Raw genomic sequence first — 50,572 nt, forward strand, 5'->3', positions numbered from 1 at the left:
GTACCTGCAAGTATATATCTGATAAAGGGTTTGTACCTAGAATATACGAAAAACTCTTCAACTCAGTAATAAAAGACTACTAATAAAATAATAACATTGGATTTTTACCCAATTTAAGAATGGGCAAAAGATCTGAAGAAGCATTTTTCCAAAGAAATATGCAAATGGCCAGGTAAGCAACTGAAAAGATGTTCATCATAATTAGTCATGAGGGAAATACAAATCCAAACCACAGTGAGGGGCTTCCCTGGTGGCGCAGTGGTTGAGAGTCCGCCTGCCAATGCAGGGCACGCAGGTTCGTACCCCAGTCCGGGAAGGTCTCACATGCCGCGGAGCGGCTGGGCCTGTGAGCCATGGCCGCTGAGCCTGCGCGTCCGGAGCCTGTGCTCCACAACGGGAGAGGCCGCAACAATGAGAGGCCCGCGTACCTCAAAAAAAAAAAAAAAAAAAACACAGTGAGATACCACTTCACATCCTCTAGGATGGCTGTAATCAAAAATTCAGAAAATGACAAGTGTTGGGAGGATGTGGGGACGTTGGAACCCTCACACGATGCTAGTGGGAATGTAAAGTGGTGCGGCCATTTTGGAAAACAGTCTGATAATTCCTCAAACAATTAAAAACATAGAGTTATTATATGATCCAGCAATTCCAACCCTAGGTGTATACCCAAATGCAAACCATATGTCCACACAAAAACTTGTACAGGAATGTTACCAGCATTATTCATAAGTATTCAACAGGTGGAAACAACCCAAACGTCTATCGGCTGATGAATGAATGAGCGCTCTGTCTATCCATACAGCGGAACATTATTCGGCCACAAAAAGGAATAAAGTACTGACACGTGCTACAACACGGATGAGCCTTGGAAACGTTATGCTAAGTAAAAGAAGACAGTCACAAAAGACCATGTATATGAAACGTCCAGAGCAGTCAAATGTATCGAGACAGAACGTAGCTTAGTGGCTGCTTAGGGCTGGGGGAGAGGAAGGTTGAGAGCCAAGAGTATCAGATTTGTTTCTGAGGTGATGAAAACTGTTCCAAAGTGCACTGCAGTGGTGGTTGCACATATATATCATTTACATAGACTTTAAATCGTACACTTAAATGGGTGAATCGCATGTTATGTGAATTACAATAAAGCTGATGGTTGTTTGTACATAGCACTTCAACTAATGGACCTGTGAAACAGACATTGTTAGGAGATATCTAGCCCAACACAACTTAGTTCCATCACATCCTAGTTTAATTGATAGTTTTTCCTAACTCCCTATGGATGGGGACGCTAAGACAAGAATTTCCTAGCGCACTAAAAGGGCAAATTATAACCCTGAAATGCTAGAGCAAGAAGGAAAGGGTGACTTCATTTTGTATTTTTAAAACCTGCCAACATTAACTAAAGAAGCCACAGCGCTGGAGAGGGGTCCACATCATATTTACCAGGGAAAGGTTGAGTCGTATGTGACCTCACCTCTGCCGCGAGTTGACAGGAAAACAACTGTAGCTGGAAGCAGGATTTCCCGGTTTAAGCTCTGTCATGGGAACCAAACAATTCCAATCATTGGACTTCAGCTAGCAGTAAATATAAAAATGTTAGTGATGGCTCTAGGCAACAATAAATTCTCTCATTCTAATGCCCGTGTGGGGCTTACAGGGCAGGACATTTTGTAATAAAAATTAATGATGGATGCCTAATGGAACACTTTAATAAAAATACTGATAAGGATCAAGTGTCAGTTTTAATAAACAGAATAAAGGCCTGCTTTTTTTTTTTCACCCTGGTCAAAATAGCCACTGGGTGGTGGTGAAAGGGGATGGACAGGGAGGTCTGGGAAAGAGCCTCCAAAGGCCTTCACCTTGAGGGCTCACAGAAAGGAGCAGCCGGAATGTGCTGTGAATGTTCACATAAAACCCGGGCTCTTCCCGTGGACCATGGCTTAAATGGGTCAGCCTGAACCTCTCAACAGTTTCCCTAGATCAGTGCTCCTCAACTGGAAGGGCCCATTTGTTGTTGCCATTATGTATTTCCCAGCCAGCGCTGGATCGACGCTTTTGTAAAACACAATATAAATTAATTACTAGACAAACTTGGAAAAACAAGAATGTACCGAAACACAAGCCAAATTGTTTATTGTATTAATTCATCAGGCATAACGTTACTTTGTCCAATTGCTATCAAATTATTTAAGGCGTCAATTTCTGTATTTACCTCTTCGGGCATCATTTTGCAGCGGGGTCCCTGTGAGCAGACCGCCCTGTGGGAAGCAGAGCCCTAGACCTCGCATAGGCCGTGGTACAGGGGTTGCACAAACCTCTCCAGATACATCTTCAGGGTCACACAGGGCAAGTACACATGCACGAGCTGTGCCAGGTTGAGTGCATGGCCGGGCGAGGAGGGCTGCTCCCTTGCTGTCGTAACAGCCCGTGACAAGATCCCGTTCCTTGGGGAGACATACCTTAGCAATGGCTTCAGACTCCTCAGGGCTGGCTGTGGCTCATGTCCTGACTTCTCGTTGTGGGATTTCTGGTTGTTTATCTGAAGTTAGAGTGACCGTTAGGGTTACGGTTTGTGTTCAAAATCAGAGGATATATATACCCTCTTAGCGGATTGTGTGGTCATTTTCATTTTGCCAAATAACACTAGAGACATTGTTTCTTAAGTCAATGTATCAGATGATCAAAGTAACAGACACACATGTTAAAGTTCCTCAGTATTTAAATTACCGATGGTAACTTCAAAAAGAGGTGCAGAACATATGGTGGTACGTCTGTTCATTAAATAATAAATATCGTTTCCAAGTTCAAACTTCAACAAATTTATCACATGAGTAGAGTTTTCAGAAAGCTTGATTAGTAAAGTTTTGGAATATTGTAAGTCAATTCCAGAGACACTACTTCCCCCAAAGGCATCCTTAGAATTGATACATGGGCGATTCAGAAATAGAAGCACTCGTGGACAGTTGAAGGGCTTGCTGAAGGCATCTTAGTCATTGTCTGCTAGTCATTCCTGCTTGTAAAGGAGCACCCCTCCTATCATCATGTGACTTTTCGGGTTCCCCAGCTGTCTTCCAGGAGGTGAGCCCATTCATGTCCAAGGAGCCTCATACAGTGCTGTGCACAGAGTGCTTCCAAAATACGTTTGCTAACTGACATGATTTCTCTTTCCCAAGTACATGTATAGACATGCACTTAATGGTACATGTTTCCAAAAAATTAACTCTGGGACCAACCTTGGAGGATGCCAATTAAAGAGCCTTATGAGTCACATGGCCCATTATTCCAGGGTGTGGAAAGGAACCCTTTCTGGAAAGCCCACGGCTGCCGTGTCGTTACGCAGACCAGGGCAGCCAAAAGGGGGCAGGTACGCTGGTCCCACAGGTGGCTCAGACCTGGCTTCACATCGTCCAGGTGGTCCGGGCAGCCCACTCCTGCCACCTGCCCCAGCAACCTGCTCACCAAACCTCACAGTGACGTGCAGGGGCACCATGGGGTGGGGAGGGGAGTCTTGCAGAGCGTGGGAATAATGAGATCTAAATCAGGTTGAAGAACCCTGTTAAGCTAAAAATCAAAACTCACAGAGCACCTGAGTGGGAATCTCATTGTAAAGCTCCCGTGGCAACAAAGGGGCCTCTAGACAAGTTGCTGAGCCTGTCTGAGTGGGAAGCGTGCGGTCGGGGGCAGATGGGCCTCACCACCCCACAATGCTCCTTCCCGGGGTAGGGCCACTGGTTCCCGAGGCACCTTCTTCAAAGTTTGCCACTTGACACTCGAGGAGCATCATCTCCTCGTGTGAAGTGAGAAGCGTCCACATAGAAGCCCCGGGTGACCCCCTGTACTCCCAGCTGGACGACACACCAGTCGAGACCTGGAGGCAGCAGCAACACCCGCCTCAGACTGAATTCGGCAGACGAAGCACATGAGTGAACAAAACGACAATGAAAATAAAACACCAGAAACGCACTCCTCCCATCACAGAAAAACGTGTGTGGGTTCCTTCTTGACCGTGACTTCAAGATCTCTCCTGACGTGGCCGTACATGACCGCCGTTCCCGCGTGAATCCTCAACTCTAATCAGACCAGAACGTGAACAGGCCTTGGATTCTGAGAGCAATTCTGATTCCAAACTCATCATTTCCTGAGCTGTGTGTGTCTTTGGCAAATTGACCTCTCTGAGTCTCAGGTCTTCAACTGTGAATCAAGGATGAGATTGGCTTCCAAAAGGTGTAGCTGTGGGAATTCCCGGGCGGTCCGGTGGTTAAGACTCGGCGCTTTCACTGCTGAGGGCCCGGGTTCGGTCCCTGTTCCGGGAACTAATATCCCACAAGCTGCATGGCCAAAACAAACTAACAAGAAGTTTAGCTGTGACTCTGGCGTAGGGAACACGCAGCCCAGCTCGGCCGGCGCTCGGTATCGAGCTGGGTCTCCTAGAAACATCGTGCTCTTTGCCATCTCAAGCTTCAGGGGTTTCCTACAGCCCCAGCCAGGCGCCCTCCTTGGCATCAGCTAAGTCTAAGAACTCTTGATCAGTGTGTCGCTGTGTTGTTCTTGGTTTCTGGCCGTCAGATACAGACCCACCTTAAAACGTCCAGACGTATTAGAACCTCATAAGGTCTGGAGGACCACAGAAATACAGAAAATTAGAAATATCCAATATTTGTGTAATACTTGAGATGATAGCAAAAAAGAACCCCATTAGCCTAATGCTGGATTGGTTTCCTTTTACAGGCATTTCTTTCACTGTATTTTGATTGATGAGTAGCGATGAGTGAAAGTAGCATCTTCAGGTTACATAAAAGACAGGATGGATCTTGGCTCAGTTCCCAGTTTATGTTACCAGTGATGTGACCTGGGCTAAGTGAATGAGGCTGTTTCCATGGCAACCAGGTGGGACAAGAACAGCTGCTTCAGAGAGGGATTCTGAAGCCGAATGCAGCGCATGTACCAAATGATGTTTGCGCAGCTCGGATCCTTCATCACAGCCCTCATCATCCTTTCCTTTTCCTAACGAAGCGTTTACACCCTCCTATTTGCACAGATGCCCAGGGCGCGCACGACCTCTCCTGAATTCTTAGAGCCTGATGGTCAGAAGGGACATCAGAGGCGACAGAGCATTCCAAGGGCCCCAGGTTGAAATCGACCCCAAACGTACACTGCTTTCCAACAGCCCCTGGTTTTAAACTTCGCAAGCGTGAGTGAACAGTCATCATCATCTTACCTGGGATCCTTTTCCCTCTGGTCCGCCATCCAGACATCCACTCCCTAAACTCCGTGTGCTCGTGGAAAGCAAAGACGTGTGACAGAGGATCGTTAACATCCAGGCGAGAGCCCAGGCTAAAGGGACAGATGGGCAGTGCAGACGGGGGCTCTAGGCGAGACCTTAGCAGGCGCAGTGGTGTCTGCCCCACCTTCACGCCCAGGGAACCTGCTCCAAATCAGGGGGTGCCTCCTTATCTCTGTATTGCCTTCAGAGAAAGAAGTCCTACTTCTCTGTGGGCCTTTATTCACAGAATTAGCCACTGACAGCAAAAGGTAAGACCACATAGGATTCATTCCACGAGCCCCGACACTGGTGCAACTCCCGACTGCAACCTAGGTGCCTCCCAAAAGGCTGTCGAGCAAAGCGAGAAAGGGCAGTCGGATTCCCAAAGCAACCCCGAAAAGACCACGTAACCAGGAATTCAGCCGACGTCAGAGGAAAAGTAGGCTCGATGCTGGGGTCCAGCTGAGCACCCAGCGCCCCGCGCTCTGAGCTGCTCCGTGGCCACGTGTGAAAGCGAACACTCTGACATCACGGAAGCCGGCGGCGGGCCCGGGGGAGGCTCAGCTCGGCCCCTCGTGGAGCCTTAGACAAATGGCTGCGTCCCACCGCTTAACCGGAGGACAGCAATGGTGAGGTGAGCACATCCCCCGAAGACTGTTTCCAAGTTGAAGTAACACTTGGGAAGCCCCTTGCACATGTTATGTGTTTAAAAGTACATAATATATTAGAAGAATATGCCAATCTTATCAGAGTGTTAATTCTACAAAGGAAGGAGCCAATTGGCATTGAATTGGTGGTGAAAGGGACTTTAGCTTTACCTGTAATATCCTTTTTCTTTTCAAATAAGAGAATGTGTGTGTGTGTGTGTGTGTGTGTATATATATATATATATACACACATACATACACATCTTAAGTGGTCTGTAAGTGTGAACATATGTAAGTGTGTATATATAGAGAGAATATATATATATATATATATATATATATATATATATATATATATACACACTAGAGTGGAGTGTAGGAAATAAGGCCCATTCTCTCTCTCGCCAACTTCCCCAAGCCCGGCTCCCCACAGACACCCCGCCTTACGGTTGGCGTGAACCCTTTCCAGCATGTCTCCTGCACACATGGCCTGCCTGGACCTCTGTCCCAGCGCGTGGGCAGCCTGCTCAGGTTCTGATGGCCACATCATTCCATATCTGAAAGACCCCAGGGTTCTTTAACTAGCTCCCCACTAGGGGACATTGAGGTTGGCTTTTTCCCCTTCAAGCAACACTGGAATGAATATTTTCTACATATCTTTGTGTACTTGTGCAAATAAGGTAAGTCTGTGGAATAGCAAAGTCAAGGTGTGGATGCATTTCAGTTTTTTCAAAGATAGACGTATGGTAAATCGTAAGAGCTCTGACAATGACGGCTGTGTGACCTAGAGCAAGCTAATCAACATCTCTGTTCCTCATTTTACGATCATTTTCTCCGACGGGTAAGTTAGCATATGCAAGGTGTCCTCAGAGGGTCAGACTTCAGCGTGCTCTGGACCTGGCCGGGTCCTGCCTGGAAGGAGCAGCTGTGCCACCAGAGTGGCCAGATGGCCAGAAATCACATCACCAGGCAGAGTCCACACCCCACCCGACGGCAGTCACACCCGCTGCCGGGCCTCTGCGTCCATCATCCCTCGCGAGAGAACTCTCGCTGCTCTCACTGGTGGGACAGGGTGGCAGTATTCCAGCAGAGTTCCGGTTCTTCCCCATATTTATCAGTATTTTCTCTTTTTAATAAACATGTCCTACATTTTTATAATTAGGCAGGTAAAACATTTTCAAAAAAATTCAAGATCTGCCCCACTTTTCTTCCCATCACGGATTATGAACACCACGTGGGGCAGAGAGAAATACAGGAGGATCTCAGTGATTTCCCCCGTAGAGCAAAGTGGTCCCAAATTCCTGTGTCAGGTCCCCGTCTGTCTCTGCCATGTCTTAGCATGAGTGGAGGCTGATTTCTACACTTTTCTGCTGTTCTAATATGCTAATTCACTGATTGGCGTCATGTGACTCCCAGCCCAAGTACACGGGGAGATTTTAATTAACAGGGCTTCGTGGATTACCCCACCCCAGCACTTCGCAGAGGCCAATTTACAGTACCTTTATAAGGTTTTCTGCAGGAGCAAAAAAGTCATCTGTTGCAAATAAAATCTAACCAAAGAAAGAAAGAAGTAAGGATAAAATAACCATAAATTACAAACCATTTTATTTCATTCCCTAGTGAAACATTAGGAGCTGCAGTAAAAAGGAAACGTGAAAACTGCCTGGGGGGAGAGAAACAATGTGCAGTTAAGTCACAATGTGCTTTTTAATGTTTAGATTTCATTGCCTGCTTCCCCCTTAATCTTTCCTTCCCACACTTTTTTCTTAATCCCCTTTACCATCTGGATGCAAAAGTGCTAACTTCTTACGCTTGGAAAGAAAATAAACCAACTTATTTTCAAGAACAAAGGACATTGGGCTTTGTGAATCTTTCACAGAGCAAGGGCAAAAAAAAAAAGGGGGGGGCACAAGGTCACCGCTGTGTCTTAGCCCTGCAGGTAGTTTGGCCTGGTGATTTGTTAACCAAAGCAGAACTTCTTTTTTCTTTTGGCCATGCTGCTAGGCTAGCAGAATCTTAGTTCCCGGACCAGGAATTGAACCCAGGCCATGGCAGTGAAAGCACCAAGTCCTAAACACTGGACCGCCAGGAAACTCCCAAAGCAGACCATTTCTGAGAGTAAGGTGTAAAGTGGCTGCTGGCCACCCTACTGAACCTGGGGCTCAGGGACACCTGTGGTCAGGAAAGGATGCAGTGTCCTGGCCTCTGACGCCAGCCAGAACCCAAAAGGCAGGGGAGGACCTGGTTGTTCTGGAGCTGCCAGCGGTTTGGGTGACCTAGCTTGTGGGGCTGTTGCTATGTGCGACCTGCATCAATGAAAAAAATGCTGCTGCCGTATCAGTAAACAAAGGATGTTGGGCCATCGAGCCATCATATTGCAGCCGCCCAGATGGTGAGCCCTGAGGGAGCTCAGGATGGAAACAGGATGCCCGCCACCAAGCCCTCAGCCCCTGCAGCCACCCCCTGAAGACAGGGGGCCCCCTGCGGGGACTCAGGATGAAAAAGCACAGGATCCTGGCCCCAGGTAGCTGAGGTGCGGATCAAAGGAACGATTCCGGTGAGCGCAGACTCTTGCCTCTTCCCATGCATAGAAAAGGGCTGAATTCATTAACCTGAGATGTCTGGTTTTCTTTAACGAACAGTCATCTTTGATGTTCCGACTGCCTGGTCTCTGTGGCAAAAACCCCTGTAGATCCTGGTTCCTCCCCGACCTCTGCACAGCGGTCCCTCAGCGCTACTGACAGGCTGCGTCCTGGGCTTACGTCCTCAGTTTTGCCCGCCAAATAAAACATAACTCTCAAATTTTGGGTTGTGCAGGGGTTGTTTTGGTTGACACCTGCCTCTGAGAATGTAGCAGAGCGAGCGAAGCACAGGGGAGCTGACCTGGGAGTCCCTCCCCTGCCCCAGGGCCTGGGACACAGGGGCCCTCACCTACCCTCCCCGGTCCTGCCCCTCAGACCCCCCGTCAACTCTCTTTGCTGCATCATCTGTCTGGCCAGCTCCCTCCCCTCCTGAGGAGTCCTTTGAGCATCACTTACCTACGTGGTCCTCCCTGCTTCCCCACCCCACGTGGCGCCCTGGCCTGCCTTGTTGCCAGCGCTGGTCTACACGTCTCCGGGCAGAGTGTAAGCTCTGGAGGGCAGGCCTGGGTCTTTCCCTCTGTGCCTTACCTGGCGCCTCGCACACCACGTTAAGCTCTCCACGTGATTCTCCTACTAAAGTCTGAGGACCACTCATCTCTACTGTAAGAAAACACAGAGGGACGGGGAATTCTTTTCACGGGTGCAAAATGTCTTTTTGTTTAAACCTCAGGCAATGCTGCCTTGGCTCATAACTGTCGCCAATTTAAGAGAAGTTCTCAGAAGCCTTTTGCAATAATGGGCTTTCTCAAGGAGGCCGCCCTTGGGTCTGATTCGTGATCTTCTAGTCGGGGTCCCTGCAGTGGTAAGTGAGCTGGAACCTCGGCCTGGGTGCTTTAAGTGCTTCTTCTCACCCTGAGAGACCCACCGACCTTTCCTCCTACGAACTCAGGTGCCATGTCCATCCGAGGCCATCCAAGGAGAAGAGTGGGCAGGATGAGGTGGGCGGGGCTGGAGCGTGGGAGGGGCAGAGAGGCCCCATCCAAGGCCATCCAAGGAGAAGAGTGGGCAGGATGAGGTGGGCGGGGCTGGAGCGTGGGAGGGGCAGAGAGGGCCTCTGGGGGGGGCTGCTGTGTGAAGGAGAAGAGTGGGCAGGATGAGGTGGGCGGGGCTGGAGCGTGGGAGGGGCAGAGAGGCCCCATCCGAGGCCATCCAAGGAGAAGAGTGGGCAGGATGAGGTGGGCGGGGCTGGAGCGTGGGAGGGGCAGAGAGGCCCCATCCGAGGCCATCCAAGGAGAAGAGTGGGCAGGATGAGGTGGGCGGGGCTGGAGCGTGGGAGGGGCAGAGAGGGCCTCTGGGGGGGGCTGCTGTGTGAAGGAGAAGAGTGGGCAGGATGAGGTGGGCGGGGCTGGAGCGTGGGAGGGGCAGAGAGGCCCCATCCGAGGCCATCCAAGGAGAAGAGTGGGCAGGATGAGGTGGGCGGGGCTGGAGCGTGGGAGGGGCAGAGAGGCCTCTGGAGGGGGGCTGCTGTGTGGGCGCTGAGGGAACAAACGGGAGGCCGGCTGAGGTTCCCCAGAAACAGACGGGTGTGCTGCATCTTCTCTGGAGAAGCAAACACAGGGCCCGGGGACTCTGTACTGGTGTCCAGTCAGACTTCGCCCATAGGCAGACTCCCTTGGTTGATTGGGTCTGAGTTCAATAAGGAGACCCATAAACACACACTTCCTCACTGCAAGGAACGAGTCCAGGAGGAGAGAGCAGCCAGGGCACACCACTGATCCCAGCAGCAAAGACATGCACGGAGGGCCTGGGTGTCGGCACAGCCTGTCCACCCTGTGGTGGGCAGAAGGCCCAGCACTGTTGCTCCCGGTCCCGGAAACCTGTGCCTGCATCACCTCACGCGGCAAGGAGAGTTTGCAGCTGGGACCAAGGTTATAGACCCTGTGAGAGGGAGGCAGTTCTGGCTGACCCAGTGGGTTTAGTCTAATCACCTGCGGTGTCTCAGGGAAGCCAGTGGGGGGTCCACAGCTCTGGGACCCGGGGGCTGCGGGCTCACCAAACCCTCTGCTCACGGCCCCCACCACCTCTACTGGGAGCAGCCAGGTCTGTAGGGAAATGGGGAGGAGCCCCCAGACCCGACCACCTGCTCAGACCACCTATGGCATCCACTTCTAAATCCGTCTAAATCTGGAATCCCTTACTAGTTCATTTAAAAGTAGCTTTTAGGGCTTCCCTGGTGGCGCGGTGGTTGAGAGTCCGCCTGCCGACGCAGGGGACGCGGGTTCGTGCCCCGGTCCAGGAAGATCCCACATGCCGCGGAGCGACTGGGCCCGTGAGCCATGGCCGCTGAGCCTGCGCGTCCGGAGCCTGTGCTCCGCAACGGGAGAGGCCACAACAGGGAGAGGCCCGCATACCGCAAAAAAAAAAAAAAAAAAAAAAAAAAAGTAGCTTTTAGGGGCTTCCCTGGTGGCGTAGTGATTAAAAATCCGCCTGCCAATGCAGGGGACACGGGTTCAAGCCCTGGTCCGGGAAGATGCCACAGGCCGCGAAGCAACTAAGCCCGTGTGCCACAACTACTGAGCCTGCGCTCTACAGCCCGCAAGCCACAACTACTGAAGCCCAGGCGCCTAGAGCCCGTGCTCCGCAACAAGAGAAGCCACCGCAATGAGAAGCCCGCGCACCACAACGAACAGTGGCCCCTGCTCACCGCAACTAGAGAAAGCCCACGCGCAGCAACGAAGACCCAATGCAGCCAAGAATAAAAATAATAAATAAATAAATTGATTTTTTTAAATAGAATAAAATTAGCTTTTAAATAATTGTAGGCAAAGAGCAAGATCACCTCTAAAAGGGGCTGTGGCTGAGGCCAGGCTGTGATGTTTAATGAATATGCTAAAGCTTTTCATGCAAACTGCAACTTAGTCATCAGACATGAGGAACATTATAATGGGTTGTCCCGATGCAGTGAGGCCGTCATCAGAAATGAGGAACATTATAATGGGTTGTTCCAATGCAGTGAGGCCGTCATCAGAAATGAGGAGCATTATAATGGGTTATTCCAATGCAGTGAGGCCGTTAGTCTCTCTTGGTGGAAAAAAGCATAATCTTGACATTTCACAGTCAAAAGCTGTTTTCCTCTGGGATTTGCCTTAAAATAGGAAGGTGCGACGGGGTGAGTCTAAGAAATGTGGGAGGGTGGTCTCCCTCTGAGGAGCAAGCCAGGCTGTCCCGACAATTCGCATTCAAGAACAGAGGCTTCTGTTATCACTGCCGATGGGCCTAATAAAAACGCCTCTGGGCAAAAGGCTGAGACTTACAGTGAAATAAGAGAAGTTTATTCAAGTGTGGGACAAAGCTAGAGCGCGTACAGGTAGCGATGTGGGGGAGCCCGAGGTCAGCACTGAGATCCCTGGTGGACGTGCTTGGGGACTTGTTCAAGGTTCCCTCGGATGCGTGGCTCTTCTTTGGGACAAAGTTTCATTTCACCTGTGGGCTTAGTTCTTAGTGTTTTTGTACAGACCAAAGTGGCTAAAACCCCAGCAGAGCAGGACCAGAGCCCAGAGCCACTCAGCACACTCGGGCTGTTCCCAGCTCCGCAAACACCATTCCCGGCATCCAGCCACCCCCAACACCAAACGTCTGCGGAGATCCGTCCCACCCTCACCTCTCAAAGGGTCAAACACTTGCTGTGCTGATAAATTCCTCTCTGTCACCCTGTTCTTTCTGCAATAACAACTTTAAAATAGCAAGTTGTTTATAAACAGCCCTCCAAGCTCACCAGGAGTCCCGACGTTCGGTGTTCAGAATCGGGTTTCTTGCTTCCCGCCAGCCAGCCAAGGTCCCATGGTACTCAGGTGCCAGCAGGAGAAAATTCATAGGGGCCCGAGCCCGAGCCCGACTTTCCCGGGAACGGGCCTCGCCTGTGTGATGTCACAAGGGCTGCAGGGAGCTAGAGCTCCAAGCTGAGCAGCCCCTCCCTGCAGAAGCCAAGGGCGCCCCTGCAAGACCCCTGTGCGAGGCCAAGGCAGACCTGGGCCCCCCACTGTCGCTGACCCTGCCACTGTCCGCCCCCATCCCTAACAGCAACCTGGCCTGAAGCCCCTCCTCCCTGGTTCCTGGGTCCCCTGGGCTTTGTCTCTAGGAGGCCTCCGTGAGAGCGTGTGTTCAGCACACCTAGCAGTGGTTCCAGGCAGAGAAGAGAGCCATGGGGGCTGAGAACGGGAAGGACCCTCAGCCGGGAAAGTGCAGACGCACACAGAGCTTCCGTGGGGGTTAAAGGGGCTCGCGGACCTTGAGAAAGCACACCTGTGCCTCGTGGCGCAAGAAAGACACATGTCCCAGCCCTGGGAGCCTGGGGCCTGGGGAAGGGCTTCCGGCGAGACGGGGACAGCTGAGCACCTGCCTGACACACGTGGCCACACCTGACACACATGATCACACCTGACACACATGGCCACACCTGACACACGAGGGGCACAGGTGATCACACTCATCATCACACCACCCTGCAGAGCGCTGTTATCACAGATGGAGAAACTGAGGCCCAAGGTTATTCCAGGGAGCCTAAGTCGTAAGCGGCTGAACCGAGCAGGGATTCAGAGCAGCAGGTGTGCCGGAGTGAGGGGTCCTCTGATGCCTGGAGGGGTTTCCTGCCTCAGGAACCCCTCCTACTTTCCTTCCTGGGTTCTCTTTACCGGGTCTTGGCCTGCCCTGCTCCCCCCTGCACCTCCAGTCCTCCGGTGCAGAGGAGGGAGAGGCTGCCCCTATCCCCTTCCAGAACCTGCCTGGCCCTCCCCCATTCGGCTCCCACTGCACCCTCTGGTCTCAGGGGGCACATGTCTCCCCTTCCAGATGAAATTCTTAAGAACAAAACTCATCCATTACTGTTTAAAGTCCCTAAGTTTGGCGGTGGTTTAAGCTACCTGATATGGTCTGCTTGGGATACCCCATCCTTGTGAAGCAGAGTTTCCCTCCCGCCATCAACACTGCAAACGGCAAGCTTTCCCAGGCTTCCTCATATCTAGGGCACAGAAACATACAAAGCCACTGTGTGCAGAATGTTCTCGGTGTGGTGCCTCTGGATCTGTGCAGCGCACAACCTGGGCAGACACACATAACTGGCCTGGAGATCTAGGTACCCAGACAGGCTCGATCCCAATGCTGAATGTGGAGCTCGGCGCGGGCGTGCAGGGCAGTTGCTCCTGTCTGCAGCCGGCTACCGGCAGAGGGACCCTGCAGGCCCTGCATGGTGTATGGGCTTTTCTCCCTTCCGTGTAGCACCCAAGACATTCTCCAGTCTTTCCAAAATTCCTTTGAACTGCCAAAAAGCTTTCAACAATTCCCTTTCTGCTTAAATTAGCCAGACTCAGATTTTTTTGCTTACAGCTAAGAAACGCCACCTGCCCTTGGTTCTGATCTGCTAGACTCAACAGGGTTACCCCTGGTGACCACTCCTGGGCCCTCGCCTGCCACCTGCCCCCAAGGAAGCAGGTGGGCGCCGTCCAGACCCCCAGGGCGGCAGACGCGGAAGCCAGCTTGTCAAGTCTGGGTGAGGCAGGAACCGACAGACAGAGGCTGCCCCGGGGACAAGAAGGCGTTGAGCCGCGGGTCCCCGCCCGAGAGGAGACACCCTCTTGCCATTCTCGCTGCAGCCCCCCGAAACCCCGCTCGTCCCCCGTGCTGCAGGGGCACCGGGCCCAGGGCGAGGAGTGGAAGCCCATGCTAGAGCTCGCCGTGACCCCTACGGTCAGAAGACCAATGCTTTTCCCGACTCCTCTGTTTGCCAGGTCTCCATGGCTGCCGCCACCTGGGGTCACACTCAGGCCTCGATGAGAAGCCACACGGAGCGCGGCTGAGTGTTCCCTGAAGGGTCTGGCACTGCTGGGTCTGGGGGGCCTCCTCCCCTCCCTGCTGCCCTTTGTCCCTTTGTTCTTCTGCATCTGTCTCCCTTCTCCGTTTCTGACTGCTCCCCACTCTCTCAATACCTCTGTCTCTCACACACACACATACACACATGCGCGCATGCATACACACACACACACACACGAACCCCCAGAGCCTCAGTGTGGCGGGCAGCCTAGGGGGCCCGGGACCCCTGCAGCATCGTCTTGCGGGTGCACGTCCCCCCGCGGCCGCTGGGTGGCAGTGTGGACGCGCGGGTACGCCGCCGCCGCCCATCCTCTCCGCCCACGCTGCACCCGGGGCTCAGAGAGCTGCCCGCGCACCAGCTTTCCGGTCACGCCTCGATGCAGCACCTAATAAATCCCGGTTCTCCCCTCAACCAGACCGCCTCCCTCCTGCGCTGCAAATCAGGGGCCGCGGCCCACGCCGCGGGCCCTTCCTGCCGAGCTGGGGGCTTCAATCAGCGGCTGTGCTTCTGGCTCCTGCCGGCCGCGCCCGTCCTAGCAACTGGCCTTTGAAGCCGTCACAGCCCTGTAGAGGTGTGTGGCCCGGGCACAGCCAAGGGCCGGCGCGCTTTCCTGCGCTTCGGGCTGACACAGAGCCTCGGAGGCGCGCTCTTCGGGGGCGGCGACAGGAGGGGACGTGGATCGGCTCCCTCTGGTTTCACCTGAGAGCCGAGGCGACACGAGAGCACAAAAGTGGCCCCATCCCAACTCCTCCCCTACCAGCGGCGAATCCAGACCCAGGGAGGCGCCGGCTTGCCCTGGGCTGCCCTTGACCCCGGTGAAGAGCCCGGAGGGGTGGGGCACACCTGACCCACCCTAGAGCCAGGGCAGCTCTGTCCAGGTGACCGAGGGCAGTCGCATGGGCCGAGGCCGTCGTGGTGATGCTGGGGAAGCTCCGGCTTCAGGACGCCCTGACCAACCGCAGTCACCACCTGGTCAGTTCCCTTGCACAGGCCCCCGGCACTGGATCTGCCTGTCCTGTGAGGGGCAGGCACCTGGGCCAGCTCAAGGTCATGGGCCCTGGGCTGTGAGCAGGGGTGCCTGGCTGCCCCACAGGCCCGTGGGTGCAGCGGGGGTCCCGCAGATACCCGGAGCAGAGCCGCTGCCTTGGCCCCTGTGGCACCTACAGCAATAGCACCGGGGCCTGAGCTCCAGTCTGCAGGGCTCAAAGAGGACCAGCCCCTGGGGAAGAAGCCAGCAGCACTCACGGCGCCAGCAGCTCCAGGCAGACGCTCCCCTTCCTCCAAAACAGTTGCTACACAAACACCCTGCAGGCGCGGTCCAGAACGGCGGGCAGCCGGGGCCTCGCTCCCGAGACACGCAGACACACAAGAGGCCCTGGAGAGCGGTGTCCCCGGAGCCCCCTTCTGGCTCCCAGCCCCAGCTGTTTTCCTTTGTGGGTGCGTGTCTGCCTGTTTTCTTTGAAAAATGAAGATGTTTATTATGTTTTACTGGGGATTCTGATGTACAAAAGGAAGAACCGTGGGTGACGGGCAGGCAGCTTCTGGGATGGCCCCCAGCGGTCCCGTCTCCAGGAGTCCCCTCCCCAAGTTCAGGCTGGACCTGGGGACAGGCTTCTGAGACCAGAACGCAGACAGTGATGGGGAGGGGTCGCTTTCCAGGATGGGCGCACGCTCGCACTGCTCTGAGGTGGCCAGCGGTCCTTGGGGAGGTGCCCAGGGCAGAGGTGCCCAGCAAGGAACCCAGGCCTCCATCCAGCCACCCGTGTGGCACTGAATGCCACCAGCAACCTCACGGTCAAGTGTGGCTGGTGAAACAGAGCCCCCCACACACACAGCCGAGCTCTGGGTGAAGTCCCACCCCACAGGACCTGCGGGGACATTGATGCTTTGTCGTGAGTCGCTGTTTGGGGATGACCGCGATACAGGAATAGATAACGAATACCGCTAGAGAAGACACTGAGAACAACATTCAGTTGTCAGATTCGGAGCATTTACTTTTCTTTTTCCTGAAATCCGCAGCAAAGCAAAATTGTTTCCACATTTACAGAAGCATTGATCTAAGCTAAGAGGATTCTTTTCCATATAGAAATTAAAAGGAAGGTAGTCATTGAAGACCCCTCTACCATTGTTTGTACTTAACTGTTATAACATTTAAAGATCTCGTTTCATGCTTTGCACAAAGCCAAGAGCGATTCTGAGTAATAATTACATAACGAACATTTTGTCTACACTACAAATAATAAAACTCTAGTTCTTCAGACGTAGTACCCAGAAACACGTTTTTTTTTTTCTTCTTCTTTTTCGCCCAAGCATGCACCATTCTCTAAGATTCAGAAAAGGAGCCTTTACCGGGGACCCCGCACTCCTGCTTGGGGACCACGTGGCGGGCAGAGCCTCCCACCCGTGGTGGCAGCCGGCAGCCACCCGGTGGCGGAGGGGCCGCCGATGCTGGAGCAGCAGGGCCCCCGCTACACGTGCTCCTTGTCGAACTCGCAGAGGAAGTGCATGGTGAGGTGGCAGGCCACGTCGTTCCAGCCCCCGGAAGCCACCAGCTCCACGCAATCCTCGTCGTCATAGGCGTTGTTGGGCTCCCCGCTGCGCCACTGGCTGAAGGTCTGCATGGGCGAGCGGTCCGCGTAGACAAAGGTGCCCTCCCGCTCCAGGTCGTTGATGCCGATGAAGACGCGGGCCAGGCCGGCCTGCGCGATGTAGGCGGCCAGCAGCCCGTTGGCGGCCTCATCCTTGGGCATGCCCAGCGTGCCGCCCCGGCCCTGGCAGGCCAGCTGTGCATCCACGTACCGCTTCTCCTCCTTCACCAGCAGGTAGATCTTCTGCTCCGTCTCGCGCACGCCGGCGACGGCTGCGGGGACAGGGCTGGAGGGCGAGCGCTCGCGGGTCCCCAGCAAACCCGGGGCGCCAACCCAGCACGCGCGCACGGGGAGCAGACCCAGGGCCGCTCTGCCTCCGGGCAGGGGTCGGGGGTACACGGGAGCAGGGAAGCCCCGAGAAGCACGTACCGTGTTTGATGAACTTCAGCTCCGCTGTGATCTGCGCGACCTGGTTGTCTGTCTCCCCGACGGCCTTCCTCAGCTGGCCGCACTCACACGGGATGCCTGCGGAGACCGCACCCGGCGTGTGATGGGACTGACCCGGAGGCGGGCTCGGGTGGGGGGGTACCCCCTTCCCAGCATGCTAGGCGATTCAAAACACGAAGGCCTTTGAGGCTGCATGGAGGTTTCAGACTTGATCCTAAAGGCAGGGAGCAGTGGAAGGGTTTCCACAGGGGCACCAAGGTCGGATGCACGTTTCACAATCTCGCTCTGGTCGCTTAGGAGATCAGTGGAGGTATGGCGGTGAGACGGGCGGGCGAGAGCAGGGGGTTAGGACAGTCACCTCGGGAAGACTGCGGGCAGTGACAGCGCGGCAGGAGAGACGACAAGACGTTTGAGGGAAGTGGTGGAGCTGAAGTGGTTTCAGTCATCCCAGCATGGCCAACCCTGCCTCAGCTCAGGTGTTTCCTCCTGGCCCTCTCAGGAGGACCCTAACCTTCCAGCCGTGAAGAGCTCCACGCGGTCAGGAACCTTCTCAGAATGTCACTCGGCCGGCACAGCGCTTGGGGGGCCCGTCGCCCATGGTGGCACTGCTGGCTTCGGCTTCTCCACCAGACCAGGAGGGGCCGCCGGCTCCCACCCACCCTCTGCTCTGACTCTGTGAGCACAGGGGCAGGACTTCTCACCTTTTCCTGAGAAATTCCATCGTGCGAAGCTCTCAGCCTGCCTTTCCACTCTGAACACACTCTTTGGTGTTTGGCCCGGTCTTCCAAACTCTCAGCCCCCCTCTACCACTTAGAACCCAAACACTCCCCAACACATGGGCACCTGGAATGATGCTGGTGTGATTGGGGTTTTTTTCTTTAATGGAACTTTTTCTGAGACACACGTTGTCTTTGAGTTCACTGAGGTTTGAGGCACTGATGTTTTCTGGAGACATGGGACCGGTATCAAGCTGACAGGTCCCCTCAGCTGGCAGGAAGGGCCTACCCAAGGGACGCAGACACTGTATCTTCCCCCTCAATCTAGTATCTGTGCAGTGTCTCCTGTGGTCACAGGTGTTGGGGACGAGGACCAGAGGGTGCACACCTGTTAGGATGGCGTTTCAGTAACGGGGCTGAGAGGCCACAAGAGCCTGAGTGATGGTGGTGGGAACAGTCCAGCAGGGGTTGGGGGACACTGCGCATAGACGGCCTGAACCTGGCAGGGACAGGGGTTGAGTGACATCGGGGTGGAGGTGCGTGCTGGGCAGGGGTGCGGGTGCAGCCGAAGTCCAGGGAACAGAGGTGGGGTTGGAGCGGGCAGCAGGCTGTGCCACATGGAGAAAGAAGAAAGGGCAGCGGGCAGAGCTCCTCCGAGAAGAGAGGAAGAAGCAGGGGCCACAGGGCGGCAGGCAGAGAGGACGGGGGCTGCCCGCGGCCCGGTCTCCTGGCACCAGGGAGAAGTTAAGGGAAGTCGGCAGGGAAGTCGGTTAAGTCCACTGAGCTGGGCCGGGGTCCGCGGTGACAGGAGGGTCGTGGGGAGTCGGCTGCAAGGACACCCAGAATGAGGAAGATGAACCGGAAAGTATGGGCGCGCTTCTCAGAGAAGCTGGTGGTCAGGAGGGGGTGCTGATGCTCCCAGAGAACAGTAGGAAAGGAGGAAAGTGCGCTTAGGGCGCGCGTATCTAAGCTGGATCGTGATGAGGGGATAATACACAGCCGGCGTGCAGACCACAGCCCTGAACGGGAACGAAAACATTCAGGTAGCAGGAAAGCAAATACTGAAATAGTCCACAGGAGGGTGTGATGCACGAGGAAGGCGTGTCAGTTACACGCGCTTTTCCAGCCTATTAAGTTTTATGTCATGATTTATACTTTCTAAAAGTACAATTTTAACACATTTCTAAAAAATCCTTGGACCCCTTATGCCATACCTGGTTCTCCATTAGGGCCAGGGGGTCCTATGTCACCAGAATCTCCTTTCTCGCCTGGAAAAGAGAAGCAAGGCCAAAGTCACAAGGCAGGGGTGGGATGTGTCCCCTGAGTTCAAATGTCCAGGTAGCAATGTTCTTTCTTCCATGTGCAGTGCCCTGCGGCTCCTCCCAGACCCTCCTTCTGCGGTGAACTGGAGGGAGGAATGGTCTGTAGATGACTGATTCTTCAGGCTCTGTTTATGTGACGTGGGACACCCACATATCATGGGACTTCAGAGATTATCAGATGAGCGTTCTTTAAGTCAATTCTGGAAAACCCAGCATGTTGCCTAGAACACGCTATCACCTCGGAAATCCGTAACACCCAGTGCCAGTTCTCTCCACGTCCCACGTCACAGCAAGAAAATTCAGGTAGAACAGGTAACGTCAGAGACGGATGGACCGCAGAGGTTCCCTCATCCAAACAGAGTCAAGATGAGAGCGGTCCTCCCTGTCCCTCTCTGAGAGGCAGCAAGGTGTCCCGGGGCACAGCCACCAGGACACCTGGGCGCCAGCCTTCTGTGGACAGGACAGACGACTCAGCCATTCTGCCCCTCCGTTTCTTCCAACTTACGAAACAAAGGGATAGGAGGAAATCATGGCAACAAAGCTTTCTAGAAATTAGACAATGGCTATTTATTTTTAAATCACAGGATATTCCTAAAGCACTACCTTTCTTCCCCCTGAGAGAACTTAAGCTTCTCGGCTGACCTGGGACAGTGAAGGGGCAGCGACTTCTACATCCTTGGAGAGCCATGTTCCGTTTGATGGGGATGGAGAGAGCTCGGCAGTCTCCGTCCAAGTGATTCCTTTTTTTTTCTTTTATCAACACCAGGAGCTTGGAAATGACTCAAGGATCAGCCTGACAAGGACCCAGGACGGCAGAGTCTCAGAGATGGAGCAGATCAGGTAAGCTAAGCCCAGTAAGGGCCTTCTTGGCAAGCTGTCCCCTGGTGAGACTCTGACATTTACCCAGAGCATATGCTGTATGTTAAAAGCACACACATCCCTACTTGTAGCCAGTATCCACTGCATTCTTCACAGCAGCTAAAAGGTGGAAACAACCCCAGTGGCCGTCAGCAGATGAAGGGATAAATAAAACGTGGTCCATCCATGCAACGGAATATTATCCAGCCTTATATAAAGGACAGAAGTTCTGACACCTGCTGCAACACAGATGAACCCTGGGAACATTATACCCAGTGAAATAAGACACAAGAGGACAAGTACTGTGCGATTCCATTTACATGGAATATCTAAACAGGCACGTTCATAGAGACAGAAAGCAGATTAGAGGCTGCTAGGGGCTGCAGGGGTGGGGCGTTATTACCTCATGAGGACAGAGTCTCTCTCTGGGGGAATGAAAACGTTTTGGAAACGTATAGCGGTGGTGGTCCTACAACATTGCAGTCGTGCTTAGTGTCACTGAATTACACTGAAAATAGTTAAAGTGACAGATTTTATGTTACAAATATTTTACCACAATTTTTTTTAAGCTTTTTCAAAGCTTCCGCATCCCTCTCTACATCACGCATATCGACCTGTGTGCTCTGTAGTGAATCCACGGGGCGGGTGTTGCCCACGGATTTGCCGGGAGAAACGCAGTTCGCCGAGCTTGGTCCTGGCTGAGGGACCCTTCCCGCCAGGGACAGGCTGGGCCGGGGGAGGTCTGTGCCATTCGATCGGAACTGACCACCTGGACCCATCACAGCTCAAAGCCCCAGGCAGGGTGATGGAGCACAGGACTGCGGGCACCGCGCTGGGCAGAGCAGACCACAGCCAAACTCCCTCCCAGCCCCAAGCCCCCCAGCCTCTGTCTCCTGCTGCCAGCACCCATGACAGGACCTGGGGGAGCCCTTCACGGGGCTGAGGGGCCTCGCCTCCTTCACCCCGAGCCCTCTGGGGTCTAGCATGGGCGCAGGACAAGCCAGGGGCTCAGAAAGCATTTGCTGACTGAGTGCGGAATGGGGGGCGGGGGGCGCAGAAGAGCCGGGCGATGCTGAGCGACCCCTTAACTGCCCTGGGGACAGTCTCCCGAGCTGCCCACCCTCCAGGGTTGTGCAGGTCAAACGGGGTCGCGTGGGCACTGGCGCTGCTTCCACGCTGCTGTCACCCTCCTGCCCCCCGTGCTCATGGGGAGCCAGCCCCCAGTCTCAGAGAGTCTGAGTCACCCGAGCTGCAGGTGGACGGACAGTGTGTCGGGAACGCGGTCCTTCCGCTGCCTAAATGGGGCTCCTGATTCTCCCCCAGGCAGCATGTGAACCCTGAGGGGCAGGGAGCTCTCCCCACCTCGTGGCACCCAGTCAAGTCTGATCGATCCCAAAACGCAAACGCTGGAACACAGCTTATCGTGTATAAAGCGCACAAAATAAACACGACCACCAGCTACTCTCTAAGCGCCCGGGAGGTGAGCCTGAGAGGGAAAGTGAGCAGAGGTGTGTCGGAAGTACCTTTAGAACCAATGGGACCGATTTTTCCATGGCGCCCCACGCCGCCTTTCTGTCCTTTGTCACCCACGTCTCCTGTGGAAAACAATGAGATCACAGTTGGTCGAGGCACAGGTAATGCAGTACACCTCCTGTGTATCAGCCCACGTGAACACGCATGCACACACACACGAGGAGACCGAACACGTTACGACTCTTGTTTAACCTCTCCAAGGTCGTGTATCCGACTGACCCCAGAAGGCTCTACATGTCACCTGCTGATGTATTTCCCAAAGGAAGACACACACCCCTAAAGTCACACACACTACGGAACAGAGGAGGCCACACGGTACATCCCCATGTCCTCAACTCAACCGAGCGCCTTAGACTGAGCACTTCCGGCCAGCAAGCAAGTCCTAGTTCTGTGATGTCCCCACAGCTCAGGCCAGGTCGAGGTCAGAGGACAGAACACAGGCTGAGGGGTGAACCACAGCAGAGATACAGACACCCCACCAAAGCCGGCTCACGTTCGCACAAGGGTGAAGTGTCTGACACAGGGCACGCGCACACGTGTTCTCGTATTTGGTTACAGGAGGGATTCATCGCGCAGATGGGGTTCACGGGGGTTCAGCGCTTGCCCGGGTCAAGTACCTGGTCCCGCCACGAGGTGACTCCTGCCCCAGACACCGTGTACGGTGCGTGATGCTGGGGACACAGGAGTGACAGGGCTCAGGGTCTGCGGGGGGATCGGGGAGATAAGCGGCCAGTGGTAACTCACACAGCTAGTATTGTAACAGGAGATGCCCAGGGCTCCGAGGAGGCATCCGGGAGCTGGGGAGAAGAGAGCCACCAGCCAGGACCACGTCACCATGCCTCTGGTCACACGTGGACGAGGCCTGGACAGGGACGAGGCAGGCACCGCAGGAGGCGGCCCAGGGGAGTGGTGTCGGGAGGGTAGGGAGAAATTCCCAGACTGAGAAATGTCTGGGAGGCAGAGACTCAGTAAATATTCACTCTGAGGATATGGTGAGGGCTTCACTTTATTGCTGGAAGAGGAACAAGCTACTCAGCTCTTGGGCCAGACAGGGCCACAGCGGCCTTGACAGCCACGCCCCTGGGGCTCTAAGTGAACCCCCCAGCACAGCCGTGTTGAGGCAGCTCCAGCCACAGAAGTGTTCCTTTGTTGACTTGCAGGAGCTCGAAAGGTGCCACCTGCTCCTTCCACCCAGCAGTCCTGGTTTTGCAGCCAGAGAGATGCACAGCTAGTCTAATCCGCCGTCCACAGACAGTCCTTCAAACGTCTAAACTGTTTTCTCCCTGAGATCTTCCCCTCAGCTTCCCCACCCTGTCTGTGCTCCCTTACAGGAGCACCAGCCCCCAAGCAGGTCTGACCACTGTCCCCTCCTGCTGGGGACTGAAGTGCCCCCCGGATTCATATGCTGAAGCCTGACCCCCATGTGATGCATCTGGAGGGGGTCAGGGTCAGAGGAGGTCATGGGGTGGGATGCGTCCCCTGATGAGAGGATGAACAGCCTGGAATCCTCTCTCTCCACCATCTGTGGACACGGCCAGAAGTCGGCCGTCTGCAGGCCAGGAAGCGGATCCTCCCCAGACCCCAACCATGCAGACAGCCTGCTCCGGGACCCCTGCCTCCAGAACCGTGCGAGGTCAGTGTCAGGGGGTTAAGCCCCTGTGTCTGTGGTGTTTGGCTATGGCCCCCGAGCCACTTGTCTGGACACCCTGGTCCCTTGTCTGGACCCTCTAGTCCATTAGTGTGGTCTGAGCTCAAAGATGACCACAGACACCCTGCTCAGCCTCCTGCAAAGTGTTCCAGAGCAAAGCCCCTGTCCCTGGAGTGCGCACTCAGCTACTGCCGTTGTTCCACGGCCTCGGCCGCCACCCTCCTTCCGGACACCTTTTCTTCAAAAGGCCAACGTTCCCTTCCCTATAACTCTCCGTTGTGCCCCTCCTGAGGTCCTGGGGTCAACGTGAGCCCTGGGGAAGCTGGGCTGAGCCGGATAAGTGTCGAGATGACCTCCGCGCTCATGCTTTTTACTTTCACGTCTCGCCAGATCATGGGGTGGTTTGGCTCGTTTTCACGCTGTCTCAGCAGGGTCTGCTGGGACACTTGCCGTGGCGTCCTTACGGGGACACGCAGGCCTGATAGACTGGATTAAGCTCGGGCTCCATCGGGCAGTCCCACGAAGAGAGTGCCCAGGGCAGGAGGAGGTCTCGGAGACCCCAACCCAACCGTATCTTCAGGCAGGAAGGCACCTACAGTAATGCACCTACAGTCATGAGTCGGGTGGACGGTCCCCAGCACGTGCATCCCACTGAACTCCCACTGGAGAGGGGCAGGGTCGCCAGAGTCTGGAGAGCGGCCTCCTGCCTGGGGAACACGCCTCCTCGTTCAGAAGACCCGACACCGCAGAGGAGTCTGGTCCACGTTTTAATGGGCAGATTGGGGCAGACTGGGTGTGAGTGCAAACCCATCCCCTGAAGAGTCTGCTGTTTGCTAAGATTCCACCTAGAAAAGGTGAGGACAGAGTGTGGGCCTCCTGCCAACCTTGGGGTCACTTCTTCCCGAGACCCCTCCCTGCAGAGGGGAACTCAAAACAACACCTGCCCACCCCTCTGCTCCCGCCCAGACGGCTCCTGCTGCCCCCAGCAGACAGGGAGAGGGTAAGGCAGCTTGGACGAGCACACTGGAGGGGGAAACACCTGCGATCAAGAACAATGGCGAAAGCGCTGCCCCCTCCCCCCCCCCCCCCCCGGACCCCGCAGGAAACCTCTGGGCTTAGCAGACGATTAACTCATGACTCACGGCACCTGCTGAAGGATGCCGTCAGGGTCTAGCGCACACCCTGCTGTGGTAAATGAGCCAACCTGAGGGTGACTGGAGAGCCCTCGGCTTTCAGCCCATCTCTCAATTGCACAGCGGAACTTCACCACTAATTCAAGCTTGCCGCTGACACGTGGCACCTGCCCCCAGCAGGTACTGAGCCCAGCTCCCGCCCTTGGAGGGGTGTGGGACCCGGCCCCTGCTGTAGGGGGCTCTGGGAAACCAGGCACACGTATAGAAAATCAATCGGATGCCAGCAGCTCACGGGGCAGGGGGATGGGGGCAGGCGGCGAGCCCAAGCCCAAGGCGGGGAATGAAGGCGCTGCACGTCTGCAAACCTCAGGGTGGGAGTCCCCCGGGGGCTCGTCACCACTGACGGCCGGGCCCGCCCCCGGGGGATTCCACAGGTCCGGGTGGGGCATCCCCGTCGAGCTCCCAAGTGTTGCGGATGCCGCTGCTTCCTGAACCGGGCTTGGAGACCCCTGCGGTTTGCGGTGACGTGAGAAGGCTGGAGCTGCAGGAGGTCGCCCGTGCAGGCCAAGGCTGGGGGTCAGGCAGCCCCAGGTCTGTGCTCTACCTTCGAGGCTGAGTCTCCCTGCGCCTCAGTTTTCTCTCTGCAGAGTGGTGTCCTGTAATAACAGCTCCTCTTGTGTGTGAGACTCCAGGCCCGCAGCGCCGTGTGCACAAGGCTTGGAGCTCGGGCCCCGCGGCCCAGCTGATTCTCCCCGTCACTCAGCTGTGCCATCTCTGTGCGTTTCTGACCTACATAATGGGGCTAATAACAGCCATACTAGAGCCATCTCACGGGGCTGCGGGAAAGGCGAGCACCGTCGGGTACGGCATCTGGCATGCGGCAGGTGGGCCTAAGTGTTGGCCGCTATGACTGTCATTTGGAGGCAGAAGTTCCGAGCTGGGACGCTGCTTCCTCAGGAGCGATCCATGTCCCCCATGACCCCCCTGGATCTGCACAAGCAGAGCCTCAGGCCCCACCAGCTCAAGCACCGAAATCTGCATTTTAACACATCCCTGGGTGATTCCAGGGGCCCCAAAGCTGGAGCAGGGCTGGACCAGACCCCGCAGGCAGCCCTCTTTGGAGGCTGGTTGAGATTCCATGGTAACCCACTGCTTGCTGCTGCCAGGAGCAAACTGGAGCTAGCAATAGAGGTGCTTGCAATCTGGGGCAGTTCTGCTCGTTTCTCCAACTTTCAGAGATAAATTAGAATACTTCCAGGTACACTGTGTGCCAGGAAAGCCTGTCCACATGTACTGATGGATCTCAACCTCAGTGTTAATCGGCACCTGGCATGGGCTGAATTGTGTGTCCTCCAAAATTCATATGTTGAAGCCCTAACCCCCAATGTGACCATATTTGGAGATGGCCTTTCAAGAGGTGATTAAGGTTAAATGGGGTCAGAAAGGTGGGGCCTAATCCGATAGGACTGGTGGCCCTGTAAGAAGGGGAAGACGCACCCAGCGAGCCACACACAGAGGAAAGGCCTCGTGAGGACACAGGGAGAAGGCGGCCATCTGCGCCCCACGGAGAGAGGCCTCAGGGAAGCCAGCCCTGCAGACACCACGGTCTCTGACTTCCAGCCTCCAGGGCTGAGAGAATAACCATCTGCTGTGTTTGTTACAGCAGCTGCAGCTGACTGGTATGCTTTCCCTCTGCCCCAGAAGCGAAAGTAGAATCAGACGGGTGGCGCCACCCACCACCAGATGCCGCTAGTGCAACTGGTGTCCAGTGATCCAGGGCGCAGCCTGCAATCGGGTAGACCAGGCCCGGGTCCCGGCCCCCAACCCACGCAGCCTGGGGTGGGTCACAGCCCTCAGAGCCTCGGCTTCCTCACCTGCAAGGTGGCATTACCCTCAGGCCACTGAGCACAGGACATCGGCCCAGGTCTCCTGGCCACATCCAGGGCCCCGAGCCCTCACCTCCGCTGTGGGGCAGCGGCCTGGTCCCCACAGACCCAGCCACAAGCCACGGCTGCACTTCCAGGGACTGGGCCTGAGGGCATGCTGCAGGCTCGTGGGAGACAAACAACCCTCCCCGGGGCCCAGAAGGTGGGAACTAGGAAACCAGAGAGAGCAGAGCCGACACCCAGCCTCCCGTGGTGCCGGCTCACCTGTGAGGAGCCACTCAGGGGCCAGGCCTCACCTGTCCCTGTTCAGCCCTGCATCCTCGGGGCCCACGGCCCAGGCCCTCGGACCAGAGGAGACCTGGTTCGCGACACCCCCTGATGACCTCACAAGAGGGCCTCTGTGCAGAAGGCTAGGCGCTGGGGGCAGCTGGGCCTGATGCGGACGGTCACCCCAGCCAGCACGACCAGCGCCCTGCCGTGCACAGCTCCCAGCCATCAGTCCCGCCCCAAGAGGGGTGTCAGAGTAACAACAGCCACCACCTGTGGGTGCCTGCTGGGCAACGCATGCACACACACACATGTACACACACACATACACACGCACATACAGACATGCGCGTATATGTGCGTGCATATACACGCATTCACATACATGCACACATTCACATGCATGTGCGCACATATACACAATGTGCGTGCACACTCATTCACATACATGCATATACACATTCACATACATACACACATGCACACATTCACACACATATACATATGCATACAGATACATATGTGCGCCCATACATGTGCACACATGCATTCCATATATGCGTGTGCATATGCATATACGTGCACTGCGTGTGCATATACATACATGTACACATGCACACATATCTACATTCACAATACATGCACACATACACACAAACAGCATGTTCAAACATACAAACACACACCAAGCAAGCCTTTCATCCTCACAGCACTCGGGCTGAAAGCTGGAAGCAGTAGCCTACAGCAGGCCCCTGCACCATGACCCTGCACACAAGGTCAAGGGTGTGGGCTACCGTTCCTCATAGGAATATTCTCTCTTTGGGGTGTGTTGGAGAAGAAGAAAAAGCAAGAACCATTGAGTTCCCCGAGATGTCCACACACTCTCCACTTGAGGGCAACCCAAGGTCGTCTGCGATGCTGACTTGCCTTAACTCACAGACACTCCTTGGAAAGCAGCAGAAAAGCAGTGCGGTTGCCAGCCTAGAGGAGACTGGATCTGAACAAGAGCCCTGCTGGCTTCATCCCGCCTCCTCTTGCCTCTCCAAATGACAAGGAGCTTTTTGCAAAAACCAAACAAATCCCCCCACCCTGGTGGTGTGGGATGACTGGAAACGCACCAGACACACTCAGATCCGGTCCCTTTAAGTCTCCAGAGCTGGCAGTGGTGGCTCCCCAGGGGGCTGTGACTGCGGTGCCAGCCCTCCCCACCCCATCCCACTTGTGAGAAGTGTGCTAGCGCACGTCTGTCCTCTGGACGTGCACGAGGAATGGCGGCAGCTCCCAGCGGGCTGCTAATTCTTATTAATTTTAATGAAGATCTCACACCGTCCTTTGAAAAGGAGACAGGGCAGAAAGAGCACTTGGCATCCAGCTGCCTCTGAGATTTTCAACGGAGATAATGTGCACATTACAGCGCCCAGAAAGCCCTGTCACTGACGTAGGGTCGCCCTCCCCCATCGCAGGCCAGGTGGGTCCCCAGCTTCTGCGCCCAGGGGCCCGGCGGCCTCTTAGCTGTGTGTCTGGGGGCTAGGAGCCTTGACAGCTGGGACGACACGCTTTTAGCAGGTCGTGTGGCAAAGCCAGCTCCGTGCTGTGTGCCACAGCGCGCGCTCTGACAGTGTGGGGACAGCTCTCATTTCAGTAAAGGACAATGGACAGCGACAGCGGGAGGCTCTGCCGGCCCTTGGGCTTGTCTTTGTTATTCCAGAAAAGGCAGCTGTCAGCTTTCTGGCGCTTTCTCCTACAGCTGTTTTGAGTTCTCAACAGGGGGGCTGCTCAGTGTGTGACCAGAGGCCACCCCCTAACACAAGGCAAATCAGCGGAAGAGGAAGCCGCCCTGCAGCAGCCCCATGTCCACGCAGCTTGCATTTCGCGGAAGCTGACGTGAGAAGGGCGCCAGGTGGAGGGCGTCCAGATCCTCGCGATCAACCTGCAATCCCACCCTACACAGCCCCGGGCGACCGGCAGCCCCAGCGCGGGCCAACGGACTCGCCCCATCTCAGGCCGCCCCCCAGACCAAAGCTGAAGCTGTGTTTTACCTCCAGGCCCAGCTGGTCCCCATGGTTTGGGAAGCGTCCTCAGAGCAGAGCTGTCTGCTCAGTAGGCAGCAGGGAATGAACCCAGCTCAGCGTGTTCTGAAGCCTCGGCCCGCAGACTTCTCTAGAACCTGGGGACGAGCAGGGGCACGCACACCTGAGGGCCTCAGCCACAGACAGGTCACCCGCAGATTTCAAAGACATTTCAAGACATTGAATGTCAAGATATTTTACAAACAATTGATTGAGAGCTTTCCAAGGGCCAGGTCCTTGATGGGACGTGAACAGTCCAGTCAGGAACGAGGTGGTAAGTGAAGGAGAGGGTCCCGCGGGGGAAATGGAAATGTGCAAAAACCCAGGGAGATGGGACACCACTGAGGAATTCTGGACTACCCACAGGGAATTACTCATGCTTTTTCATAAACTAGCAAGAAAGTAAATAAGAGTGTTCAGTCTTCTGACAATTTCATAGAGAATGTTACTAGTAGAAATAACCGTCACCAAATAAAACTGACACTGGCTAAAACTACACAGAGGAAAATTGTCATTAACTAAACATTGATGGGAGAGTCCTGTCTATACAATTTAGAGCTGAAATTTTCAACCAGGTGCAAATAATGACACTCTCAGAAGAGCTCAGGATGGCAGAGGTGAGAGTTGGGAAGATGTGAGGTAGGTAAAAAAATTAAACATTAAAACTGTTCAAGGAGGACTTCCCTGGGGGCACAGTGGTTAAGAATCCGCCTGCCAATGCAGGGGACACAGGTTCGAGCCCTGGTCCGGGAAGATCCCACGTGCCGCGGAGCAACTAAGCCCATGCACCACAACTACTGAGCCTGCGCTCTAGAGCCCGCGAGCCACAACTACTGAGCCAATGTGCTGCAACTATGGAAGCCCGCGTGCCTAGAGCCCATGGTCCACAACAAGAGAAGCCACCACAATGAGAAGCCCGTGCACCACAACAAAGAGTAGCCCCTGCTCGTCACAACTAGAGAAAAGTCCACGCGCAGCAGCAAAGACCCAACGCAGCCAATAAATAAATAAATAAATAAAATTGATTCTTAAAAAAAAAAAAAAAACTGTTCAAGGAGTCCGTGAAAATTCACAGGGGAAAAGTAATTCCGGTGAAAATAATTTCTAAACAATGAAAATCAAGTGTGAATGATGTAAGTGCACTGCATAAACACAACTGAGGATTTAAGTTGGCTTAATGTAGTGCCTGGGGAAATATCAACACAGCCTCAAGTGGAAATAACCGTTTTTGAAAGGTCCCAGCTGACTCTGAAGGGGCCGCTGTCTGGGATGAGCAAGGCCCACCTCGGGTTCAGTGCCGGTGGGCGTGGGGCTGGAACAGCTCGGAAGTGGGAACAAGGCAGCTGCGCGAGGGCCCACGGTGCACCAGGCTTGCTGCTCCCAAGTTCCCAGCTTTCATCCTTTAATAAACAATAGGGACTGATAGCGACTACGTTATTATTTTGCTTTCACGGGTTGGAAGCGAGGGTGTGAAGCCAGCACAGCTGGTAAGCAGCACGGTTGGCGTTGAGCGGGTCTGCCCCGCCCACACCCTGCCCTTCCCGCCCCAGAGCCCTCATCCTAGGAGCCCCTTTCGGAAGCCTCTGGACAGGTACCCAGATCCAGCCCACTGCCATTCTTCGTAGAAACCAAGCTGATGCAGAAACCAGGCAAGTCTCCCCAGCGCCCCGCCCTGCAGTGGTCACTGCTCTCCGTAGGGGACAGGGCCCCCGGGCAGTAGCTGCAATCCGCTAAGAGCAGGGCACTGGTGGGAACACCTCCACGAAAGCAGGATGCAGGAGGATGGGAAGGTGGCCGGAAGAATCCCGCATCCCGGCGGGAGAGTGGTTCCAATGAGGAGCCTTGGGACGTCCTGGAGCTGAGGTCGCCTCCCCGCACACCTGAGTCTCCGAGCACGGCCCGCCTCGAGCTTCGCCACACTGAACCTGTGCTAGTGCTTCTGAGGTTGGCCACAGCTCTCAGTTTCCGGGCTCCGACGAGCCCAGGTGCAGCCATGCTGACCCCGTGAGCATGGCCGTCAGCGTGTGGGAGACCGCCAGAGCTCACGAACCCTCACCTGGGCCTCCAGGTGAGCCTACATCGCCAACAGGCCAGGGCCACGGCCACAGCAACCTTTCAAAATACCTGTTAACATCAAAAGTATAGTTCATGCACATTGCTGGGAACACCAACGATAGAGACAGGAGAAAATGTAAAGAAGAATTTAAAGAAGAGAATTTAAAGGTCCATAATCCTATAACCCAGAAATGTCTACTACTAGTATTCTGATTGATTTCTTCCCCATCCTTTTTCTTCGCCTTTTTGTAAATATCTTAGTCGATCACATGTCTGTTCTTGTATCCTATTTTATTCTCTTATATTCTATCATGCCACGGCCAGTCCTCTTTTTAAAGATCATCCAAAAATGGATATTTCCTAGATTTCTACGTAACTATCCCACTATTCAATAATCCAAATATATCCCACTTGGGTTGACTTGTTCTCTGTGCTCTACAAAGTAGCAAAGACCCCAGACCAAACCTGCTCATTTTGTCAGTGGCGAAGCCAGACCCCTGGCAAGCCCGGTGATCACTGCCCCATCGCCTCCTAGCCTGGCAGGTTCCTTGTCAGGCAGGTCAATGGGACTGTAAAGGGCAGGTCCAGGCTCCCCTCTCCTGCCCGAATCATACACAGGACTCTGCTCTCGAACATACCGCTCCCAGTGGAGTTTTAAGTTACCCATGGGTAGGAGACATTCATCAAAATGATTTCATACATGAGAAATCCTTACACTAAAATTTGGCATTAAATTTAAGAAATAGGTTCAAACTTATATACACAATATAATTACAACAAAGCAAGAAAAGTCACCCCGAAAAAGGAAATATACCAAAATAAGTGGTTATCTCTGGATGATTTTATTATGCCTGATTTTCCTCACTTTTATAGATATATATAAATTTTCTATCATGAGCACACCTTACTGTTACATGTTAGAAAAACTTGAAACAAGACAGATTCTCGATCCAGCCCAAATTCCCCTCCACACTGCCCCGCAGCTTTCTGCCTCAATTTATTCTCCAGGGTCCACATATCTGTTCTCCCCCTCTGACTCTGGGGCTCAGGTGGCCTCCCCGAGATCTCAGCACGTAACAGCACTCAACTTAGTGGTTAATGACAGGAAAACGCAGTGAATTAGGCTGTTGCCTTCCCAGCAACGTTCATCCTCATCAGAAGATTCGGACGCTATAATAACAGCATTTATAGTTTCTGCGTGCTTGTCCTGCCTTTTCAAGAGTGAGAATAAGAGAGAATGATGATGATGACAGAGCGATGAGAGAGCTACATGTTGGTGACACTAGTGACAGAGATGAGAGAGCAGCCACGGGTCCACATTGGCATGAAATTAGGCATTGCCTGCTGCACGTGCGTTGAGCTCAAACGTCGTTACTTTGAAAAAACATCAATGCAAAAACCCTGCGCTTCCACGGCAGGGGGCGTGGGTTCAATCCCTGGTCAGGGAACTAAGATTCCACATGCTGCACAGCTCGGCCAAAGGGAAAAAAAAAAAAAAAATCAATGAAATGGTGTCATGAAAATGAATTTGTGACCATCCAGAATAGAGGCATATTCACTTCCTAACTGTGAAATGTGACATTGTCCTCACAAGACAATAGAGGGGGACTTCCCTGGTGGCGCAGTGGTTAAGAATCCACCTGCCAATGCAGGGGACACGGGTTCGATCCCTGGTCTGGGAAGATCCCATATGCCGCGGAGCAACTAAGCCCATGCGCCACAACTGCTGAAGCCCACACGCCTAGAGCCCAGGCTCCGTAACAAGAGAAGCCACTGCAATGAGAAGCCCGCACACCGCAATGAAGACCCAATGCAGCCGAAAAATAAATTAAAAAAAAAGAAGAACCCAAGAAGGTTTTTTAAAAGACAGGAAAAGACAATCCTCAAAAAGGAAAAAAAAGAAAAGAAATACAAATGACTTTTAAACACCTGAAAAATAAGCTGGCTTCATTTATGATAAGAGAGGCTAAGTTAAAGCCCCACTGACGTGGCCTTCCACGGCTACCAGACTGGCAGCTTTCTGAGGCAGGGAGGGTGAAGGGGTCGGCCGTCTTGTGCTTCAATAAACAGAGGGTAAATGGATTCGATCCTTTTGGAAGGCCATATCCACCAACATTTCAAATGCACGTGCATTTTGATCAACAATTACTCTGTCCGGAATTTATCTTCAGGCTGTACTCGTCCACATTAAAAATGACATTTACAAGATTACTCACTCACTGCAGCAAGGCCCTAGGGAACTGTAAATCTGCAGTAATAGGAGACCAGTTAGATAAAGAATGGACACAATGTCTCCAGGCGAGAGCAAGTACAACCTGCATGTCCTCCTGTAGAATGAATGATCTCCAAGAACACGGTTAAGTGAAAATGCAGAACATTACATACATTTTGCAATTGTTTGTACAGAAGCAGGAAAGAATAGTGTTCACTCAGCCATTACAAAATATCTCTGTGAAGATAAAGAAACCTAACAGTGGTTGTCAGTGGCGAGGGCTGCTGGTAGGGATGGGAAGGAGACTAGTGGCTGTGAATAATTTCTGTATGTTTTGAACTTTGAACCAGGACAACAGTTCTTTTATTTTTTTAATTAATTTGTTATGAGTAAAGGGAAAGTAAGAAATAAAAATCAGCACGTGGGCTTGATGGAGGGATGGTGGTGACACAAGTGCTCGGGATCTAGACTGTGACCCGGGTTTCACAGGCATTTGCAGCTGCCAAACTCACTGACGCTACGTAAATCACACCTCAAAACACGAAAAAACTGGGACTTCCCTGGTGGTCCAGTGGTTAAGATTCAGTGCTCCCAATGCAGGGGGTGCGGGTTCGATCCCTGGTCTGGGAACTAAGATCCCATATGCCTCACGGCGGGGCCAAAATAAATTAATTAATTAATTAAACAAAAAAGAAAAAAACCAACATTTAAAAAAATTTAAGAATGAAAAAACAGTGCATGGACTTAAAAACATAACAACCTTTATCTGTGTTGTTACAAGAACCACCTAACTCCGATGCTATGAGGCGGGGTGGGGACCGGCTGGATAATCCCAGCACGTGTTCTCATAGAATAGTGTGCAGGCGTTGACAAAGCACTTCCAAACACAGCTTTTACGGATTTCACAAACTTTAAAGCAGCAAAAGGAAGTATATCCTAATGGTGGCATTTACTGACATCACCGTGCACCATGTAGCTTCTTTTTTAGGTAGGATCTATTTTCTGTAAGCCCCAGCACAACCCCAGGAGGCAGGCTGAACGACACTATTTTTTTTCCTAATGAGGAAACAGATTCAAGGTGACTAGGGTCCGTTAGCCAAAACTGGGAGGCCACGGTGTAACCCCCCATGCCCCACCCAAATCTGTGCTCTCTCTCCTTTGCACACCTACATGACTGTTTCCATCACTGTTCACACGCCTCCATCACTGTTTGCACACCCTCATAATTGCACTTATACGTGTAACGATCACAAGTGATCCCCAATTTGCACGTGAGGCCAAGCGAGCGCCGAGTTTCCATACACGTAACAACCCGATGAGGCACACCTCCCAGAAGGCACTTTGTTTCTCGGTGCCGGGCAGGCCAGAGCCAGGGAGCACTGTTTAAAGAGCCCTCTCTGTGCCCTGCTTCAGTCCCGAGACCTACACAGGTGCCGGGTTCCTCTCGAACGCACCCCCCTTCTCCCCACCAACAGCTCTCCAGGAGCCGGTGCCCCAGCTGTGCCCTTGGGGCCCAGGGGCAGCAGGTACCTTTCTCTCCCGTGGGGCCGACTCTTCCAGGCCGTCCTGGTGCGCCTTTGTCCCCCTTCTCTCCAGCATCCCCTGTGGAAAAAGTCACATGCCTTTAGGACCTTGCTCTAAGCGCCGGGGTCCAGTGTCTGTGTGCCGCCAGCCAGGCCCCTTGGCCTCCCTCTTCCCATCCCACCCCCGGGGGGTTTCACCCCTTCCTCCCAACCTGCTCCCAGCTTTGGCTCTAGGTCTCCCTCCCCAAGTCTCTTCTCAGGATTCTGCTGCCTTGCCTCCCCACTCCCTCTGGGAATGCATCTGTCCCTCTCTCCATCCATCCCCCTGGGCTGGCCCCTGTCTGCCTTCTGGTGCACAGGGCTCCCCAGGACCCACCATGGCTGCTCTGCTGCCCCTTACCACCCGCGCTGGCCTCTCTCTTCCCTTGTCTAGCCGGTACTCTCAGGAAGAATAAACTTGGGCACATGAGTCGGCGTCCCCTTGTCCCTTCAGTGTGAGCACCCCCCAGAGGGTACACTACTGCTCAGGGGCAGGGTCCTCCCACACGGGGACACCTGTGACCAGGTGAGCACATCACCCGGTTCAGGTTCGCTGGCCAGGTGCGTCCTGCTCTCAGCCTAAGCTACACACGCCCCCAGCCTTCCTCACAGATCCTGACCATGTTTTGGCACATTTTCCTTTGTTTCCTGTTTTGTTCAGAACCGAAACAGGGAAACGGGCTGTTTGTGGAGCCTCCCTGGTACCCCGCACTTAGCACGTCCCAAGTCGACCTGGTGGTTTTCCCCAGAAGTGAGTCTCTTCTGTGGACTTTCCTGCTCCTGCCGTTGAGACACCGAGTCTCCCAGACTCCAGGCTCCAAGCCCCACGGTCATCTCTGCTTTTCTGTCTCCCTCATCGGATAAGTGCAAGCATCGCCCAGCTCTGCGAAGCCCAACCGGCCGCTCCCTCCCGATGCCCATGGGGGCTCCACGCTCAGCCACGTCTCTGCAGTTCTGGAGGTGACGGGACCACCAGCCCGCCCTCATGCGGCTCAGGGCAGGAGACAGGTCGCAAACAACCGTGGAGACACCCTGTCTGAGCAGCACAGTGCACGGGGGGAGCAGAGGACGGAGTGCGGATGGGACATCAAGGCCCCTCCCGGTGCCCCCCGCCGCCCCCCACTCCAATCCACCCCAGAACCATCTTCCTAAAACACAGAGTCCGTTATGATACTTCCCTTCTCAAAGGAGATTCAAAACCACCAACAGCCAAATGTAGTTATAAATAATGTCCCATTTTTAAGCTCCTCCCCACAGGCCTGCACCTGGAGCCCAGGGGTCCGGTTACACTGCTGCCTCTGCCTAGTCGGCCGTGACCATCAACCCACCTGTGCGGGTTTCACCTGCTCACCTGACTGTCCAGGAAGCTGTTCCTCAGCCCCCCACTGGATCTCCGTTCTCCCGTGATGAGGACCCTGCTCTGTACCACAGTCACTGTCTCGTGGCCTCATCTACTTCCCTGATGTATCTGCCTCCCACGGGTGGGTGTGGGTGCTGACGTGCAACTGCCCAGCTGTGCAAACAGCAGGCCAACATTCAAGTGAACTTTCATTCTCCGTAAATTCTCTACACGTGCCTTCATTTGGTAAGACGCTCCCCTGAGATTACAGATTCCACAGTGAAATCCCCCAAACTGATAATCTGGCCTTAAGGGGAGGGGGCATCCCATTTAAACGTGGAATGCAGGGCTGTCACGTTACTGCCACCCCAGCACAGCTGTGACAGCTCCATGAACTGCTGCTAAAGGGCGGTTGACACACTTGGCACACACGGGCCCCTGAATCTCTGGGTAGTTCTCGGGTTTTTTCTTATCTTTCAAAAAGAAAGGAAATCATTACAGTAGTAATATTTGGAGAAGAACTGATAGTCTACCAAGAAATACCGACTAACAGACTGATCTCACCATCAAGAATCAGCAGACATTGGAGGGGCACCAACATCGTGAAAAAAGAAATAACAACCCAGGAAACAGGACTCAGCGGGGCAGCCAGAATCTGACTGTGAAAGACACTGAATATCCTCATAAAGATGAGACAGAAGAGGCAGCTACGAACTAGAACAAGCGGCAATGAAAGGGGACCAACTAGGGAATCTCGTGCATGAAACACATTTTTGAAACAAGTTACTCTACAGGCAGGCTGAGTAACAGAATGGCCAATGATAAAAGCTAATTCATGAGACCAATAATTAGGATGAAGAACTTGTCTACAAGGCAACACTGAGAGAGAAGGAGATGGAAAGTTTTGTTTCGGTTTTGAAGTTATCACGTCGAGTGTTGAAGAAAAAACCCCACAGATCCCAACATGCATCATACAGGAATTCCAGAAAAGGAGAAGAGACATTCGAAGCCTTAACAGCTGTGAAGATTTAATAGCTATGACTTCCCGGCACTAAGGAAAATCACCAAAGAGCACAATGCGCGTGCCCACAGAGTGCAAGCAGGAAAGAAATGAGGGGAAAATAACTCAGACGTGTCAGAGTGACACGCAGAACACCAAGAATCAAGAGAAAATTCTACGAGCGCCACGAGGAGAAGCAATGTTTAAAGACTGCACGCACGTGAATGAGAATTAGATTGACACAGAATTGTCATTAGCAACACAGGGTACGAGAATAAAATGAAGCAGGAACTTGAACAGAAGGGCTGTAATTTAGACTGAGATCAGAAGAGGCCTCTCTGATGAAGTGGCTTTTAATGCAGACCTGCTGAACCAGGAAGATGCAGCCAGGCAGAGACTGAGGAGACAAAAGGACACCTGCACAGGTGAGGTGGGACGAGCCGGGAGGGCCGGGCACAGACAGCGCTCAGACCTCACACGTACGGCCCACCGGACGCCCCCGCCAGGCTTTAAGGAGAAAAATACCGTGGTCCCATGCCTGCGTCAGGGGAGGACAGTGAGATTAATGGTTCCAGGGTCCAGGCCAGACGCGAGCATTATCAGTGCCCACGTCCCACTGCCCCCTGTGGACAGAGGGTCCACGTCGTGCCCGCCTGCGTCTCCTGGAGCAGCCGGGAGAGCCCTGGGCCGCACAGCGGCTCTGTGGATAATCGTGGAAAATTAACACCAAGCAAACCCACCAGCTTCTTCTATAGATTAAGATGAACTCCTAGGGTTCACACACAGCCATTCGCTTAGTTCCATTAATTTAACCTGCCCCCGCCCTGCCCCGTGAGGCAGGGATCACGTCCACTTTACGATGAAGAGCCAGGCCAGAGACAGGCGACAAGCCAGCTCGCCAGCTCCGGGCAGCAAAACCCTAATCAGAGAACAAGCAGGCCACGTCCCCGACTGGACCCTCCTCTGGGAGAGAAAGCAGTCAGGACAGGAAAGAGGCAGGGAGACCAGAGCTGAGGAGGGAACTGGCCCAAAGCAGCATTTCAGAAGCATGAAATCCCCACGTGCATGTGTTAGTCACATTATTGGCTTTATCAACCTTCTTTCAATTAATTTGATAAAACCTGTAAGAATAATGATGCCCTTTTAAAATCTCTGAGCAGCAGGCTTGCTAATACACACCAGTGTTTTCCTAACTACAACCCATTTTTCCAGCCATCAAGGAAACTGCTCTTCCATCAGAATGAGTTGTTACTCTCTCCAGATACAAAGATAATGTGCTACGTTTAGGTCTGTAATAACACATGACTTTCTTCTCAAGGAGAAGGCCGCCTGGAGTCCTTGAGAAGGATTCTGAAGCCCAGTGTGGATTCGCAGGAGGAAGCACCGGGACAGGCCGGAAGCAGCCAGGCGCCATGTCCCCAGAGACCTCCTGCCACCTCCAGGCTCCGTCTCCAAGGAAACGGGCACTGGCTCCACCCTCGCAGGCTAAGCCTGGCCTGGTGGAGCCTGTAACACAGACGCGTCTGATGAACGAATGGAGACCCCTCACCTGCCTCTTTCATCTTAAGGGCGGGGCCTGAATTGTGTTTATCTCCACTGACCAAGGCAGGCCCTGGCACATGTGCTGTAATCAGACCTTTCACAGACTGCCCTGGCTCTCGGGCGCATCCCGCTCTCTGTGCCCTGAGAGCAGCATAGAATGTCCTCAAGGTCGGAGCTTGGTCTGAGGAGGAGCTGGGTGGGACCAGGCGCCGGGCAGAGGGCGGCCGGCCCGCCGCTGCCCCACGCTGCACGAGACGCGGATCCGGGGAAGGAGCTCTGACGTGATGCCAATCTTCACTTTGCAGGGGACGCACATCCACATGGGCCTGAACGTTCGCTGCTTAGAAACCCCAGACTTGCTTTGCTGCCGTAGATTTCTCTCCTCCACTCTCACCCCTGCTGCCCAACGTGAAAGTCAGAGCATGAAACCCCTCCTCTGTTTCGGCTCAGCACCCTCGCATCACAAAGAAGGAACTCTCACTGACCCACGCTTCTGCGTCACAAGAAGACACGCACAGAGGGTAACGAGGTGAGGTGGGTGTGGTCATCAGCGTGACAGCGATCCGTTCGCAAGGTACCTGCCTATTCGAGCATCACGATGCACACCTTGAATAGACAGAGCTTCCATTTGTCAGTTCCACCCCCAGCAAAGCTGGAAATTTAAAAAAGAACAAGATATCCAGTTTCTAGAGGCTTTCATAAGTATACTAAGTTTCTCCACTAAAATCGCTGCTTTGGTGCTGACAGACTAGCGTGAAACCGGACGTGTGAAACGATGCTGCCACTGAAACGCTGGATCCGGAACACACACTGTGGGTAGCACGTGGTCTGCGTGTTGCCCATGGCCCCAAACATCCCACACAGCTTCAGCACCACTTGGGAGCCTGTCTGACCACCTGCCAGAAGATGAGCCTTGGAGAGCAGGGGCCCCGCAGATTCCCTGGCAGACCCCTCCGCTGGAGGGCCCACACCGTGTCTGCTCACTGCAGACACTCAGTCTGCGAACGGGGTAGGAGCAGGAGAGTGACAGCAAGTCGGCTCTCTGTGGACCATGCCTCCACCTGGCAATACAGTGGCTCATCACCGACCACAGCATGGTGTTGGGTGGTGAGAAATCATTGCTTAGAGGAGGTGAGGTGTCCCTGGAGCGGGCCACCCTCGGAGAAGGAAGCACTGCAGGGGACCCGCCGAGCACACGGGTTGGAACGCCCTTAACATGGATGCAGCAGAAATGGTCACCGACGCAGATGTCAAAAAGCATCTGTCTCAGAGTACCCTCAAGATGTGCTTGAAAACCCAGAGACATCTGAATATTGATAGTGTCCCGGTTTTATATTTAAATGGCGAATGTGGCTAAACAGTAGAATATCTGGACCGAGCTTTCCCAGACACCCACAACTCCGTGCTCAGAGAGAAGCACTGCTGCTAGCATGCCAGTATATCTCCATCTAGATTTTTTCCTATTTCTGTGTATTTGTATATTTTTAATGGGGTTAGCAAGAGACTGTTTAAAGTCACTGACTCTGGGACTTCCCTGGCAGTCCAGTGGTTAAGACTCCACACTCCCAATGCAGGGGGCCCGGGTTCAATCCCTGGTCAGGGAACTAAGATCCCACAAGCTGCAGTGCAGCCAAAACAGTAACAATAATAGTAAATAAATAAATAAAAATGACTGACTCTTTCTATACAATAAATATACGCTTAAACCGTTCTTTAGGGCCTCCTCCCGGTGTATGTTTCCCAGGTTATCGGAGGTTCGCTGAGTAAGGAGCTGTGTGCTTCAGAGGCCCCGAGCAATTTTAGAGCAGAGAACAAACGGCCGTGTAACTTCATTACTAAGAGCACACGCAGCCCTATAGGGGCAGGAGGGGCAGAGTGGAATCTGGGGATGCGGGACCCTGCCCGCTGCTCCTAGGAGCACAAGGCCCAAGGGGCATGCTCGCCCCACGTGGTGGAGGTGCCCTGTGCCCGTCTTGAAATTCTTTCTAACTTTTGAACAAAAGATCCCACATTTTAATCTGCATTGGGCCCCTCGAATTACGGAGCTGGTCCTGCTTGGGAGCCACAAGGTTTGGGATCTCCTGCCCGTGCGTGGTAGAACCCGGTGACTTTTTGAGTGAAGGTCCTCCCCCTGTGCTGGTGCCCACCCATCCCTGGTCTGCAGAGGCAGCTCCCCCTGGAGGTGAATTACAGACAAAGCGCAGGAGAAGTTTTCTTGATTTTTCGAAGAAGGAATAAAGAGCTCTCAGGAACCATAACAGGAGCCCAGGCTTCAGAGCTACGCAACCCACTTAGACAAATTGCTAAGTTTCCCTGAGCCTGGACCAGCCTCATCTGCACAATGAGAGCATCTCACCCTGAGAGGCGCTGCAGGTGACGTGTGCAGTGCCTGGAACACACCTCGGACGCCTTACAGGGTCCCTGCAGAGAGGACCGAGCTGCACACGAACGTCTGGTTTCAGAATTACAGGATCCCTCGCCTGAAGACAGTGTGGACGCCACGTACAGTCTGACCCTGGACTTTACAGAAGGGGGGACCAGGGCCATCGACGGGGCAGATTTTCCCGCGGCCAGGCCCCGAGCCGGCCCGGGGACGCGGGATGAGCTCTGCATCCGCCGCTCGCACGCAGCTCCCGCCTGCACTCCGGCCGCTGCCCGGGAGGCCCTGACCTCCGGGAGGCCCGGCGGAAGTTACCTTTGAGGCCGGGGACGAGAATCTGCACGGAGCAGGTGTCGTCCACCGTCTGCTGAGCGCCCCCAGCCCGGAGCACCGACAGGAAGGCCAGGCCAAGGAGAGCCAGAGCCTGCTTCATGGTGAGCCTCGCAGCACGTTGACTCCTGAAGGGAGGGAGAAGCAGTGAACAGTGACGGGAATTCCGGGAACCGGGACAGCAAGTGACAGTGTGCAGGCGCGCCGGCCACCACACTCGCCCCGCTCGGGGGCCGCGGTGGCAGCTGCCCTGGAGCGGCTGTCAGTGCTTCGGTGCCTCTTTCTCTCCCTGTCGCTCTGTCTGTCTCCCTCTCTGTCACTCTGTCTCTCTCACTCGGGTGCCGACTGAAACCTCCACCGGGACATCCCCTTTGCCCAGCAGTGACAACAGTCACCACTCCGGATGCGTTACTCCAGATTCTTCTTCTGATTCCTTATAACTGATACCTGATACACACAGAGGCATGTTTACCGTTACGTGAAAACTCGGACGCTCAGCCATAAAACAAACATTGGTGAGCATCCGCTTCGCACGTCCGGGCCCCTGACCCGAGTCCCTGGTGCCCATCCCGCCCCCGGCCTCCCCTCGGAGGAGCCGCTCTCCTCACCTGAGCCCCCCTTCTCCTGCTGTTTCCAAAACAGCCTCAGTGCATGCATTCTTAGACAACGCCATGTCTAGTGTGCCAGGTTCTGAGTTTTATGAGATACTGGGTCACGCTGTGTGTCGTCTTACCTACTTGACTCAACATCGTGCTCCAGGATTCATCAACGTTATGCTGCCGCACACTCCTGTAGCTTACTATGTCCTCACGTCAATGAGGAAGCCCCCGTCACCAAAGGGTGTGGGACAGGGACAGAGGTTGGAAGGACACAGCTGCCCCCCCGTCCCTGTGCTGGTCCCCTCGCCATGGGCCAGTGAGGAAGCACGCAGACTTTGAGGTCTGCCCCCCGGGACCTTGGTGTCTGGATGCCACAGTGCTGGGAGACAGCTGTGCATCCGGCTGCACCTGGACCAGCGCCCTGGCTAGACTGCATCTCCTGTCAGCTTGTTCCCTCACCTTACAGCGAGGCAAGCGTCCTGGGGTCACCCTGAGGAAGAACAGGCAGCGGTGCACGCAGCTCAGCACCAGGCCGGCCCCACTGGACAGCAGCTTTTGACATCCTGGCCACCACACCCTGGGAAGGAGTCCCACAGCCGGCCCTGGCTTCCAGACAAATGAAGGGCTGGAAGCAGAGCTGCTGAGTGAGAGCGTTCTGTGCCCCCCGTGAAGAGCCTGTGCGTTAGCCAGATCTCCCACGAAGGGGACAGAGGTGACAGTCATCCGTGCCGTCCTGCAGTGAGGCCCCGGCTCCCCACGTGTGGTCACAGATCTGATCCTGTAGGGACAAGGCAGGGGGAGGACTGCTCACCAGATCGGGGACAACATGGTGCTCATGTAACCCTGCACAGGGATGGGCACGTCATTCCAGCCTCACGGGCCAGGAGGCCAGAGGCAGAGACCTCAGTGACAACTAAGAAGTGGTGACGATGGGCTGGCCTGGGACTTCCTAACGCTGTCCTGTCAGCACCGTTGCTCACTCGGCCCAACTGTCAGCTTCCCCGAATCAAAGTAAGGGCCCATCCTCCCCCCTCAGTCACAGCAGTAGTGGGCTTTTATTTTATCTACTTTTCTAACATTCACGTTTGGTGGAGAGAAAAGGAGCTAACGTTTACTGCACACCAAACGTGGACACACACGCCTTATTTAGTCCCCGGACCCCCTGGTGACGCATATGGCCCCTGGTTTTAAAGACAGTGAATAGGAGGCAGTGAGAGGCTGCAGGGCCCTTCAGGCGTGCGGGCCCCGGTGAGCTGGCTCTCTCCGTCTCCTTTGTCAGCTAAGCCTTGACCCCCGAGCGAGCAGCTCATCCTGGACATCGGCCGCCGTGAGCACCTGCAGCCGTAACTGCAAGAGCTTGGAGCACTCAGGCCTGGGGTTTGCAGGCGCTAAGCTGAGCGAGTGAATGGAAGGATGGGCACATGAATGAATGAACGCCCAGAGGTTCCCAGCGGCAACTCACATAGGACGTGACACTCTTCTGCTGATGGCTTTCCACGTTCCCATGGTGTTCCCAGGGCCAGCGCCTCGGACACGCGGCCTGTGCGGACCCACGTAGAGGGCCGGACAATGGGATTGGGGCCTGGATTCCTAATGGTCTTTGAACAAAGCAGCACCGCCAAGTGTGCAACCAGCCCGGATGATCACACTGTGTTCTTAACCATGAAGAGCGTAGCTGCTGCTTTAGCGGCAAGTCGCCTGTTCCTTTCAAGGAGGTACTTCTTGAAGGCGATGATAATAGAATGTTACGTGTCAACTAGCTGGCGGTTTTTAAAAAGCCACGATAAACACTTGCTCCCCTGACTTTTGTGCTCAGGCCAATGGATGCTTGCCTCTTGGTATGTGTGGGAGGCCAGCTGTGTTTAGATTGTTTTAAATGTCTCGGGAACTGCATGGGAATTTCCTCTCTAGCTAGAGACAACTGGGTCAGAAGACAGCCACCTTGTTCAGCAAGACTCGCTGCTCTCACACTGCAGAAGATCAGATGCCACCTCCCAAGGAGGGGGAGCGAGGGGCAGAGGGCCCGGAGTGCAGGGAAGCCGGGGCTGCCCTCCCGCTGGCCCTCGGCCCTTGGCCCGCTCACGCGTCTGGGCCCACCTCGGGTCCTGCAGCAGGAATCAGTGCGGGCAGCCCTGGTGGGAGCCTCTTTCCCAGACTTCGGGCTCCTTCCTGCCCTCTTACAAGAGGAATTTTGTTTTATAAACGGGGAGGCTGCAGCTCCTCCTGGGTCTCTTCAAGAAAAACATCCTTATCTCCCAGCTGGGGCCCACCCCTCCGTGAAGGAGGCCAGCTTGGCCGAGAAGAAAGGAAATTCAATTTGGAATTCTTGGTAGAAACATGATATAACAATGAAATAGGGAAAAAAGTGCGGCTTAATGGGCCAAACGTGCAACTGTACATTTTCATTAAATGTCTACAGCAGGAAAAAAAAAAAAAAAATGTCTACAGCAGGGCCCACCGTCTTACGGGCACCGTGAATGCCTGCAGAGAAGCACGTCCCTAGAAGCGTCGCGGGTCTCACTGGCAGGCAGACACCCCACCCCCACCCCTACAGTGACACTGGGCCTTCCCCAGCGACTATGGCACTGACAGAGTTTCACCCCAAGGGCACACATTTTTCCTATCTTTTTACCAAGACCATGAAGCAAGAAGAGGCCTTTTCCCTATTACCTCCCCGAGCCTTATGCAAATCATCTGTCTGTTCTTTTATTTGGCATATAGATTTTTCAAATTCGTAAACAGAACTGAACAGCTGTGAACGTTTGGGGCGCCGCTCTGCTTGCTACCCGGGCAACATGCTTCCCATCAAACAGAAAATCCAGTTATGCACACTCAGTGGCTTCCAAACTTTACCTCTTAACTTCAGAACCACTGCCTAACTTCGGCCGGACAGCCAGGGCCAAGGCAGGAGGGCCCCTGGGACGCTGTGGAATCCAATTTTGGAGGCAGGATGACCCCACCCCGTACAGGGTGACCCTATGCGCCCTTGAAAGTTGCCTTCTCCAGCCCCGCCTTTTGCCCCACATCTGGGACTCCCACCACTGAGCCCGAAACAGAGAGGCTGGCCACTGAGCAGAGAGGAGCTGGTCGCCCCGTCGCCCCCGCTGGGGGGTCCACCAGGCCCCAGGAGCCTGAGCTAGCTGCTCAGGAAGGTGTGTGTGCCAGGGGCTGGGACGGGGGTTCTGCGGCCGCTTGTACCCCGGCTGGGATGCAGGAAAAACTGCGTCACCCCTTTGAACCTATGGAAACCTGATCATCTCCTAGTAACTGGTAGCTCTGGTGCCCGGCGCTCGGCTCCAGGAAGTTTCCACCGTGAGCTACCGAATCAATCAAGCCTCAGAATTCTGGCCTGATCCCTGCGACACACCCGATCTGAGAGCAAATCCCTCGGCCCTGCACCCAGTTCCTACCTGTGCCCCGTCAGGAGCCTCGCCTTCCCGCCTGAGCATCTCCCGCGGGTTCCCCACCCCATCCCGCTCCCAAGGCTGCAGAGTGGCCAGCAGAGCGTCCCTACCTGAGGCGTGCGCCAGACCAGGCTGCTGTTTCCGGGCCGCGGTCCCACACGTCGGGCAAGAGGCCTGGCTGTCAGACTGCCGGCAACTCAGGCTGGGGCTGCGGTATTATCTGCAAACAGCTTCCTGTTTGAAATGCATGAGGCGGAGAAGGGAGTGTGGGAACTTGGAAACACGTGAGATGTCGGGGTCTTGGGGCCCCTCCTGGAGACGCCTCCCTAACTCTGCACCCCAAACTCCCCAGTCAGTCCCTTTTTATCCACCTTTTCTGTTCCTCTCATTTTCTGAAAAAATAAGCATGTGTATCGTGGAAATTTAGGAAAGTAGAAAGAAGAGCAACAACTGTCACCTGGTATCACACAGACAGGACTAAATACAGGCTGGCATATTTTGCAGTTTTTCCATATAGGTTTCACTCCAAAAGCATAAAGTACTCGTCTGCTGCGTGTCGAGACCTAACCGGTGGTGAGGCCCCAAACTCCCTCGGCTCACAGGAGTGTCATTTAAGGCAACAAACACATGCCAAATCCACGTCTTTGGAGGGGGCTGGGCAGGTCCAGCTCCTGTGTGGCCTGACTTATACGCGAAGGGGCGGATGGGGGTCCTTTAAGAAAAAGACACATATCAAATTATGATCATAAAAAGTGAGGTCCAAAAGTGAATACTTATTAAGACTGACAAGAGAAGTCATAACAAATTACAAATTTTAGAACTGACAAATTCCACACACACCACAAAATCCATGAAAAAGAATGGATTCTTTATTAAAACCACCTGATAGCATAAGAAAATTTGACAACTTAGATGAAAACAGACCACTTCCTGGAAAACACAAACTACCACAATGGACCCAATATGAAACAGAGAATTTAACAGCCCTATAGCAATTAAGGGGATTGCATTTGTAATTTTAAAACTCCCTAAAAGGAAACCTCTAGGCCAGATGGTTTCACAGGAGGATTCTACCAAACGTTTAAAGAAAAATTAACACCAATTCTACACACTTCTACCAGAAAATAGAAGAGGAGGGAACACTTACCAATTCATTTTATGAAGTTAGTGTTACCCTGACACTGAAACCAGACAAAGACAATACCAAAGAAGAAAACTACAGACCAATAACCCGGAAGGATATAGATGCAAAAATCTTTAACAAAATATCAGGAAAGAGGATTGAGCAATATATAAAAGGATTTGCAAGCTATTTATAAACAAGTGGGGTATTTTGGGGATGCAAGGCTGGGTCAATATTCAAAAATCAACCAGTCATTAAGAATGCAGTGTTTGGGGGCTTCCCTCGTGGCGCAGTGGTTGAGAGTCTGCCTGCCGATGCAGGGGACACAGGTTTGTGTCCCGGTCCAGGAAGATCCCACATGCCACGGAGCTGCTGGGTCCGTGAGCCATGGCCACTGAGCCTGCACGTCCGGAGCCTGTGCTCCGCAACGGGAGAGGCCACAACAGTGAGAGGCCTGCATACCGCAAAAAAAAAAAAAAGAATGCAGTGTTTGGAGACGCAAGAGGGAAGAGATATGCGAACATATGTGTATGTATAACTGATTCACTTTGTTATAAAGCAGAAACTAACACACCATTGTAAAGCAATTATACTCCAATAAAGATGTGTAAAAAACAAAAAAAAGAATGCAGTGTTTGAAGAATTTTAATGACCTGGAGAAATGTTCACGATGGAATGATAAAGAATTAAACAGAACAAGGAGGATATAAAAAAAGTCAACCAGGGGCTTCCCTGGTGGCGCAGTGGTTGAGAGTCCGCCTGCCGATGCAGGGGACACGGGTTCGTGCCCCGGTCCGGGAGGATCCCACATGCCGCGGAGCGGCTGGGCCCGTGAGCCATGGCCGCTGAGCCTGCGCGTCCGGAGCCTGTGCTCCGCAACGGGAGAGGCCACGACAGTGAGAGGCCCGCGTACCACAAAAAAAAAAAGTCAACCAGAGTAATCCATCATACTAACAAGCCAACAGAGGAAAATCACATGATCATATCAATCGAGGCAGTGAAAGCATTTGACAAAATCCAACACCCTTTCATGATAAAAACTCTCAGAAAAATAAGAATAGACAGGGAACTTCCTCACCTTGACAAAGAGCATCCATTTATTTGGATAGAAGATATATTTTTTTACTGAAATATATTTGACATACAATGTGCAAGTCCAAGGTATATAACGTGTTGATCTGATACACCTGTGCCTGGTAATATGGCTGCCTACAATTGTAAAATTATTTAGCACTCCATTACACCATATAGTTGTCATTGCTTCTTCTGTGGTGGGAATAATTAAGATCTAGTCTCTCAGAAGTTTTGATGATTTAAGTAAAATATTGTTGTCTATATTCACTATACTGTGCATCAGATCTCCAGGACTTATTTATCTATTAGTTGCACATTTGTACCCTGAAACATCTCTCCTATTCCCCAACCCTAACCCTGGCAACCAACACTCCCCTCCGTTTCTACGAGTTTGGCTTCCTCTGACCCACATGTAAGTTATATCATACAATATTTGTCTTTCTCTGTCTGGATTATCTCACTTAGCATAATGACCTCAAGGGCCAACCACGCCATCACAAATGGAAGGACATTTCTCCTCATGGCTGAATAATATTCGATTGTGTGTGTATATATATATTTATCTCACACTTTTATCATTCATTCTTTGACAGGCACTTAGGTTTCTGTACCTTGGCTATTGTGAATAATGCTCCAATAAACCTGGGAGGGCAGACATCCCTTTGATAATGTTTTCTTACCTTTGCATAAATACCCAGAAGTGGAATTGCACAACCATATGGTAATTCCATTTTTACTTTTTTGAGGAGCCTCCATGATGTTTTCCATAGTGGCTGCACCAATGTACATTCCCACCAACAGTGTTTTCTCCACACTCTCGGCAACACTCATTACCTTTCATCTTCTTGATGCCCGGCATTCTGGCAGGTGTGAGGTGATAGCTCGCGGTTTTGATGTGCATTTCCCTGATGATTAGCGATGTTGAACATCGCTTCATGTGTCTGTCGGCCATTTGCATGTCCTTTGGAAAAATGTCTTCCTGTTTCATCAAAGAGCATCTATTTTTAAAAACCAACACTAACATCATCATCAGGTGAAGGCTGAGTGTCCCCTCCTGAGATCAGGAAAATCAGGACAGCAATCTTACTTCTTATTTAGCAACATGCTGGAAGTTCCAGCCCATGCAGAAGGCATGGAAAGGAAACAAAAGCCACAGGGATCAGAAAGGGAAAAGTAAAACAGTCCCTTGTTGCAGATGACACGACTGTCTGCCGAGAAAATCCCAAGGAGTCTACAAAAAACTTCTACAACTATTAAGTGAGTTCAGCAAGGTCTCAGAATACAAGATAAACATACAAAAATCAGTTGTATTTCTATAAGCTAGCAGTGAACGTATGGACACTGAAATTAAAAGCAATACAATTTACAATTGCTCAATAAAATGAAATTTGTAGGTATAAATCTAACAAAACATGTATAGGACCTATATGCTGAAACACAACATGCTGGTGAGAAAATCACAGACGATCTAAACAAACGGAGAGACATGTCATGTTCATGACCAGAAGGCTCCGCACAGGATGTCATTTCCCCCAAAACCGATCTACAAGCTTAACACAATTCTTATTGAAATCTCAGCAAGAGTTTTTACAGATACAGACAATACTATTCTAAAATGTATATGAAAGACAAAGGAACCAGAATAGCTAAAATAATTTTGAAAAAGAATAAAGAGGAATCAGTCTACCCAGTTTCAAGACTAATTATACAATGGAACAGAACAGAGAACCCACACAAATGTACCCAACCGATTTTGTTAAGTTTTTTTAAATAAAATGCACATAACATAAAATTTATCCTCTTAATCTCTTTAACTGTAGAGTTCAATGGTATTAAATACATTCATAATGTCACGCAACCATAACTACCATCCGGCTCCATATTTCTTTCCACCTTGTAAAACTGAACCTCTGTCCCCATTAAACATAACTCCCCACTGTCCCCCCATCTCAGCCCCTGGCCACCACCATTCGACTTTTCATTTCTATGAACTGACTATTCTAAGCATCTCAGGTAAGTGGAATCACAGAGTATTTGTGTAACTGGCTTATTTCACTTAACCTAACGTCCTCAAGGTTCATCCACGTGATAGCAGTTGTCAGAATCCCCTTCCTTTTTTTTTAATTTATTTTGCTTTGTTTTGTTTTAATTTTATTTTTGGCTGCATTGGGTCCTCATTGCTGTGTGTGGGCTTTCTCCAGTTGGCGGCGAGCGGGGGCTACTCTTGGTTGCGGTGCGCAGGCTTCTCACTGCGGTGGCTTCTCTTGTTGCGGAGCACGGGCTCTAGGTGCGTGGGATTCAGTAGTTGCGGCACGCGGGCTTAGTCGCTCCGCGACTTGTGGGATCTTCCCGGACCAGGGATCAAACCCGTGTCCCCTGCATTGGCAGGTGGATTCTTAACCACTGCACCACCAGGGAAGTCCAATTTTTTTATATATATATTTATTTATTTACTTTGGCTGCATCAGGTCTTAGTTGCAGCATAGGGGATCTTTAGTTGCGGCACACGTGCAGGATCTAGTTCCCCAACCAGGGATCACACCCGGGCCCCCTACACTGGGAGCGTGGACTCTTACCCACTGGACCACCAAGGAAGTCCCTCCCCTGCTTTTTAAGGCTGAGTAATGTCCCACTGTATGTACAGACCATGTTTTGCTTATCTATTTATCCACTGGTGGACACTGGGGTTGCTTTTACATTTTAGCTCCTGTGAATAATGCTATGAACGTGGGTGTACAAATATCTCTTCCAGACCTTGCTTTTAATTCTTTTGGTTATACCCAGAAGTGAAGTTGCTGGACCGTATGGTAGCTCTATTTTTACTTTTTTGAGGAGCTGCCATACTGTCTTCCGAAGTGGCTGTACCACTTTACATTCCCACCAACAAGGGTTCCAATTTCTCCACAGCCTCACCAGCACTTGCTATTTTCTGGGTTTGGTTTTGTTTTGCTTTGATAGCAGCCATCCCAAAAGGTGTGAGGTCGCTCTCTTTGTAGTTTTGACTTTCATTTCCCTCCTGACCAGTGCATCTTTTCATGTGCTAACTGGCCTACGCGGCACTCAGCGTGGCTTGCGGGATTTTAGTTCCCCGACCAGGGATTGAACCTGGGCCACGCAGTGAAAGCAC

General features: G+C 53.2%; 2 protein-coding genes across 2 annotated transcripts; both read right to left on the reverse strand.

Moving 5' to 3' along the window:
- Nucleotides 1-973: 973 nt before the first annotated feature.
- On the reverse strand, nt 974-9,448 carry ALLC (allantoicase). Its single transcript, XM_060168985.1, is given in 9 exon segments — nt 974-979; nt 1,444-1,575; nt 2,460-2,539; nt 3,745-3,767; nt 3,769-3,868; nt 5,219-5,292; nt 6,767-6,789; nt 7,410-7,460; nt 9,422-9,448. Coding segments are annotated over 9 exon segments (516 nt in total).
- Nucleotides 9,449-16,369: 6,921 nt separating this feature from the next.
- COLEC11 (collectin subfamily member 11) lies at nt 16,370-45,824 on the reverse strand. Its single transcript, XM_060169181.1, has 8 exons — nt 45,706-45,824; nt 45,359-45,482; nt 41,231-41,373; nt 34,623-34,694; nt 21,813-21,884; nt 19,324-19,377; nt 17,376-17,471; nt 16,370-17,218 (listed from the first exon to the last, which is right to left on the reverse strand). The coding sequence occupies exons 3-8, from the start codon at nt 41,346-41,348 to the stop codon at nt 16,827-16,829; spliced, it is 804 nt and encodes a 267-aa protein (XP_060025164.1). The 5' UTR covers nt 41,349-41,373; nt 45,359-45,482; nt 45,706-45,824; the 3' UTR covers nt 16,370-16,826.
- Between the last annotated feature and the right edge of the window lie 4,748 nt (nt 45,825-50,572).

The sequence above is a fragment of the Lagenorhynchus albirostris genome, chromosome 13, assembly GCF_949774975.1.
Source record: "Lagenorhynchus albirostris chromosome 13, mLagAlb1.1, whole genome shotgun sequence".
In the NCBI taxonomy this organism is placed as follows: Eukaryota; Metazoa; Chordata; class Mammalia; order Artiodactyla; family Delphinidae; genus Lagenorhynchus; species Lagenorhynchus albirostris.

Bases quoted from the DNA above. Each gene is read 5' to 3' on its own strand.
- COLEC11 (XM_060169181.1), bottom strand. From the start codon at position 41,348: ATGAAGCAGGCTCTGGCTCTCCTTGGCCTGGCCTTCCTGTCGGTGCTC. The intron at 21,885-34,622 runs GTACCTGCTGCC...TGTTTTCCACAG, and splicing joins CGGCCCCACGGGAGAGAAAG to GAGACGTGGGTGACAAAGGA. The intron at 17,472-19,323 runs GTATGGCATAAG...CGGTCTCCGCAG, and splicing joins TGGCCCTAATGGAGAACCAG to GCATCCCGTGTGAGTGCGGC.